General features: G+C 38.6%; 2 pseudogenes; both read left to right on the forward strand.

The window, feature by feature from the left end:
- Positions 1–21,567: 21,567 nt before the first annotated feature.
- Positions 21,568–39,365, forward strand: LOC109675695 (ankyrin repeat domain-containing protein 13C pseudogene; annotated as a pseudogene).
- Positions 39,366–39,453: 88 nt separating this feature from the next.
- Positions 39,454–40,111, forward strand: LOC141410406 (ankyrin repeat domain-containing protein 13C pseudogene; annotated as a pseudogene).
- The last annotated feature ends 31,978 nt before the right edge of the window (positions 40,112–72,089 follow it).

The raw sequence follows: 72,089 nt of genomic DNA on the forward strand, positions 1-72,089 counted from the left end.
TTTTGTGTGATTTTACAATACTTAGAAATATGAATACTTTCGCAACATAGCTTCTTGAAGGTGAACATAAGCTCACTTTGTTCCAAATAGGTCTATTCTTCTGAGGTGAGGAAACACATGTGTCTGTCCAAAGAAAACCATCTATGTTAGGAACTGCAGCCAAGACCACATTGTTTCCCTGTGAGAACTGAGCTAGTTTTTGAAGGAATACTTCCTGTAACTTAGGTTTTTCAAAGTGGAGATAAACTCTTTCTTTTGAACTAGGCCTATTCATGCAAGATTTCTTGAAAGAAAACAATCTGTGTACAAGCTACAAGTCAAACATATAGTTTCCATCTGAGAACTGAGTTAGTTTTGGATAGGAATACGTCCTACAAATTACAGTTTTCAAGGGGGAGGTAGGCTCTCTTTGTTCCAAATAGGCCTATTCAGATCAGTTCAAGAAACACATGTAGCACAAAAAGAAAACCATCTATGATTCAAACATCATCATGGATACTTTCAGTAAGTTTTTGAAAGATTACTTTGTACCACTTAGGATTTGAAAGGGGAGACGTGCTATGTGTGTTTCAAGTTAGCCCATTCAGCTGAGTTAAAGAAACTCATGTGTCTGAAAAACAAAATGATTTGAGTCAGAAGCAGGAGCACATAGCACATTGTTTCCCTGAGAGAATTGACTTTCATTTTAAAAGGAATACTTCTGGCAACTTAACTTGTTCCAGGGGAGAAAGGCTCTCTTCCAGGTCAGCCTATTGAGCTGAGTTGAAAAAACACCTACATCTTTGCAAACAAAACGAATTGAGTTAGTTTTTAAAAAGAATACTCTGGGAAACAAATAAATCTCTCCAAAGAAAACTGTCTATGGTACAAGCTTCAGCTTCTAGCACCTTGTTTATCTGTTAGAAATTAGTTAATTTTCATAACAAATACTTCCTGCCCATCAAAGTTTCCAACGTGGAGTAGTCTCTTTTTTTCAGTAAGGTCTATGCAGCCAAATTGGAGAAACACATGTATGTCTCGAACGAAAATCATCCGTGTGAGAAGCAGGAGCGTCTAGCACATTAGTTCCCTGTGACAATTGAGTACGTTTTAGAAAGTTCTACTTTCCTTTAACGTACATTTTTCTAGGTTGTGATAAGTTTGCATTGTTCCAGACAGGGCCATTCAGCTGAGTAGAAGAAACAAATTTATCTCTCCAAGAAAACCATCTATGCTAGAAGTTGCAACATGTAGTACATTGTTTCTCTATTAGTATTCATTACATTGAAAATGAATACTTTGCCGAATTAGGTTTTTCAAGGCGGAGATAGAGTATCTTGTTTCCAAAAAGGTTAATTCAGCTGAGGTGAAGAAACACATGTCTCTCTCCAAAGAAAACCATCTATGTGAAAAGAGGCAGCATCTAGCATGTTGTTTCCATGGGAGAAGTAAGTAGTTCTAAAAGGAATCCTTGAAACTTAGATTTTCAATGTGGATGTAGTCACTCTTTATTCCAAATAAGCTCCTTCAGCTTAATTGAAGAACACATGTGTGTCTTGAAGAAATCCATCTCTGTTAAAAGCTGTAGTGTGGAGGATATTATTACCTTGTGAGAATTGAGTTACTTTTTAAAAAGGATACTCCTGCAAACCGCAGTTTTCCAATGTGGAGATGAGCTTTCTTTGCTCCATACAGGCCTTTTCAGCTGATTTGAAGAAACACATGTTTCTCTCTGAAGAAAACAATCTTTGTGACAAGCAGGATTATCTATCACATTCTTTCCCTGTGAGATTGCATGTAGTTTTGAATGAAATGCCTAGAGCAACTTCTAGTTTTCAATATCGAGATAAGATTTCTTTGTTCAAAATAGGCCTCTCCTGCTGACTGAAAGAAACAGTCATCTCTTGAAAGTAAAGCATCTCTGTTAGAAAGAAGCGCATCTAGCACATTGTCTCCTGTGACAATTGAGTATGCTTTGGAACGGACTACTTCCAGCAACGTACGGTTTTGAAGGTTCACATGAAATCACATTGTTCCAAAGAGGCAAATACAGCTGAGTTGAAGAAACACATTTATCTATCCAAGAAAACCGTGTTTCTTAGAAGCTGCAGCATCTGGTACATTGTTTTCCGGTGAAAATTGATTTTGTTTTGAAAGGAATACTCAGGGGAACTTAGGTTTTTCAACGTGGAGATTGGCTTTCTGTGTTCCAAGTCTGCTTTCTAACCTGAGTTGAAAAAAACAATAAATCTTCCCAAAGCAAACTGCCTCTGATGCAAGCTTCAGCATCTAGCACATATTTTCTCTGTAAGAAACTACTTCATTTTCATAAGAAATACTTACTGTCCATCCGACTTTTCATGGTGGAGAAATCTCCTTTTTTTCAATGAGGTCGGTCCAGCTATGTTAAAGAACCTCATGTATCTCACAAAATTAAAGCATTTGTGCTAGAAGCAGGAGCATCAAGCACATTGCTGCCCTGTGACAATGGAGAACATGTCTGAAAGTTATACTTTCCTGCAATGCACGTTTTTGAAGGTTGGGATACGTTTACATTGTTCCAAATAGGGCCATTCAGCTGAGTTGAAGAAACAAATTTATCTCTCAGAGAAAGCCATGTGTGCTTGAAGCTGCAGCATGTATCACATTTTTTTCCAGTGATTGTACAATACTTAGAAAACTGAATACTTTGGCAACATCGGTTCTTGAAGGTGAACATAAGCTCACTTTGTTCCAAATAGGTCTATTCTTCTGAGGTGAGGAAACACATGTGTCTGTCCAAAGAAAACCGTCTATGTTAGAAACTGCAGCCAATACCACATTGTTTCCCTGTGAGAACTGAGCTAGTTTTTGAAGGAATACTTCCTGTAACTTAGGTTTTTCAAAGTGGAGATAAACTCTTTCTTTTGAACTAGGCCTATTCATGCAAGATTTCTTGAAAGAAAACAATCTGTGTACAAGCTACAAGTCAAACATATAGTTTCCATCTGAGAACTGAGTTAGTTTTGGATAGGAATACGTCCTACAAATTACAGTTTTCAAGGGGGAGGTAGGCTCTCTTTGTTCCAAATGGGCCTATTCAGATCAGTTCAAGAAACACATGTAGCACAAAAAGAAAACCATCTATGATTCAAACATCATCATGGATATTTTCAGTAAGTTTTTGAAAGATTACTTTGTACCACTTAGGATTTGAAAGGGGAGACGTGCTATGTGTGTTTCAAGTTAGCCCATTCAGCTGAGTTAAAGAAACTCATGTGTCTGAAAAACAAAATGATTTGAGTCAGAAGCAGGAGCACATAGCACATTGTTTCCCTGAGAGAATTGACTTTCATTTTAAAAGGAATACTTCTGGTAACTTAACTTGTTCCGGGGGAGAAAGGCTCTCTTCCAGGTCAGCCTATTGAGCTGAGTTGAAAAAACACCTACATCTTTGCAAACAAATCGAATTGAGTTAGTTTTCAAAAACAATACTCTGGGAAACAAATAAATCTCTCCAAAGAAAACTGTCTATGGTACAAGCTTCAGCTTCTAGCACCTTGTTTATCTGTTAGAAATTAGTTAATTTTCATAACAAATACTTCCTGCCCATCAAAGTTTCCAACGTGGAGTAGTCTCGTTTTTTCAGTAAGGTCTATGCAGCTAAATTGGAGAAACACATGTATGTCTCAAACGAAAATCATCTGTGTTAGAAGCAGGTGCGTCTAGCACATTAGTTCCCTGTGACAATTGAGTACGTTTCAGAAAGTTCTACTTTCCTTTAACGTACATTTTTCTAGGTTGTGATAAGTTTACATTGTTCCAGACAGGGCCATTCAGCTGAGTAGAAGAAACAAATTTATCTCTCCAAGAAAACCATCTATGCTAGAAGTTGCAACATGTAGTACATTGTTTCTCTCTTAGTATTCAGTAGATTGAAAATGAATACTTTGCCGAATTAGGTTTTTCAAGGCGGAGATAGAGTATCTTGTTTCCAAAAAGGTTAATTCAGCTGAGGTGAAGAAACACATGTCTCTCTCCAAAGAAAACCATCTATGTGAAAAGAGGCAGCATCTAGAATGTTGTTTCCATGTGAGAAGTAAGTAGTTCTAAAAGGAATCCTCCTTGAAACTTAGATTTTCAATGTGGATGTAGTCACTCTTTATTCCAAATAAGCTCCTTCAGCTTAATTGAAGAACACATGTATGTCTTGAAGAAATCCATCTCTGTTAAAAGCTGTAATGTGGAGTATATTATTACCCTGAGAGAATTGAGTTACTTTTTAAAAAGGATACTCCAGCAAACCGCTGTTTTCCAATGTGCAGATGAGCTTTCTTTGCTCCATACAGGCCTTTTCAGCTGATTTGAAGAAACGCATGTTTCTCTCTGAAGAAAACAATCTTTGTGACAAGCAGGATTATCTATCACATCCTTTCCCTGTGAGATTGCATGTAGTTTTGAATGAAATGCCTAGAGTAACTTCTAGTTTTCAATATCGAGATAAGATTTCTTTGTTCAAAATAGGCTTCTCTTGCTGACTGAAAGAAACATAGTCATCTCTTGAAAGTAAAGCATCTCTGTTAGAAAGAAGAGCATCTAACACATTGTCTCCTGTGACAATTGAGTATGCTTTGGAATGGACTACTTCCAGCAACATACGGTTTTGAAGGTTTACATGAAATTACATTGTTCCAAAGAGGCAAATACAGCTGAGTTGAAGAAACACATTTATCTCTACAAGAAACGTGTTTCTTAGAAGCTGCAGCATCTAGTACATTGTTTTCCGGTGAAAATTGATTTTGTTTTGAAAGGAATACTCAGGGGAACTTAGGTTTTTCAACGTGGAGATTGGCTTTCTGTGTTCCAAGTCTGCTTTCTAACCTGAGTTGAAAAAAAGAATAAATCTCTCCAAAGCAAACTGCCTCTGATGCAAGCTTCAGCATCTAGCACATATTTTCTCTGTAAGAAACTACTTAATTTTCCTAAGAAATACTTACTGTCCATCCGACTTTTCATGGTGGAGAAATCTCCTTTTTTTCAATGAGGTCGGTCCAGCTATGTTAAAGAACCTCATGTATCTCACAAAATTAAAGCATTTGTGCTAGAAGCAGGAGTATCAAGCATATTGCTGCCCGGTGACAATGGAGTACATGTCTGAAAGTTATACTTTCCTGCAATGCACGTTTTTGCAGGTTGGGGTAAGTTTACATTGTTCCAAATAGGGCCATTCAGCTGAGTTGAAGAAACAAATTTATCTCTTGAAGAAAGCCATGTGCGCTTGAAGCTGCAGCATGTGTCACATTTTTTTCCTTTGATTGTATAATAGTTAGAAAAATGAATACTTTGGCAACAGGGGTTCTTGAAGGTGAACATAAGCTCACTTTGTTCTAAATAGGTCTATTCTTCTGAGGTGAAGACACGTATGTGTCTGTCCAAAGAAAATCATCTGTATTAGATTCAGGAGCATTGATCACATTGTTGCCATGTGGGAAGTGATTTAGTTTTTGTAAAGAACACTTCCTGCAACTTAGATCTTTTAAGTTGGAGACAGGCTGTCTTGGTTCCAAATAGGCCTATTCAGCTGAGTTGAAGAAATACATGTACCTCCTAAGAATACCTTCTATGTTAGAAGCAGGAACATGGAGCACATTCTTTCACTGTGAGAATGAGTTAATATTTGAAAGGAATACTTCAAATCAATCAGAGTTTTCAAGGTGTAGAAAGGCTCATTTTGTTGCAAATAGGCCTACCCAGCTAAGTTGAATGAACACATGCATCTCTTGAAAGAAAACCAGCTGTTAGAAGAAGACGCATCAGGCACATTATTTGCCTTTGAGAATTGAGTTAGTTTTTGCCAGGAATATGTTCTGTTTTAGAGTTTTCAAGGTGGAGAAAGGCTCATTTTTTTCCAAATAGGCTTATCAAGGTAAGTTGAAGAAACCCATGTATCTCTCAAAAGAAAACCACCTGTGTTAGAAGCAGCAGTATCTAGCATATTGTTTCCTTGTGAGAATTGAGTTAGCTTTTAAAGGAATACTTCCTGCAAGTTAGGTTTTTCAAGGTGGAGATGGGCTCTCTTTTTTCCAAACAGGCCTATTCAGCTGAGTTGAAGAAATGGATGTATCTCTCCAAAGAAAACCACCATTATTAGAAGCAGGAACATCTAACATATCATTTCCCTGTGGGAGTTCTCTTTGCAAGGAACACTTCCTGCCAATCAGAGATTTCACAGTGGAGAGATGCTCATTTTGTTCCAAATAGGCCGATCCAGCTAACTTGAAGAAACATATGTATCTCTCGGAAAAAAAAAATCTGTGTTAGAAGCAGAAGCATCCAGCACATTGTTTCCATGTAAGAATTGAGTAAGTTTTTCAAAGGAATACTTCCTACAACTTAGGTTTATCAAGGTTGAGATATGATCCCTTTGTTCCACATAGGCCCATTCAGCTGAGTTAATGAAACACATGTGTCTCTCCAAAGAAACCCAAGTGACTTAGTAGCACTTACAAGTGACTTAGTAGCAGGAACACCTAAAACATTGTTTCCAGTGAGAAATGAGTCCGTTTTGAAAGGAACACATCCTGCAACTTAGGTTTTTCAAGTTGGTGATAGGCTATGTTTTTTCCAAATAGGCCCTTTCAGCTGACCTGAAGAAAGACATGTAAATCCCAAAGAAAACCATCTATGTTAGAAGCAGGAATATCTAGCACATTATTTCCCTGTGAGAATTGAGTTAGTTTTTGAAAGAAATAAGTCCTGCAACTTTGGTTTTTCAAGGTGGAGATTTGATCTCTTTGTTCCAAATAGGCCTATTGTGCTATGTTGAAGAAACACATGTGTCTCGCCAAAGAAAACCACCTATGTTAGAAGCTGCACCACCTAGCACATTGTTTCCCTGTGAGAACTGAGTTAGTTTTTGAAAGGAATACTTCCTGCAATTTAGGTTTTTCAAGGTGGACATAGGTTCCCTTTGTTCCAAATAGGTCTATTCAGCTGAGTTGAAGAAACACATGTATGTCTCAAAACAAAACCATCTCTGTTAGAAGCAGGAGCACCTGGCACATTGTTTCCCTGTGAGAATTGAGTTTGTTTTTGAAAGGAATACTTCCTACAACTTCGGTTTTTCAAGATGGAGATGGGCTTTTTTTGTTCCAAGTTGGCTTTTCAGCTGAGTTGAAGAAACACATGTAACTCTCCAAAGAAAACCTTCCATGTTAGAAGGAGGAACATCTAGAACATTGCTTCCCTGTGAGAATAGTGACAGTTTTTGAAAGTATTTCTTCCTGCCAATCAGAGTTATCAAGGTGGAGATAGGCTCTCTTTATTCCAAACAGGCCTATTCAACTGAGTTGAAGAAACACATGTATCACTCCAAAGAAAACCATCTATGTCAGAAGCAGGATCATCTACCACATTGTTTCCCTGTGAGAATTGAGTTAGTTTTTGAAAAGAATATTTCCTGAAACTTAGGTTTTTCAAGGTGGAGATAGGCTTTCTTTGTTAAAAATAGGCCTATTCAGCTGAGTTGAAGGAACACATGTACCTCTCGAAACAAAACCATGTGTGTTAGAAGCAGTAATACCTAGCACATTGTTTCCCTGTGAGAACTGAGTTAGTTTTTGAAGGAATACCTCTTGCAAGTTTGGTTTTTCAAGGTGGAGATAAGCTCTCTTCATTCCAAACAGGCTTATTCAGCTGAGTTGAAGAAATACATGTATCTCTCCAAAGAAAGCCATGTTTATTAGAAGCAGGAATATCTAACACATTTTTCTCTATGAGAATTGAGTTATTTTTGAAAGGAATACTTCCTGCCAATCAGGGATTTCATGGTGGAGAAATGCTCATTTTGTACAAAATAGGCCTATCCAACTAACTGAAGAAACATATGTATCTCTAGAAAGAAAAGCACGTGTGTTAGAAGCAGGAATATCTAGCACATTTTTTCCCTCTAAGAATTGAAAGGAATACTTCCTGCAACTTAGGGTTTTCATGGTGGAGATAGGCTCTCTCTGATCCCAATACTCCTATTTAGCTGATTGAAGAACACATGTCTCTCCAAAGAAAACCATCTATGTTAGAAGGTGCAACACCTTGCACATTGTTTCCTGTGAGATTTGAGTTAGTTTTAGAAAGGAATGCATCCTGCCAATCAGAGTTTTCCCGGTGGAGAAAGGCTCATTTTGATCAAAATAGGCCTATCCAGCTAACTTGAAGAAATACATGCATCTCTCAACATAAAACCATGTGTGTTACAAGCTGCAGCATCTAGCACATCATTTCCCTTTGAGAATTGGGTTAGTTTTTGAAAGGGATACTTTGGGCTACTTACGTTTTTCAAGGTGTAGATAGGCTCTCTTTGTTCCAAATAGGCCCATTGAGCTCAGTGGAAGAAACTCATGTATCCAAAGAAAACTGTCAATATCATAAACTTCAGCATCTACCACATTGTTTCCCTGTGAGAAATACATTAGTTCTTGAAAGGGATACTTCCTGAAACTTAGGATTTTCAAGGTGGAGATAGGCTATGTGTGCTGCAAATAGGCCTTTTAAGTTGAGTTGAAGAAACATATGTATTCTCGAAAGAAAGCCAACAATGGTAGAATAGGAGCAACTAGCACATTGTTTCCCTGTGAGAACTGAGTACATTTTTGAAAGGTATACCTCGTGCAACTTAGGTTTTTCAAGTTGGAGATAGGCTCCCTTTGTTCCAATTTGTCCTACTCAAGTGACTTGAAGAAACACATGTATCCCTCCAAAGAAAACCATCTGTGTTAGAAGCAGGAGCATCTAGCACATTGTTCCCTGTGAGAATTGTATTGTTTTTTGAAAGGAATACTTCCTGCAACTTGGGTTTCATAAGTTGGAGATAGGCTCTCTTTGTTTCAAACAGACCTATTAAGCAGTGTTGAAGAAACACATGTATCTCTCAAAGAAAACCATTTATGCTAGAAGCAGGAGCATCTAGCACATTGCTTCCCTGTGAGAATTCAGTACATTTTTGAAAGGAATACCTCTTGCAACTTAGGTTTTTCAAGCTGGAGATACCCTCTCTTTGTTCCAAATAGGCCTATTAGCTAAGTTGAATACACATGTATTCTGGAAAGAAAACCATCTGTGTTAGAGGAAGGAGCATCTAGCACATTGTTTCCTTGTAAGAACTGTGGTATTTTTTGAAAAAAATACTTCCTGCAACTTACGTTTTTCCAGGTGCAGATAGGCTCTCTCTAATCCAATTGGCCTACTAACCTGAGTTGAATAACCTCATGTATCTCTCCAAAGGAAATCTCCTATGTTATAAACTTCCATATATACCACAGTGTTTCCCTCTGAGAAGTGCATGAGCTTTGAAAGGATAATTCCTGCAACTTAGGTTTTTCAAGGTGGAGACAGCCTCTCTTTGTTCCAAATAGGCCTATTCAGCTGAAATGAAGAAACACATGTATGTCACAAAAGAAAATCATTAGTGTCAGGAGCATCTAGCCTAATGTTTCCATAGGAGAACTGCATTAGTTTTTGAAAGAATCCTTTCTGCAACTTAGGATTTTCCATGTGGAGATACACTATGTTTGTTCCACATAGGCCTTTTCAGCCGAGTTGAGGGAACACATATATCTCTGGAAAGAAAACCATTTGTGTCACAAGCAGGAGTATCTAGCACATTGTTTCCCTGTGAGAACTAAGATTTTTTATTGTTTTATTATTCATATGTGCATTCAATGCTTGGGTCATTTCTCCCACCTGCCTCCACCCCCTCCCTTACCACCCACTCTGCCCCCTCCTTCTCTCCCTACCCCCTTGATACCCGGCAGGAAATATTTTGCCCTTATCTCTAATTTTGTTGAAGAAAGAGTATAAGCAGTAATAGGAAGGAACAAGGGTTTTTGCTAGTTGAGATAAGGATAGCTATACAGGGAGTTGACTCACATTACTTTCCTGTGCATGAGTGTTACCTTCTAGGTTAATTCTTTTTGATCTAACCTTTTCTCTAGTTCCTTGTCCCATTCTCCTATTGGCCTCAGTTGCTTTTAAGGTATCTGCTTTAGTTTCTCTGCATTGAGGGCAAAAAATGCTAGCTAATTTTTTATGTCTTACCTATCATCACACCTCCCTTGTGTGCTTGCATTTTTATCATGTGCTCAAAGTCCAATACCCTTGTTGTGTTTGCCCTTGATTTAATGTCTGCATATGAGGAAGAACATATGATTTTTGGTCTTTTGGGCCAGGTTAACCTCACTCAGAATGATGTTCTCCAATCCATCCATTTACCAGCGAATGATAACATTTCGTTCTTCTTCATGGCTGTAAAATTCTGTTGTGTTTAGATACCACATTTTCTTGATCCATTTGTCAGTAGTGGGGCATCTTGGCTGTTTCCATAACTTCTATTATTGTGAATAGTGCTGCATTAAACATGGGTGTGCAAGTGCCTCTGGAGTAACCTTTGTCCCAGTCTTTTGGGTATATCCCCAAGAGAGGTATTGCTGGATCAAATAGTAAATCAATGTTTAGCTTTTTAAGTAGCCTCCAAATGTTTTTCCAGAGTGGTTGTACTTGTTTACATTCCCACCCACAGTGTAAGAAGATTCCTTTTTCCCTGCAACCTCGCCAACACCTGTTGTTAGTGGTGTTACTAATGATGGCTATTCTAACAGGGGTGAGGTGGAATCTTAATGTGGTTTTAATTTGCATTTCCTTTATTGCTAAAGATGGTGAGCATTTTTTTCACGTGTTTTTTTGGCCATTTGAACTTCTTCTTTTGAGAAAGTTATGTTTAGTTCACTTGCCTATTTCTTTATTGGTTCATTTGTTTTGCGAGAATTTAGTTTTTTAAGTTCCCTATATATTCTGGTTATTAGTCCTTTGTCTAATGTGTAGCTGGCAAATATTTTCTTCCACTCTGTCAGTGTTCTCTTCAGTTTAGAGACCATTTTTTTGATGAGCAGAATCTTTTTAGTGTTATAAAGTTCCATTTATCTATGGTATCTCTTAGTTGCTTTCTTTGCTCAGGTTCCATTTAGAAAGTTCGTACCTATACCTACTAACTCCAAAGTATTTCCTACTCTTTCCTGTATCAACTTTAGATTTTGTGGTCTGATATTAGGATCCTTGATCCATTTTGAGATAATATTGGTATAGGGTGATGTACACAGATCTAGTTTCAATGTTTTGCAGACTGCTAACCAGTTTTCCCAGCAGTTTTTGTTGAAGACGTTGCTTTTTCTCCATCACATAATTTTAGCACCTTTGTCAAAGACAAGTTGGTTATAGTTGTGTGGCCTCATATCTGGGTCCTCTATTCTGTTCCACTGGTCTTCCTGTCTGTTTTTGTGCCAGTACCATGCTGTTTTTGTTGTTATTGCTTTGTAATATAGTTTGAAGTCAGGTATTGTGATACCTACAGCATTGTTCTTTTGACCAAGTATTGCCTTGACTATTCGTGGCCTCTTGTGTTTCCATATAAATTTAACGGTAGATTTTTCAATCTCCTTAATGAATGTCATTGGAATTTTGATGGGAATTGCATTAAACATATAGATTACTTTTGGGAGTATAGACATTTTTACTATGTTGATTCTACCAATCCATGAGCATGGGAGATCTCTGCACTTTCTATAGTCGTCCTCAATCTCTTTCTTCAGAAATTTATAGTTTTCCTTTAGAGGTCATTCACCTCTTTTGTTAGGTTTACACCTAGGTATTTGATTTTTTTTGAGGCTATTGTAAATGGAATTATTTTCATATATTCTTTTTCAGTTTTTTCATTCTTAGTGTATAGAAGTGCTAAGGATTTTTCCATGTTGATTTTATATCCTGCTACCTTGCTGTACGTATTGATGGTGTCTCGGAGCCTCTGAGCTTTTTGGGTCTTTAAGGTATAGGATCATGTCATCTGCAAATAGGGATATTTTGACAGTTTCTTTACCTATTTGTATTCCTTTTATTCCTTCTTCTTGCCTAATTGCTATGGCTTGGAATTCCAGTATTATGTTGAATAGGAGTGGAGATAGTGGGCATCCTTGTCTAGTTCCTGATATTAGAGGGAATGGTTTCAGTTTTTCTCCATTAAGTATAATGCTGGCTGTAAGTCTGTCATACATAGTTTTTATAATGTTGAGGTACTTTCCTTCTATTCCTAGTTTTCTTAGAGCTTTCATCATGAAATGGTGTTGGATCTTCTCAAAGGCTTTTTCTGCATCTATTGAGATGATCAAGTGGTTTTTGTCTTTGCTTCTGTTAAGGTGGTTTATTACATTTATTTATTTTCATATGTTGAACCACCCCTGCATTCCTGGGATGAAGACTACTTGCTCGTGGTGAGTAATCTTTTTGATGTGTTGTTGAATTCATTTTGCCATTATTTTGTTGAGGATTTTTGCATCAATATTCATTAAGGAGACTGGCCTATAGTTCTCCTTTTTGGAGGTGTCTTTGCCTGGTTTTGGGATAAGTGTAATACTGGCTTCATAAAGTGCGTTAGGCAGTTTTCCTTCCCTTTCTATTTTGTGGAACAGTTTAAGGAGGGTTGGTATCAGTTCTTCTTTAAAGGTCTGATAGAATTCAGCAGAGAATCCATCAGGTACTGGACTTTTCTTTTTGGGGAGACTCAATTGCTGCTTCAATTTCATTTTGTGTTATAGATCTATTCAGGTGATTAATTTCCTCTTGGCTCAGTTTTCAATGATCATATGTATCTAGAAATCTGTCCATTTCTTTAAAATTTTCAAATTTATTTGAATATTGGTTCTCGAAGTCGTCTCTTATGATTTTCTGGAATTCCATGGTATTTATTGTTATCTCCCCTTTTGCAGTCCTGATTCTACTAATTTGGGTTTTTTTCTCTCCTCATTTTAGTCAGGTTTGCCAGGGATCTGTTGATCTTTTTTATTTTTTCAAAGAACCAACTTTTTGTTTCATTGGTAATTTGTATGGTTTTTTTGGTTTCTATTTCATTGATTTCAGCTCTTATTTTTATTATTTCTCTCCTTCTATTTGTTTTGGGATTTGCTTGTTCTTATTTTTCTAGGAGTTTGAGATGTATCATTAGGTCATTGATTTGGGATCTTTCAGTCTTTTTAATATATGAACTCATGCTTATAAACTTTCTTCTCAGGACTGCCTTTGCTGTGTCCTCTAGGTTCTGGTAGGTTGTGTTTTCATTTTCATTGACTTCCAGGAACCTTTTAATTTCATCTTTTATTTCATCAATGACCCACTGCCCATTAAGTAATGAGTTATTCAGTTTCCAGCTTTTTGCATGTATTTTGTCTTTACTTTTGTTGTTGAGTTCTAGTTTTATTGCATTGTGATAAGATAGTATGCATGGTATGATTTCTATTTTCTTGTATTTTCTGAGGCTTGCTTTGTGCCCTGGGATATGATCTATTTTGGAGATGGTTCCATGGGCTGCTGAGAAGAATGTATACTGTGTAGAAGTTGGATGAAATGTTCTGTAGACATCAAGTAGGTCCACTTGATCTATTGTATATTTTAGATCTTGGATTTCTTTATTGATTTTTTGTTTGGATGACCTATCTATTGATGTTAATGGGGTGTTAAAGTCTCCCACAACCACTTTGTTGGAGTTACTATATGCTTTTCGGTCTTTTGATGAAATTGGGTACATATAAGTTGATAATTATTATTTCCTTTTGGTCCATTTCCCCTTTTATTAGTATGGAATGTCCTTCTTTATCTCATTTGACCAAAATAGGTTTGAAGTCTAGTTTGTGAGATATAAGTATTGCTATTCCTGCCTGTTTTTGTGGGCCACTGGCTTGGTAAATCTTCTTCCAACCTTTCATCCTAAGCCTATGCTTATTTCTGTCGGTGAGATGGGTCTCCTGTAAGTAACAAATTGTTGGATCTTCCTTTTTAATCCATTTCATCAAGCGGTGCCTTTTGATGGGTGAATTAAGTCCGTTAACATTAAGTGTTAATACTGATAGGTATGTGGTTTTTCCTGTCACTTAGTTGTCTTAGATGTTTGAAGGTTTGATTGTGTGTACCTAAGTTGAGGTTACTCTCTACTTTCTTGCTTTTTCTTTTCATGTAGTTTGGTGCTGCCTGTCCTTTCATGGTTATGGTGGGTTTCACTTTCTGTGTGCAGAATCCCTTGAAGAATCCTTTGTAGTAGTGGCTTTGTGGTCACATATTGTTTTAGTTTCTGCTCATCATGGAAGACTTTTATTGCTCCATCTATTTTGAATTATAGTTTTGCTGGGTAGAGTACCCTGGGATTGAAGTTATTTTCATTCAGTGTCCAGAAGATCTCACCCCATGCTCTTCTTGCTTTTAATGTTTCTGTTGAGAAGTCTGCTGTGATTTTGGTGGGTTTACCTTTGTATGTTATTTGTTTGTTCTCTCTTCCAGCCTGCAATATTCTTTCCCTAGTTTCTGAACTTGTTGTTTTAATGATGATATATCATGGGGTAGTTCTATTTTGATCTGGTCTGTTTGGTGTTCTGGAGGGCTTTTGTATCTGTATGGGAATATCTTTCTCTAGATTTGGGAAATTTTCTGTTATTATTTTGTTGAATATATTACGCATTCCCTTCGGTTGCACCTCTTCTCCTTCTTTGATGCCCAAGATTCTCAAATTTGTTCTTTTGATGGAGTTGGTGAGTACTTACATTTTCTTTTCACAGGTCTTGAGTTGTTTAATTAATAGTTCTTTGGTTTTTCCTTTAATTACCATTTCATCTTTGAGTTCTGAGATTCTGTGTTCTGTTTGTTCTATTCTGCTGGATTGGTCTTCTGTTTTGTTTTGCAATTCTGTTTCATTCTTTTTTCTGAGGTTTTCCATATCCTGGGTCATTTCCTCTTCAATGTTGTCTATTTTTGTCCTGAGTTCATTTATCTGTTTATTAATCATGTTCTGTGTTTCACTTTGGTGTTTGTTTAGTGCTTCTGTGGTTTCCTTTATTTCTTCTTTTGCTTTTTCAAATTCTCTAATTTTGTTGTCTTGGAATTTCTTGAGTGTCTCCTGTACATTTTGGTTGACCATATCCAGTATCATCTCTATAAAATTCTCATTGAATACCTGTAGTATTTCTTCTTTTAAATTATTCTTGTGGGCTTCATTGGGTTCTTTGGCATAGATAAACTATCTTCATTTTGTCGGAGTATGGATCTGAGTATCTGTTTTCTTCATTTCCCTCTGGTTCCTGAACTAATTTTTTGCTGTGGGGAAACTGGTTTCCCTGCTTTTTCTGTCTTCCCGTCATTGACCTTGGTGTTGTTGTTGTCCCTGGTCTGTGTGCAATTAAGTATTTTCTGGTGTGTAATAATAGCACTAGTGATATTTAGAATGGAAGGGTGAGACGGTATGGAAAGCAAAGAAGTTAAAGGAAAAGGTAAAAACAAATAATCAAGTAGAATAAAAAAAGAAAACAAAGAAACAAACAGAGAATGTTTCAAAGATATTAACAGGAAGAGACAGTGTACTAATGAACCATAAACTGAACAGGCATTAGAGAGACAGAGAGAGGATTGAAAATAAAAAAAAAGGAATAAATATAAGAATAAAAATAAACAAATAAGTAAATGAAAGAAAAAATATATATAAATTAAAAATAAAACAAATAAATAAATTAAATTAAATTAAAAATAAAAAAACTCCTCCAAGTTCAAATTCAATGAAGTTTTAGTCTTAATAATTTTTGTGTTCATCTCTCAGCCTCCCATACTGGAGATGGTGCCTCAGATGTTGTTGTGTAGTTGTCTCATCAAAGGGGAAACATAGAACAAAACCACATAAAACTAAAAAAAAAAGCAAAAACAAAAAAGGAACAAAAAAACCCCACAAAGTGTCCCAAGTTCAAATGCAATACAGTTTCAGTAAGTTTTTCAGCATGCAGGTGTATTTCGGTTGTTTTCTTATCAAAGGTAGGGAGAGAGAAAAAAGAGTCTGGAGACAGGTGTATGAATGGCTATCTGCTGCTGTGACTTGCCTGCCCACTGCTAGACTGCTGTTACTGGAGGCATTATTAATGGAGATCTCTGGGGTGAGCTTAGCATTCACCTGGCCCCACAGGCTTTGTTTACTCAGAGTTCTCCTGTGCATGAGCTGCTGTTACAAGCTTTCCCCTTTCCAAGTACAATGGGGGAGGTGACACTGCACCCGCTTTCTCAGGTCTGTGTGTTTATTTACATTTCACGTGGGAAGTGGGTCTTCCCCCTCTCCCGTGGAATTTTCCTTCCACTGCCACTTTTACAAGCTTTCCCACTTCTGATTGCTGGGCATGTGCTGCTGCTCCTGCCAGCCAGGGTGTTTGTTTATAGCTCATGTGGGAAGTGGGTCTTTCCCTCTCCTGGGAGTTTTCCTCCCTCTGCCACTCTCACAAGCTTTCCTGCTCCTGATTGCTGGGCATGCGCTGCTGCTCCTACCCTCTCCAGCCAGGCCCAGTTGTTTATTTACAGTTCTGTGAAGGATTCCCCTCCCCCTCTTCAGCACTCAGGGTGCCCCACCCTCTTTGCTACATGTCTTTATTGTTGTTATTGTTTATTACTCAGTTTCTCTTTTTTCCCTGGGTGGGGGTCAGTCTGTCCAGGAGGCTATGTTGATCTGGCTCAGGGTTGTCTGTGGGAATACCACGTATCACTTAGCTCACCTTGTGGTCCGCATCTTCCCAAGCCATCTGGGTGCGGGCATCTGGTGGCGGCCCGGGAACTGTCCTGGTTTCTCTATTCAATGTGAAGTGGAGATGTTCTGCGCAGGCTGGAGGTGTGGAGGGGTCAATTTTTGCCTCTTCTCAGTGGTCTTTCCTGCAAGGTGTGTCCCCAGTGACTCTCCAATATTTCACTTTAGAAAGTATGCTTTCTGCTTCCTCCTTCTAGCCACCATCTTGGAATCTCCCGTCCTGCTTCTAACATTGATAGTTTTCTTAGAAGAGACACAGTGCTTCTTTCCTTCACTCGAAGGAGACTATTTGGCAAGAAGATGACATTCCTCACACTCTAAAACCCTGAGCAATAGGCAGTATTCTTTTTAAAAGTTAAGAGAATTCTCACATATAAACATGCTAGACCCTCCTCCTTTCAACATTAATGGTTTTCTTACAAGAGATACAGTGCTTGCTCCTTTCAGTTGAGAGGAGGTATTTGGCACAATGGTGATGTTACCCATATTGGAATACCCTGTGAGGTAGGCAGTGTTCCTTTCAAAAATTAACTCAATTCTCATAGGGAAATGATTCAGAAGACATTTCTGCTTCTAACAGATTGTATTCTTACATAAGATACATGTGTTTCTACATTTCATCTGAAGCGGGTACTGTTTATAAAGTGAATGATTCTCCCACTTCAAGTTGCTTTCAGATCACAAACATTCCTTTAACAGGCTAACTCATTTCTCACAGCAAAACAATGTGCGAGAACCCCCTGCTTCTATCATTGATTGTTTTCTTACAAGAGATATTGTGCCTCTTCCATTCAGTTGAAAGGGGTTATTTTGGACAAAGGTGATGTTCCTCACACATGTAAAGACTGAGAGGTAGACAGTATTACTTTAAAAAGCTAACTCAATTCTCACAAAGGAATATTGTGCTAGACTCTTCTGCTTCACAAATTGATGGTTTTTTAAAAAGAGACACAGTTCTTTTTCCATTCACTTCAGTGGAGCTTTTTGGCACAAAGTGATGTTCCTCATGCATGAAAACATTGAGTTGTAGGCATTATTCCTTTCAACAGGTAAATCAGTCCTCATAGGGAAACAAGGTGGACTACTCTCCTGCTTCTACCATTGATAGTTTTCTTCCAAGAGATACAGTGCTTCTTCCATTCTCTTGAAAGGGGCTATTTTGCACAAAGATGATGTTCCTTTGACATGAAAAGATTGAGAGGTAGGCAGAATTCTTTTAAAAATTTTACTCAATTCTCACAGTGGAACAATGTGGTAGACTCTCCTGCTTCTCAAATTGATGGTTTTTTAGAAGAGAAACAGTGGTTGTTCTATTCAGTTGAAGGGAGCAATGTTGAACAATGTTGATGTTCTTCACAATTTAAAACCTTGAGAGATACCCAGTATTCATTTTCAAAGTTAACTCAATTCTCACTGCTAAACAACATGCTAGACCCTCTTGCTTCTAACATTAATGGTTTTCTTAGAACAGATATGGTGTCTCTTCCATTCACTTGAATGGAGCAATATTGCACAAATTTGATGTTCCTCACACATGAAAAGTCTGAGAGGTATGCCGTGTTCCATTAAAATTTTAATGAATTCTCACAGGGAAACATTGCGATAGACCCTCCTGCTTCTAACATTGTTGCTTTCTTTTCAACGGAAACAGTGTTTGTTCCATTCACTGTATTGGAGCCATTTGGCACAATGGTGATGTTCCTTACACATGAAAACACTGAGTGGTAGGCAGTATTCCTTTAAACAGGTAACTCAATTTTTATATGGAAACAATGTGCAAGCTACTCCTGGCTCTAGCACATCATATTGTTCCATAAGATACATGTGTTTCTCCTTCACGTCTGAGGTGGATACTTTTGATAAAGTGAATGATTCTCCCACTTCAAAACACTTTCAGATCACAAGTCTTCCTGTTGCAAGCTAACTCAATTCCCACAGCTGAACAATTTGCTAGAACCTCCTGATTCTAACATTGATTGTTTTCTTAAAAGAGATAGAGTTCTTCTTCCATTCACTTGAAAGGAGATATTTTGCACAGAGTGATGTTACTCACATTTGAAATCCCTGAGGTGTAGGTAGTATTCCTTTTAAAAACTATCTCAATTCTCTAAGGGAAACATTGTGCTAGACCCTCCTGCTTCTAAATTGATAATTTTCTTATAAGAAATGCAGTGCTTCTTCCCTTCACTTCTATGGGGCTATTTTGCACAAAGATGATGTTCTTCTCACTCTAAAACCATGAGAGGTAGGCAGTATTCCTTTTAAAAGTGAACTCAATGCTCACAGATAAAAAACATGCTAAACACTCCTGCCTTGAACATTAATGGTTTTCTTACAAGAGGTACACTGCTTGTTCCATTCCCTTGAAGGAGCTATTTGGCACAAATGTGATGTTCCTCACAGTTGAAAACACTGAGCAGTAGGCAGTACTCCATTCAACAGGTAACTCAACTCTCATAGGGAAACAAGGTGTTAGACCCTTATGCTGCTAACATTGGTAGTTTTCTTACAAGAGATACAGTGCTTGTTCCTTTTACTTGAATGGAGCTATTTGGCACAATGGTGATGTTACTCACATTTGAAATCCCTGAGAGGTAGGCAGTGTTTCTTTCAAAAATTAACTCAATTCTCATAGTGAGTCAATTTGCAAGACCCTCCTGCCTCTAACACATTGTATTCTTCCCTAAGATACACGTGTTTTTCCATTTCATCTGAAGTGGGTAATTTTCATAAAGTGAATGTTTCTCCCACTTCTAAACACTTTCAGATCTCAAATATTCCTTTAACAAGCTAACTCATTTCTCACAGCTAAACAATGTGCTAGAACCTCCGCTTCTAACATTGATAGTTTTCTTACAAGTGATATAGTGCTTCTTCCTTTTACTGGAATGGAGCTATTTTGCAGAAAGTTGATGTCCCTCACGTTTGAAATCTCTGATGCGTAGGCAGTGTTCCTTTCAAAAATTAACTCAAATCTCATTGGGAACCATTGTGCTAGACCCTCCTGCTTCTAACATTGATGGTTTTCTTTCAAGACACACAGTGCTTCTTCCATTCACATGAATGGACCTGTTTCACACAAAGGTGATCTTCCTTATGAAGGACTGGCTGGGTGAAGTGAAGGACACAGTCCTCTTCTCTGGAAAACGTCATTTGCATAAGAAAATCATTTCTGCCCTTAGGCAATGCAAAAAAATTTTTAAATAACTTCCCACCCTGATCCACTGAATCACTGGTTTTTGCATGCCCCTGCATTCCCTAATATGCAGATTTTCTCTTCTCTTCTCTACAATTAAATTCTCAGCAAATAACATCTTTCTGACATCTTCTGTTAGAGTATGTCTCTGCTTTTATTTTCAGAGCAGGCTCAAAAACCCTGAGCACCTGAAATTCCTGTGCAGGTCTTCATTGCTTGACTCACACTTGAAAACCCTGGGAGTTAGGTGGTATTCCTTTCAAAAGGAAATTAAATTCTCATAGGCAAGCAATTTGCAAGAAACTTCTGCATTTAACACAGATGGCATTTGTTAGGAAAATGCAGCACACCGCACACAAAGTAAGCTCACGAGAGGTATCTCATGTCCAAAGTTTAATAAGCAGGTTGACTAGCCAAGAAGAAAAATGGCACAGTATCTTCTCTCGGCGGGTCTGGTCTTAAGTAAGCAAGGTCTTTGGTTGGGCAAAGGAAGGTGGCAGGAGATAAGGAACAGTGGGTTTTGTTCTGCAATGGATGAAAGCATCTGTGACTCAGGCTGCAGAATGGTGACAAGGGGCTGTTCTTATCATTCCCCCATTTTTTCTTTAATAATAATGAGTCTAGGGGCTGAGGATCAGGAATTGGGGCAAAGCATCAGTCTCCTTAGCTGCTTCCTGCTGGCAGGGGGTGTTGTATAGGGCAGTATCCTCAGGCTCCTGTGGCATCCTGAATGGGAACTTCACAGTACTTTTTCCAGGTGGTTTTGGAGAGGTTAATATCCCTGGAGGTACAACTGGTTAAATTTTTGATTAGCAGTAGCAGACATGTAATATGATACAGGTAGGAAGTTTAAGAATAGGAGAGCAAGAAATATAAGCATTAGGATGGGCATTAGCCAGGAGAACCACTGTAAAATGTTGTTCCCTAGAGGATTCCAAGTGTCCATTCCTTAAGAGGTGATGCCACTGGAGGATCCCATTTAACTTGACAGCAGTGGGTTCATGAGAATGACCAGATGAGGGCCAGTGCATCGAAGTCCCAATGGAGATAGTAGAAGATCCTTGCAGGAGAACAAGATCCCTTGGTTTAAAAGAAATTGTTATAGGGTGGGACAGGATCTGGTCTGTATGCTCTTTGAGAAGTTCCCTGAGAAGGTTAAGATAAGGCAGGTAGTCAGCCAGAGAAGCAGGGTCTTTTGGAGGCAAGTTTTCTAAGAGAAATGGGTGACCATACATTATTTAAGACCCAAGTAGGAATATTAGGAGGAGCATAAAAAGGTGTCTGCTAAGGGACTGCATACCTAGGGATCTAAATTTTATAAAATCCTGAGTTCCGGCAGACAGCACAGTGAGGAGCGGAGCACAGCCTGCTCCCCCAGAACCCTCTGCACTCCCCCCCAGCCTCAGGCCGCAGGGTGAGCTGGGGGTCCCGGGGACAGGCCATGGCTTCTGCTTTGCTGACACCAGAGCCCTTGCTGCAGCTGCCCAGTGTCTGGGCCCAGCTTAGAAGCATTGACAAACCCCTCTGTCCTACCACGATGACCTGATGGCGGCAGCGATCTCTTGGAGCCTGGACCCTGTGGGCTGCCAGGTCTCCCAGCCCAACCCTGCTGGGCCTTGGCGAAGCTCCGCTCAGGCCACCAAGGACGTGGTGCATCTGGGTGGTGGTGGATGTGGTGTGGTGAGAAGAATGGCAGCCACCCGAGCACCATGGAGGCCAAGAGAAAGTGATCTGTGCTGCACTAAGGCTCACCATCCCTTTAGGCCATCGAGCAATGCAGATCTGGGTCCTAGCATGGCCGCTCTGGTCCAGTGGAAAGAGACCTCACCCCATCCTGGCAACAACCAACGAAGGCCCAATGGTCCTGGAAGGTGAGCGGAGCCTGGGACGACGACGGGTACAATGGTTGGCGGCCGTGGGCTGTTGGTGTTGGTTACACTGCAGAAAAAGGAGTGTCAGGCCACGTTTGTCAGCTGGAAGAGCCCACCCAAGATTTAGCAACCTATAGAGAAGGCCCATGTAAATAATATGAAAAAGCTGCTCTCAGCTCCCCCCAACCCCAAACCTTGTAAAAGAAACTTGCAACATCTGGACGTTCTGGATGGGAAGAGGTTGCTGGCATATGATACAGTAGAAATAGAAAACCACATATCTTGGGAAAGGCCATTAAACAAATGTCTTCGGAAGTGACTCTTTGGAGTTGTGAGACAACTTTTAGGAGTGACATGTCCCCGTGTGTCCAGTGCATCAGCAGATGTGGAGCAGAAGACTGTGAGAAAGAAGAGAAGAGTTCCTCTGCCCAACTGGTCAGCTGCAGATGACGTTTTTTGAATGACAACCATTGTTTTGTGTGTGGATCTTTGTCCTCACGACTGTACATGTAGTTGACAGTGCTATGTGGTTTTTTGAAATATCTAGCCTTTCTAGATGTTCTGAAGTGTCTGATGTATTTTTCAAGTAGGAGTAGTAAAATCACATAGTTTGTAAATATCTTTTTGTTAAAATTCATCTGTTATTTTGGGGTCCTCCACATTGTTGGGACCTTGGCTCCCAGGAGGAGGAAATTCCAAGAGCAAAGCTAGAGTGTATAGTGAGAACAGTACACATGGCCCCATCTGTTCCACTTTGCAGTGCAGATAGTATAAAGGACAAAGGAGTCCTAATGTCCATCTAGTCTTTCTAGATGTTAGAGAGGTTGCCAGTGTATGACAGAAATAGAGTTAGTAAGCTAACAGATTTTTTACATTTTGTGCTAAAAAGGTCTTTCGAAAATCTGAGCATTGCAGCCCACTGGGTTGGTGGAGAAAGGTTCTTGGCCACAATGCTTGTATTTTGAAGACACTTTGAATTGATCAGTTTTTAGGTGTATGCAGTCGTTGAGGACTGCTGTGTATCTAGTGGACAAATTGAGTCCTTACTTGAAGCATCTAGTCTATCTAGATGTATAGAAGTGCCCAACATATGTTAAATGTAGAGGTAGTAAAGTAACACTTTGTAAATAGCTTTTTTCAAAAGTTCATATGAAAATACTGTCTTTGGGGAATGGAATTGTGAAACCACCTCGAGCAGTTCTGTAGGTGCTGTCTTGTTCAGTGGGTCTGGAGGAGGTGGGAGGGAAGCAGTTGCAAAAGGGAGTATGCTAGTGTGCTCATACTTGGACATTTTCAGATGCCATTTTTTTCTGTTTTATGTATTTTGTTTTGCTGTGTATATAGTGTATATAATGGTCAAATAATTCCAAATTTTGCAACATCTAGTCTCTAGATGTTAAAGAGGTTGCCAGTGTATGACAAAGTAGTTAGTAAAATTAGCACATTTTGTACACTTTGTGTTGAAATTCATAGGAAGGCTTGTCCTCTATAAATGACTTGTAGATATGAATTTTTCAACTATCTCTAAGCATCACATATTATGCTTGTACTTGTCCACTGGTTTGAAGGCAGAGAGAAGGAAGTGAGGAGGGAATGGTTCAAAGCCAAAATGGTCACATTTAGAAGATACCTCAGATTATAATCATTGCGTGTGTGCAATTTTATTTACCAGTGCTGTGTGCATAACAGACAAGTTCATATAAGAAATATCTAGTCCTAGATATTTAGAATTGCTTGATGCATTTAAAAGTAGTAATATATGTAAATAGCTTTTAAAAACTTGGGAAATATTGTGTTGTGGAAATGGAGTTGTAAAACCACCTCTGAACAATGTACTGTCTGGACTTGTTTATTGGGTTGAGGGAGGTGGGAAGGAAGAAACTACAAAAAAGCATTCTGTTAGTGTGTGTTAGAGAATCTCAGAATATCCATTACCCTATATGCTGTGTATTTCATTTAACTCTGCTGTACTGTATATATTGTGTATATACTGGACAAATGAGTCCTAATTTTATAATATCTAGTCTCTAGATATTAAAGAGGTTGCCAATGTATGACAAAACTAGAGTTGGTAAACTAACACATTTACTTTATGTTAAAATTCATAGAAAAATAAATAAATTTTATAAAATCCTATAACTCCCAGGAAAGGTCTAAGCCACATATATGTTATGGGGAAGTGGGAAAAGGAGGATTGGATTGATTTACTCATGACTCAGGGAGTGAGTCTGTCCCTTTAAGAACACACCTAAGTAGGTGACCTGAGGGAGACATAATTGAGCATTGTCCTTAGAGACTTTGCATTCCCAGAGGCCAGAAAATTTTAAAAGGGACTTAGTTGCATTGTAGGTAAGGGGCTCTGTAGCTCTGCATTGAAGAAGGGTGGCCTCTGGGTAGTGCCAGTCTAGTAAGTCTCTGGTTAAGGCCTGCCCACAAAGATGAGGACTGTCTTTATATTCTTGTGGCAAGACTGACCAGGTTAGTTGTTATGAAGTGTTTGTGGGACCTTTGAAGGCAAGTAGAGGCTGACTGTCAGGATGCAGGTTAAATGTAACACTTTTGGATAAAAGAGAGATTTAGCTCATCATTTTACATAAACTGACACTTTTAACTCTGTGAATGTTTGTACCATATTTAGATAAAGTCTAGATACTGAACACAGTTATAAGGTGTTCATTTAAGAGACTGTTGCATGAGCACATATATAAATGAACTCTGATTTAGTAGTACTTAAAGTTTGACAAGATCAACAGAAAACACAAATAATTTCTTTGATAAAGTCTTTTTCTGTAAGTTTTTTTGTAGATGTTACTCAGAGCAGAACAACATTAAGATAACCTTCTTATTTTATAGACATAGACAATTTGATTTTAGTTTGATGTGACCCTAAAAATCTTTTAGGCAACTCTTAGATTATACTCAACTTTAACTTTATTATACATTGAACCAATAAAGAAATGGGCACATGAACTAAACAGAACTTTCTCAAAAGAAGAAATTCAAATGGCCAGAAAACACATGAAAAAGTGTTCACCATCTCTAGCAATAAAGGAAATGCAAATTAAAACCACACTAAGATTCCACCTCACCCCTGTTAGAATAGCCATCATCAGCAACACCACCAACAACAGGTGTTGGCGAGGATGCGGGGAAAAAGGAACCCTCTTACACTGTTGGAGGGAATGTAGACTAGTACAACCACTCTGGAAAAAAATTTGGAGGCTACTAAAAAAGCTGGACATCGATCTACCATTTGATCCAGCAATACCACTCTTGGGGATATACCCAAAAGACTGTTACTCCAGAGGCACCTGCACATCCATGTTTATTGCAGCACTATTCACAATAGCCAAGTTATGGAAACAGCCAAGATGCCCCAGCACTGACGAATGGATTAAGAAAATGTAGTATCTATACACAATGGAATTTTATGCAGCCATGAAGAAGAACGAAATGTTATCATTCACTGGTAAATGGATGGAATTGGAGAACATCATTCTGAGTGAGGTTAGCCTGGCTCAAAAAACCAAAAATCGTATGTTCCCCTCATATGTGGACATTAGATCAAGGGCAAACACAACAAGGGGATTGGACTATGAGCACATGATAAAAGCTTTAGCACACAAGGGAGGGGTGAGGATAGGTAAGACACCTAAAAAACTAGCTAGCATTTGTTGCCCTTAACGCAGAGAAACTAAAGCAGATACCTTAAAGCAACTGAGGCCAATAGGAAAAGGGGAACAGGTACTAGAGAAAAGGTTAGATCAAAAAGAATTAACCTAGAAGGTAACACCCACGCACAGGAAATCAATGTGAGTCAATGCCCTGTATAGCTATCCTTATCTCAACCAGCAAAAACCCTTGTTCCTTCCTATTATTGCTTATACTCTCTCTACAACAAAATTAGAAATAAGGGCAAAATAGTTTCTGCTGGGTATTGAGGGGGGGGAGAGGGAGGGGGCGGAGTGGGTGGTAAGGGAGGGGGTGGGGGCAGGGGGGAGAAATGAACCAAGCCTTGTATGCACATATGAATAATAAAAGAAAAATGAAAAAAAATAAAATAAAACTTACTCAGACCTTTATATAACATATTAAACCCTTTGATGGCTTGTCTTTATCTCTCCTATTTGAAACAATCTTTAGGACAAACCCTTCTTTATAAAATCTTTTCTCTTCCAAAAACATTTTTTAACTTTTTAAAAAGCACATTTATTATCTATCTATATCTTTTTTAGTTGTTTACTTTGTAACTTGTATTTTAAAATTCACTTATATAAGAATTTTGAATTTATTATACAGACTGGAGTAACTAATTAGTAGCCCTTGGTGTTCTAAGGAATTTATGAATAGGCATAAGGCCTCATTGTCCCTCAGGCTTGAGGAAATATTATTTTGGGTGTGGAAACTGTGAAGGAATTTTGAGTTTTATTTGAATAGTGAGGACTGTCCAGGCTCACCCTACATTCATCTCATCAGTCCACATTGTGGGATCTATTTTTTTTGAAGGATGGGGCAGCAGAGATAGCTGCCTGGGGGAGGAGAATTTGAGTTTTTAGTTGTGATAGTAAATCTTGTCCCAGCAGGGACATTGGAGTTTTAGGTACTATGAGGAAAGAGTGACAGAAGAGGAGGTCTCCCCAAGAGCAAGCCAGAGGCCAGGTAAACTAGCACTCTAGGAGCTGGATAGATTTGCCCTGAATGATAACCTTGTCATTGGACTGGAGACCAGGAGAGAAAGATAATACAGAGAAATGAGCTCCACTGTCTAGCTGGAAAATGATCTTTTGGTTTTTTTGTCATAATGGCTACCAAGAGGCTCCTCAATATCGATGCCAAGAAGTGGGACATGGACAGGGGGCTGAGACCCATCAATCCATAGGAGGTGGCATCTCACCTTCCATCTGGAGATGGGGGCACTTAGACCTCCAGTGGTTACCTTTGCAGAGAGGGCAGGGTCCTGGTTGGGGGTGGGGATGTCTCCTGGGCTGTCCCCTTTAAGCATTTTCTGCAGAAGTGCCCCTCTTGTCCGTCATGGTAGCAAACTCGAGATGTAGGCCCCAGTGGGGTGGGGGCATGAATGAGGTCATAGCTCTTATCTTTCTCTTTATTATTAATGTCCCAGTGATAATATATAGATATGGCTAGTTGTATTAGTTGATCCAATGACTTTTCTCCTTTAGCCATAGACTGAGCTTTTTACAAATATTAGGGACTGACTGTTAGAAATTTATTTTTGAGAAGAACCTCTCTCACCTGTGACTCTGGGTACATTGTGGTATGTTTTCTGATAGCCTCCTTAAGATGTTGTAAAAAGGTAAGGGGAATCTTTTAGGGCATTGCTGTAAAGCAAAATTGTTATTTTACATTGACATCTGACACTCTGGAGAGCCTCAGTTTCCTCATGTGAAGAATGAGGGATCTGGTCTAGGTTAAACTACTGTTTCCATTATGAGATGAGTGAAGTGACATTAATGACAGTTATCTTTTCGTTATTACTATTTTTTTTTCATATGCTCGGCAGACATTTTCCCATTGAGCTACTTTCTTAGCCCCAAATTTATTTTTTGTTTTTGGCTGTGCTGGATTTGAACTCAGGGCTTTATTCCTGTACAGTGGCACTCTACTCCTTGAGTTATATCATTAGTCCCTTTTAGTGTGGATCAGTTAAGGGGACTGTCTGTTCCCCTGTATGTAGGTGTATTTATTTCCTCATTTCTAGGTGTCAGTAGTATTGGGGCTTATTGTAAATGGTAATCATTTTTAACCTGAGTGGCCTGGGCCAGAACCCATTGTTTTTTGAATGAGAAAAGAGTCTGGTCTAGTAGAGGCATAATATCTTTTCATGTCAATTGAAAAGTTTGAATCACAGAGATAAAGGCTTGAATGTATTTGTCTGGGCATCAGTATAACTGTGCAGATGTTTTAAATTTTTCCTTAGATCTGATAGCTGGAAGGGGACATAGATTGGCCCTCTTCCTACCATTGTCTGTTTAAGGGGTAAGCACCCATTAGGATGTTTTGGATATTGGGGTGGCTTAGAAGGTAGGGCAGAGGGTGGAGCATTAGGAGTGGGCCTTGTCATTGATAAGGGGCTTTTCTGGTCCTCCTTTTCATGTTTATCCTGTGGCTAACAAAGAATGGCCAGTGTTTGAGTGTCTAAATACTAATAGTGGAGCCAATCTGAGATGAAAGAAAATTTGTATGGGGGCCTCAGTTTACTTTTTTTCCTGTTTTAGAAAAGGTCTAATTTGAGTATGGCATTCTAATTTAAGGAACCCTGTGAAGGCCACTTTTTTTGGTCACCCAAGGCATATTGAGCCAGGCCTCAGTATAAAGCTTTTAACATCTACAAGCCAGAAGACTGGAAGGTGCAGATCCCATCTAGAAAGAACAAAAAGTTATGATCCTGTCTTTTAGCTAATAACAGCCTCTTTAATAAAGACTACTTTTTAATAAAGGAATAAATCATGTGTAAAGTTAGAGAAGGGCATTCAGAGGGCATTTGGGCCAATAACAGTAGCATATTGGACAACTAGTGTTAATATTTGGAGAGAAAAATTTATGTTGAGGCTGAAAGTATAGAAAATTTTAAATGAGAAGTTTAGAGACCACAGTAATGTGCTGTTTTTGGGACTATAACCTTGAGTTAACAATTGCCTTATAAGGGCTGGGTCTGGAGCCAGGTGTGAGATGGGGATTAGAAGCAGGGCTTGTGCAAGGCACCATTCCCTCCATACATACCCGGGACAAGTGAACCTGTCTGCCTAGGCCTGATCCTGCAGCTTCTCACCCCTCCCCCCATCCTGTGTACTCTATGCATGTTTACTTTAGAGGAAGTGGTGGCAGGCTGCAGCCATCGCCACATGTGGCTGGTGGCCCAGGATGTGTTGGGTCCTCTCTATGGATTTTCTTAGCTATGGCAGGCATTTTTGCTGTGTCCAGGAGCTGGCATCCCTGTACATAAACGTGTCTGTTTGTTTTCCTTTCTCCCCTTGTGGGGGCAGAGTAATGGTGTGAGCATGGCAGCCACAGTTTTGTAAGTGCTTTTGCAAAGCAGCTGATTTAAAGTTACTTTAGATTGAGAACCCTAGCAAACTAGTTGGAATAACTTAAGTCATAAGGTACCATGTTACAAGTTTTCATGGGAGGCAGGGTCCCAGTAAGCCCAGGGAGGGGAAGGCAGAGACAAAAGACATGTGGTGAGACCATGGAAGAAGCAGGAAAGGTGTCTTGACATTTTAGGTAAGGGAGGGGAAGGCAGAAACTGGGGGCATGACACATGCCTGAGGGATTAGCCATCACCTGTGTCTCTAGGTCACTCCCATTGACTGGTATTGGAACACTTTTAATAACATGAAACATCCATTCTGTGATTGCTGTCTCAGGAAAAAGGGACATTAGACAGGGGGAAAAGAGAAGCTCTCATCAGATAATCAAAGAGGACTCCCACAACATAGCATGAGGCATACCTGAATAAACTTGGGGATTGGTCTCAGCCCACAGGGAGGGAGAATGAGCTCCCCAGAGCCGGAATTGCCATGAGGCCAGAGTTGGCAAGGAGTGGCTTGTTTAACTCCATCATGGGGAAAGTCCTCCAGGAAGATAGGAAGAGACAAGCAGTGTGAGAAGCACAAGAATTCTGCTTATATGGGGACGGAGGAGGTTTGGGAGAGGATTTGGTTTGTTGGCAGGGTTGAAGGAAGGGAAGGTTTTAGAGTCAGGGATGTTAGTTGGGGTTTTTATGGCCAGAAGAACTTGGGCAGGGGAGCAAGGGGTGTAGAGAGAAGGCTTAAATTGGAGATAAGAGAAGGCCTGGACATAGGGAGACTCCCTCCACTTTCCAGTGCATTCACAGAAGTTATAGAGATCATTGAGAATGATAGGGTCGAGTGTGCCATCCAGTGGCCATTTTGAGTCATTGTCTAATTGGTATTGCAGCTAAGCCTGATTGGAAAGAAAAATGAGTTTTTGGGCTTTGAGATCAGGTGAGAGCCTTAAGGGCTTGAGGTTGGCCAGTAAGCAGCCCAGAGGAGTGCCTGAGGGAATTTTGGATGGTCTAGTACCCATGGTGAGACCCATTCCGAGGAAGAATATGGTGGGTGTCCCCAAGATATTGCTTTTCTGGACAAAACAGAGAAGTGGAGGACCTCAAGGGAACGTCTTCATTGAGAGGATCCTCTACGCCTCAGGAGCCTGGTTCCTGAGGTGATGTGAGTCAGGACCTAGTACTAGGATTTCGACCAACCAAGGGAGAGAGAGGACCATGACTCATGACATGAGGGGACTCACTAAGGGAGGACCGAGGAAATTAAATGGTGGTGGTGAGTAATGGGAGTACACTGGCCTTGAGGAGGTTCCCTATGAGTGAGAGTGGCAATGACAGCACTAGTCTGGGGTCAGGGGTCCCAGGAAAGCAGCTCAGGTCCCAGTAAGTTTATCCAGGCTTAGGGAAGGCAGCTCCCACCTATGTGGCTTTGGCAGGCCAGTATAATCCCCTGGACAGGCCCCCTTATATACGGGATGTCTGCCTTGTGGACAAAGTAGGCTTCGGAGCACAGGGTATACTGGAAGGGTCTGGATTTACTAATTGGGAGAGCAAGATCAATGCCAGAAGCTCACCTGTTCCCAGCCAATGCACCAAAATGTTAGGAAAATGCTGCACACTGCACACAAAGGAGGCTCACTAGAGGTAATTCATGTCCAAAGTTTAATAAGCAGGCTGGCTGGCTGAGAAGAAAAAATGGCACAGCAGTTTCTCTCAGTGGGTCTGGCCTTACATAAGCAAGGGGTAGGGTTGGACAAAGAGAGGTGGCAGGAGGTAAGGGACAGTGGGGTTCTGTTCTGCAAGAGGGAGACCAGCTGCCAAAGAAAGGTCTAGGGTGGGCAAAGGAAGGTGGCAGGAGATAAGAAACAGTGGGCTTTGTTCTGCAAGGGATGAAACCAGCTGCAGCTCAGGCTGCAGATAGGTGGCAAGGGGCAGTTCTTATCAGTATTGTTCATAAGATACATGTGTTTCTCCATTTCATCTGAAGAGGGTATTTTTCATAAATTGAAGGATTCTCCCACTTCAAAACGATTTCAGATCACAAAAATTCCTTTCAAAAGCTAAGTCAATTCTCTCTGCTAAACAACGTGCTAGACCTTCTTGCTTCTAACATTAATGGTTTTCTTAGAACTGAAACAGCGCCTGTTCCTTACACTTCTATAGAGCAATGTTGCACAAAGTTGATGTTCCTCACACATGGAAACACTGAGAGGTAGGCCATATTCCTTAAAAACTTAACTCAATTCTCACAGAGGAAGATTGTGCTAGACCCTCCTGCTTCTAACATTGTTGCTTTTCTTACAAGGGAAACAGTGCTTGCTTCATTCACTGCATTGGAGCTATTTGGCCCAATGGTGATGTTCCTCACACATGAAAACACTGAGTGGTAGGCAGTATACCTTTCAACAGGTAACTCAATTCTCATAGGGAAACAATGTGCAAGACACTCCTGCCTCTAACACATTGTATTGTTCCATAAGATACATGTGTTTCTCCATTATACCTGAAGCGAGTACTTTTCATAAAGTGAATGATTCTCCCACTTCAAAACGCTTTCAGATCGCAAATATTCCTGTAACAAGCTAAATCAATTCCCACAGATAAACAATGTGCTAATGACACAAGCATTGTATGCAATATGAATAATAAAAGAAAATCATAGCATAAAACAAACAAACAAACAAACAAAAACAATGTGCTAGAACTTTCTGCTTCTATCATTGATTGTTTTCTTACAAGAGATACAGTGCTTCTTCCACTCACTTGAATGGAGCTATTTTCCACAAAGGTGGTGTTGCTCATATATGAAATCCCTGAGGTGTAGACAGTATTCCTCTAAAAAATTAACTCAATTCTCACAGGGAAACATTGTGCTAGACCCTCCTGCTTCTAACATTGGTATTTTTCTTTTAAGAGATACAGTGCTTCTTCCCTTCACTTGAATGGGGCTTTTTGGCACAAGATGATGTTCCTCACACTCTAAAACCCTGAGAGATAGGAAGTATTTCTTTTAAAAGTTAACTCAATTCTCACATATAAACAACCTGCTACACCCTCCTGCTTTCAACATTAATGGTTTTCTTAAAAGAGATACAGTGCTTGTTCCTTTCACTTGAATGGAGCTATTTGCACAAAGGTGATGTTCCTCATATATGAAAACACTGAGTGGTAGGCAGTAATCCTTTCAACAGGTAACTCAATTCTCATAGAGAAACAAGGTGCTAGACCCTCCTGTTTCTAACATTGATAGTTTTCCTACAAGAGATACAGTGCTTGTTCCTTTCACTTGAATGGAGCTATTTGGTACAATGCTGATGTTACTCACATTTGAAATCCCTGAGAGATAGGCAGTATTCTTTTCAAAAATTAACTCAGTTATCATAGGGAAGCAATTTTCAAGACATTCTTGTCTCTAACACATTGAATTCATCCATAAGATACAAGTGTTTCTGCATTTTGTCTGCAGCAGGTAGTTTTCATAAAGTGAATGATTCTTCCATTTCAAAATGCTTTCAAATCGCAAATATTCCTTTAACAAGCTAACTCATTTCTCAAAGCTAAACAATGTGCTGGACCCTACTGCTTCTAACGTTGAAGATTTTCTTACAAGAGATACAGTTACTTCCATTCAGTTTAATGGGCCTCTTTGGCACAAAGGTAATGTTCCTCACACTTGAGAACCCTGAAAGGTAGGAAGAATTCCTCTCAATAGGTAACTCAGTTCTCATAGGGAAACAACGTGCAAGACACTCCTGCCTCTAACACATTGTTTTGTTCCGTAAGATACAAGTGTTTCTGCAGTTGGCCCAAAGAGGGCATTTTTCACAGTGAATGATTCTCCCACTTCAAAACGCAGTTGGTTCACAAGTATTTCACATTCAACTCAGTTCTCACAGGGAAACAATATGCTAGAACCTCCTGCTTCTAACCTTGATAGTTTTCTTACAAGAGATACAGTGCTTCTTCCCTTCACTTGAATGGGGCTATTTTGCACAAAGTTGATGTCCTATACACTCAAAAACCCTGAGAGACAGGCAGTATTCCTTTAAAAAATTAACTCAATTCTCACAGACAAACAACGTGGTAGACCCTCCTGCTTTGAACATTAATCATTTTCTTACAAGAGATATAGTGCTTCTTCCATTCACTTGAAAGGGGCTATTTTTGCACAAAGATTATGTTCCTCACACATGAGAAGATTGAGAGCTAAGCAGTATTCCTTTAAAAAGTTAACTCAATTCTCACAAGGGAACATTGTGCTAGACCCTTATGCTTTTCAAATTGATGGTTTTCTGAGTGTTTCTTCAACCCAGCTGAATAGGCCTATTTGGAACAAAGAGAGCCTACCTTCAACTTGTAAAACATAACTTGCAGTAAGTATTCCTTTAAAAAACTAACGCAATTATCACAGGGAATTAATGTGCTAGATAATGCAACTTCTAATATAGAAGGTTTTCTTTGGAGAGTTAGATGTGTTTCTTCAACTCAGCTTAATTGAAATATTTGGAACAAAGTGAGCCTATCTCAACCTTGAATCACCTTACTTGCAGGAAGTATTCCTTTCAAGAACTTAGTCTTCACAGGGAAACAATGTGCTAGATGCTCCTTCTTCTAACACAGATGGTTTTCTTTCCAGAATACATGTGTATTCAACTTAGCTAATAGGCCTATTTGGAACAAAGAGAGGGTATCTCCAGCTTGAAAAACCTAAGTTGCAAGAGGTATTCCTTTCAAAAATGTACTGAATTCTCACAGGGAAGCAATGTGCTAGATGCTCCTGCTTCTAGCATAAATGGTTTTCTTTGAGAGATACATGTGTTTCTTCAACACTGCTTAATAGGTCTGTTTGAAACAAAGAGAGCCTATCTCCAACTTATGAAACCCAAGTTGCAGGAAGTATTCCTTTCAAAAAACAATACAATTCTCACAGGGAACAATGTGCTAGATGCTCCTGCTTCTAACACAGATGGTTTTCTTTGGAGGGATACATGTGTTTCTTCAAGTCACTTGAGTAGGACAAATTGGAACAAAGGGAGCCTATCTCCAACTTGAAAAACCTAAGTTGCACGAGGTATACCTTTCAAAAATGTACTCAGTTCTCACAGGGAAACAATGTGCTAGTTGCTCCTATTCTACCATTGTTGGCTTTCTTTCGAGAATACATATGTTTCTTCAACTCAACTTAAAAGGCCTATTTGCAGCACACATAGCCTATCTCCACCTTGAAAATCCTAAGTTTCAGGAAGTATCCCTTTCAAGAACTAATGTATTTCTCACAGGGAAACAATGTGGTAGATGCTGAAGTTTATGATATTGACAGTTTTCTTTGGATACATGAGTTTCTTCCACTGAGCTCAATGGGCCTATTTGGAACAAAGAGAGCCTATCTACACCTTGAAAAACGTAAGTAGCCCAAAGTATCCCTTTCAAAAACTAACCCAATTCTCAAAGGGAAATGATGTGCTAGATGCTGCAGCTTGTAACACACATGGTTTTATGTTGAGAGATGCATGTATTTCTTCAAGTTAGCTGGATAGGCCTATTTTGATCAAAATGAGCCTTTCTCCACCGGGAAAACTCTGATTGGCAGGATGCATTCCTTTCTAAAACTAACTCAAATCTCACAGGAAACAATGTGCAAGGTGTTGCACCTTCTAACATAGATGGTTTTCTTTGGAGAGACATGTGTTCTTCAATCAGCTAAATAGGAGTATTGGGATCAGAGAGAGCCTATCTCCACCATGAAAACCCTAAGTTGCAGGAAGTATTCCTTTCAATTCTTAGAGGGAAAAAATGTGCTAGATATTCCTGCTTCTAACACACGTGCTTTTCTTTCTAGAGATACATATGTTTCTTCAGTTAGTTGGATAGGCCTATTTTGTACAAAATGAGCATTTCTCCACCATGAAATCCCTGATTGGCAGGAAGTATTCCTTTCAAAAATAACTCAATTCTCATAGAGAAAAATGTGTTAGATATTCCTGCTTCTAATAAACATGGCTTTCTTTGGAGAGATACATGTATTTCTTCAACTCAGCTGAATAAGCCTGTTTGGAATGAAGAGAGCCTATCTCCACCTTGAAAAACCAAACTTGCAGGAGGTATTCCTTCAAAAACTAACTCAGTTCTCACAGGGAAACAATGTGCTAGGTATTACTGCTTCTAACACACATGGTTTTGTTTCGAGAGGTACATGTGTTCCTTCAACTCAGCTGAATAGGCCTATTTTTAACAAAGAAAGCCTATCTCCACCTTGAAAAACCTAAGTTTCAGGAAATATTCTTTTCAAAAACTAACTCAATTCTCACAGGGAAACAATGTGGTAGATGATCCTGCTTCTGACATAGATGGTTTTCTTTGGAGTGATACATGTGTTTCTTCAACTCAGTTGAATAGGCCTGTTTGGAATAAAGAGAGCCTATCTCCACCTTGATAACTCTGATTGGCAGGAAGAAATACTTTCAAAAACTGTCACTATTCTCACAGGGAAGCAATGTTCTAGATGTTCCTCCTTCTAACATGGAAGGTTTTCTTTGGAGAGTTACATGTGTTTCTTCAACTCAGCTGAAAAGCCAACTTGGAACAAAAAAAGCCCATCTCCATCTTGAAAAACCGAAGTTGTAGGAAGTATTCCTTTCAAAAACAAACTCAATTCTCACAGGGAAACAATGTGCCAGGTGCTCCTGCTTCTAACAGAGATGGTTTTGTTTTGAGACATACATGTGTTTCTTCAACTCAGCTGAATAGACCTATTTGGAACAAAGGGAACCTATGTCCACCTTGAAAAACCTAAATTGCAGGAAGTATTCCTTTCAAAAACTAACTCAGTTCTCACAGGGAAACAATGTGCTAGGTGGTGCAGCTTCTAACATAGGTGGTTTTCTTTGGCGAGACACATGTGTTTCTTCAACATAGCACAATAGGCCTATTTGGAACAAAGAGATCAAATCTCCACCTTGAAAAACCAAAGTTGCAGGACTTATTTCTTTCAAAAACTAACTCAATTCTCACAGGGAAATAATGTGCTAGATATTCCTGCTTCTAACATAGATGGTTTTCTTTGGGATTTACATGTCTTTCTTCAGGTCAGCTGAAAAGGCCTATTTGGAAAAAACATAGCCTATCACCAACTTGAAAAACCTAAGTTGCAGGATGTGTTCCTTTCAAAACGGACTCATTTCTCACTGGAAACAATGTTTTAGGTGTTCCTGCTACTAAGTCACTTGTAAGTGCTACTAAGTCACTTGGGTTTCTTTGGAGAGACACATGTGTTTCATTAACTCAGCTGAATGGGCCTATGTGGAACAAAAGGATCGTATCTCAACCTTGATAAACCTAAGTTGTAGGAAGTATTCCTTTGAAAAACTTACTCAATTCTTACATGGAAACAATGTGCTGGATGCTTCTGCTTCTAACACAGATTTTTTTTTTCCGAGAGATACATATGTTTCTTCAAGTTAGCTGGATCGGCCTATTTGGAACAAAATGAGCATCTCTCCACTGTGAAATCTCTGATTGGCAGGAAGTGTTCCTTGCAAAGAGAACTCCCACAGGGAAATGATATGTTAGATGTTCCTGCTTCTAATAATGGTGGTTTTCTTTGGAGAGATACATGCATTTCTTCAACTCAGCTGAATAGGCCTGTTTGGAAAAAAGAGAGCCCATCTCCACCTTGAAAAACCTAACTTGCAGGAAGTATTCCTTTAAAAGCTAACTCAATTCTCACAAGGAAACAATATGCTAGATACTGCTGCTTCTAACACAGGTGGTTTTCTTTTGAGAGATACATGGGTTTCTTCAACTTACCTTGATAAGCCTATTTGGAAAAAAATGAGCCTTTCTCCACCTTGAAAACTCTAAAACAGAACATATTCCTGGCAAAAACTAACTCAATTCTCAAAGGCAAATAATGTGCCTGATGCGTCTTCTTCTAACAGCTGGTTTTCTTTCAAGAGATGCATGTGTTCATTCAACTTAGCTGGGTAGGCCTATTTGCAACAAAATGAGCCTTTCTACACCTTGAAAACTCTGATTGATTTGAAGTATTCCTTTCAAATATTAACTCATTCTCACAGTGAAAGAATGTGCTCCATGTTCCTGCTTCTAACATAGAAGGTATTCTTAGGAGGTACATGTATTTCTTCAACTCAGCTGAATAGGCCTATTTGGAACCAAGACAGCCTGTCTCCAACTTAAAAGATCTAAGTTGCAGGAAGTGTTCTTTACAAAAACTAAATCACTTCCCACATGGCAACAATGTGATCAATGCTCCTGAATCTAATACAGATGATTTTCTTTGGAGAGATACATGTTTTTCTTAAACTTAGTTAAAGAGGCATATTTGCAGCAAAGACAGCCTATCCCCACCTTGATAAACCTGAGCTGGAGAAGGTATTCCTTTCAGAAACTAACTCAATTCTCAAAGAGAAACAATGTACTAGATGCTCCTGCTTCTTACATGAATGTTTTTCTTTTGAGAAATACAAGTGTTTATTCAACTCAGCTGAAAAGGCCCATTTGAAAAAAACATAGGCTCTCTCCACTGTGAAAAACCTACGTTGCAGAAGTGTTCCTTTCAAAACTTACTCAATTCTCACAGGAAAACAATGTGATTGACCCTCCTGCTTCTAACACAGATGGTTTTCTTTGGAGAGATATATGTGTTTCTTCAAATCAGCTGAGTAGGCCTATTTGGAACAAAGAGACTCTATCTCCACCTTGAAAAACCTATGTTGCCTGAAGTATTCCTATTAAAAAGTAACTCAGTTCTTACAAGGAAGCAATGTGCTACATGCTGGAGCTTCTAACATAGATGGTTGTCTTTCAAACATACATGTGTTTTTCAACTCACATGAATGTGCCTATTTGTAACAAAGTAAAACTATGTCAACCTTGAAAAACCTAAGTTACAGGAAGTATTCCTTTGCCAAACTTACTCAATTCTCATAAGGAAACAATGTGCTAGATGCTCCTGCTTCTAACACAGATGGTTTTCTTTCGAGAGATACATGTGTTTCTTCAACTTAGCTGGATAGCCCTTTTGAAACAAAACGAGCCTTTCAAAATCTTCAAAATTCTGATTGGCAGAAAGTATTCCTTTCAAAAAGTTTGTGGAAAAAATTCTCTAGATGCTCCTGCTTTTAACACAGGTGGTTTTCTTTCAAGAGATACATGTGTTACTTCAGGTAGCTGGATTGGCCTATTTGGAAAAAAATGAGGCTTTCTCCAGTGTAAAAATTCTGATTGACTTCTCACGATGTTTCCTCCCTTCACACTCCTAGAGGAGTTCTTGACACTAGCAAGGCAAGATGGCTGTTCTCTGTTTTTCAGTGTGAGGGCGGTGGCTGTGGCAAAGGGAATCCTGGTGTCGGGGGCATCTGTGCTCTATCTCTCCCTATGACCAAACATCCCTCGGTGCCTAGGCAAGAGTCGCCTCTTCTTCCCACCGGAGACGCATCTGTCCGGGGCTCAGGGGCGCTCTGGGAGTTCATGCTGTGCTGGAAGCTCCTGGCCGCCGCTCTAATCACCTGGTGCCACCGCAGCGCCAGCTCTGTCGCCCGCGGTGAGCCTCTGGGATACCCCCAGTGCTCCTGGCAGTGGCGATGACAGGGAGAAGATCCGCTCCTTGCAGAGGGACCACAAGCCCAGCAAAGAAGAGGGGGGGTCTGCTGGAGCCCAGAGATGAGGAAGCGGTGGCTGCTCTTGGCGGCACCTTTACTGGAGGCAGGGTTGGCACTGGTGGCAGCGGCAAGGGTGGCAAAGCCTGTCATAAGATCTTCAGTAACCATCACCACCGGCTGCAGCTGAAGGCAGCTCCGGCCTCCTCCAACCCCCGTGGCGCTCCAGCCCTGCTGCTGCACAATTCTGCGACTACCGCCTCCCAGTCCCCAGCTCTTCTAGCTGGCACCAACCCCGTTGTTGTCATCGCAGATGAAGGTAGTTGCCCTGCACACTACATGGTGCACGAGTACGTCTTCAAGGGGGATGTGAGGAGGCTGTCCTCTCTCATCCGCACACACAATATCGGGCAGAAAGATAATCACGGAAACACTCTTTTACATCTTGCTGTGATGTTAGGAAATAAAGAATGTGCCCATTTACTTTTGACTCATAATACTCCAGTAAAGGTGAAGAATGCTCAGGGATGGAGCCCTCTGGCGGAAGCCATCAGCTGTGGAGACAGACAGATGATTACAGGTCTTTTAAGGAAGCTTAAGCAGCAATCCAGGGAAAGTGTTGAAGAAAAACGACCTCAATTATTAAAAGCTCTAAAATAGCTAGGTGACTTTTATCTAGAACTTCACTGGGATTTTCAAAGCTGGGTGCCTTTACTTTCCCAAATTCTGCCTTCTGATGCATGTAAAATATACAAACAAGGTATCAATATCAGGCTTGACACAACACTCATTGACTTTACACACATGAAGTGCCAACGAGGGGATTTGTTTCATTTTCAGTGGGGAAGCAGCACCCTCTGACTCTTTTGTAGTATTAGACAATGAACAAAAAGTTTATCAGCAGATACACCATGAGGAGTCAGAGATGGAAACAGAAGAAGTTGACATTTTAATGAGCAGTGATATTTATTCTGCAACTTTATCAACCAAATCAATTTCTTTCACATGTGCCCAAGCTGGATGGCTTTTCTAGGAAGATAAAACACATTAGATGGATCACTTCAAGAGAAGATAAAATTGAAACTGCTATTCATCTAGTGCTACTGCTAAGCAGCGTCTAGGTGATATTCTTAAATCTTTCACAGGAAAGAGTAGGAAACTTTTTGGCAGACTTTTATCTGCTGAATGGACTTGTTTTAGAATCGAGGAAAAGAAGGGAACACCTCAGTGAAGAGGATATTCTTCGAAATAAGGACATCATGGAGAGCTTGAGTAAAGGTGGAAACATAATGGAAAAGAATTTTGAGCCAGTCCAAAGACAGTCCCTTACCCCTCCTCCTCAGAACACTATTACATGGGAAGAATATATATCTGCTGAAAATGGGAAAGCTCCTCATCTGGGCAGATAACTAGTGTGCAGAGAAAGTAAGAAAACTTTTAAAGCCACCATAGCCATGAGCCAGGAATTTCCCTTAGGGATTGAATTATTATTGAATGTCCTAGAAGTAATAGCTCCCTTCAAGCACTTTAATGAGCTTAGAGAATTTGTTCAAATGAAGCTTCCTCCAGGCTTTCCTGTTAAACTAGATATACCTGTGTTTCCCATGATCACAGCCACTGTGACTCTTCAGGAGTTTCAATATGATGAATTTGATGGTGTCATTTTTACTATACCTGATGAATACAAGGAAGACCCAAGCCACTTTCCTGACCTTTATCTGACATGGAAAATGATGTCATCTAACCAAGAAAAATGATTGCAGAGACCCAGAAGTGAATCCAAACAGAAGGGACAACTGGTTTCATTTAAAAAAAAGGGAATTACTTATTGAATTGACACATCAGTAATATAATACAAAGAAATGGGTCTCTAATAAGAATTTCAACAATTTTTCTGATGTGCCATTTTCAGACTTTTAAAAAGTATACTTAAGTGTAATAGTTTGACATCTTAATGACCCTAAGACCTTTGTATGCAAAGCAGCTATGAGTGTTATGATTTGTTTTTAAAAATTTTTACACTTCTTGTTTAAATATATATCCATATAAATATATCTTTATCTATATCTATATCTATATCTATATCTATATCTATATCTATATCTAAAACACTCCTGGACCATTATTGTAAATTAAATGTCTTAAGAGATATAAGCCCTTTTAAACTTGCCATCTTATATCAAGGTGACATTTATAAATATTCCTTCAAGCTTTGTTTTCATACAATGTAAACTCTGCAACATTATGTATAGTTCAGCAATTTGAATGTTTGTTCAATACAATGAACTAGAAGGAATACAGTTTTATGTAGATGAATGAATCAAATGGTAATCATTAAACAATTGCATTTATATGTTGCAATACATTTCAGAGGGGGCGTTCACTCTGCTGGGAATAAGGTACCTCCTTTAGCACCTTAGTGCAGTTCATTGTGGTGCTATGTGTTTTACCTGAATTCTTTCTTCAATGGAAAATGTTTGTTACTAATCATCCTTTCATAGAATGTTTTTTTCCCCTAAACTTGAGTTTTACAGTTCTTATGTTCATGATAAGGTATGGTTAGCATGCTTAGAGATCCTCTTCTAAACCTCAGCACTTTAAAGAAATTCCAAATTTTTAAACTTGCTTCCTAATGAGTACACAGAAGTCTGATTATTTTGTTTATTTTTAGTGGTATATAGATGCATTGGTGTCAGTTTTAAAAAACAATTCACATATTTTGGACAACCTTACATATTTTATGCTTTCAAAATAAGGCAAAAACATTTTATATGCCAAAAATATATTTGTTACATGCTTACGACCAGAAGCATATGCAGTTCTATTTTTTTTAATCACAAGAAAATATTTTTATTTCCAGTGTTAAAATCGTGCATTACTCATTTTTACACCTAAAGCTTTTCATATTTATTACAAGATGGCTTGAAAGTTCAAGAATGAAAATGAATTAGGAAGAATGATTTGTATCAGTCATAAGCTATCATGTTGTATATCAAAGACCTTAGGTAAATGTTTTTTAAATCTGTCCTGAAAAAAAAATTCTGATTGGCAGGAAGTATTCCTTCCAAAAACTAACTCATTTCTCACATGTTAACAATGTGCTAGATGCTGAAGTTTTAATATTGATGGTTTTCTTTGGAGAGATACATGAGTTATCTCCACTCAACTGAATGGGCCTCTTTGGAACACAGAGAGCCAACTCCACCCTGAAACGCCTAAGTAGCCCAAAATATTCCTTTTAAAAACTAACTCAACTCTCAAAGGGAAACGATGTGCTAGATGCTGCAGCTTGTAACATAGATGGTTTTATGTCAAGAGATACAATTATTTCTTTAAGTTAGCTGTATAGGCCTATTTTGATCAAAATGAGCATTTCTCCACCTGGAAAACTCTGATTGGCAGGGCGTATTCCTTTCTAAAACTAACTCAATTCTCACAGAAAACAATGTACTAGATACTGAAGATTATAGCATACATGGTTATCTTTGGAGAAATACATGTGTTTCTTCCAGTTTCCTTAATGACCCTATAGGGAACAAAGAAAACTTATCTCCACTTTGATAAACATAAGCTGCAGGAAGTATTCCTTTCAAAAACTAACATAATTCTCACAGGGAAACAATGTGCTAGATGCTGGTGCTTGTAACATAGATGGTTTTCTTTGGAGAAATACATGTTTTTCTTCAAGTCAGATGAATAGGCATATTTGGAGGAAAGACCTTATCTTCACCTTGAAAAACCTAAGTTTCAGGAAGAATTCCTTTCAAAAACTAACTCAGTTCTCACAGGGAAACACAGTGGTAGATGGTCCTGCTTCTAACATAGATGGTTTACTTTGGAGAGATACATGTATTTCTTCAACTCAACAGAATAGACCTATTTGGAACAAAGAGAGCCAATCTCCACCTTGAAAAACCTAAGTTGCAGGGAGTATTCCTTTCAAATCAAACTCAATTCTCACAGGGAAACAATGTACTAGATGCTCCTACTTCTAATATAGATGGTTTTCTTTGGAGAGGTACATGTGTTTCTATAACACACCTGAACAGGCGTATTTGGAGGCAACAGAGCCTACCTCCACCTTCAAACACCTAAGTTGCAGGAAGTATTCCTTTCAAAAACTAAGTCAATTGTATAGGGAAACAAGGTGCTAGATGCTCCAGCTGCTAACACAGATGGTTTTTTTTGAAACATACATGTGTTTCTTCAACTTAGCTGGTTACCCCATGTGGAACAAAGTGAGTCTTTCTCCACCTTGAAAACTCTTATTGGCAATATGTATTTCTTCCAAAAACCACCTCATTTTTGCCAGGGAAACAATGTCCTAATGCTGAAGCTTATAACGTAGACGGTTTTCTTTGGAGAGATACATGAGTTTCTTCAACTCAGATGAATAGGCCTATTTGGAACAAAGAGAGGGTACTTCCACATTGAGAAACCTACATTTCAGGAAGTATTCCTTTAAAAAACTAACTAAATTTTCACAGGGCAACAACATGCTAGATGCTCCTGCTTCTGACACAAATGGATTTGTTTTAAGAGATACATGTGTTTCATCTACTCAGGTGAATAGGCCTATTTGGAAAAAAGAGAGCCTCTCTCCATCTTGAAAAACGTACTCCATTTTCACAGGGAAACAATGTGCTAGATGCTCCAGCTTCTAACATAGATGGGTTTCTTTGGAGAGATACATGTGTTTCTTCGACTCAGCTGAGTAGGCTTATTTGGAACAAAGAGAGCCTAACTCCACCTTGAAAAACCTAAGTTGCAGGAAATATTTCATTTAAACCCTAACTTTTTTTTTCTTTAAATTTTTTATTAGCATATATTGATTGTGCCAAAGGATTTCTTTGTGATATTTCCATACATGCATATAATGTACTTTGATCAAATTCACTACTTCCATTGCTCTTTCTTATCCCCCTACCACCCTTTTTAAACAGTTTTGACAGGTTTCATTATTACCTGTGTATGAAGCACTTTGATCATATTCACCCCACTTTTCCCTCTCCTTTCCCCTCCTCTCTCCTATTGCTTCCTACCCCCAAACAGTCCCCCCCATTTTACACTTGTTTCACTCATTTTTTAGGTCTAGATTCTGCATATGAGAGAGAACATGTAATATTTGTCTTTCTCAGTCTGGCTTATTTCACTTAACATGAGCCGTGGTTCCATCTATTTTCCTGCAAATGACATAATTTCATTCTTCTTTTTGGCTAAATAATACTCCACTGTATGTATATACCACATTTTAAAAATCCATTCATCAGTTGATGGATACCCAGGCTGATTCCACAGTTTGGCTAGTGTGAATAGTGCCGCTATAAACATAGGTGTGCAGTTGTCTTTCTTGTATGTTGATTTACACTCTTCAGGTATATGTCTAGGAGTGAAGCTATTACATGGTGGTTCTATTTTTGGTTTTTTGAGGAACCTCCACACTGATTTCCATAGTGTTGCACCAGTTTACATTCCCACCAACAGTGTTATAAGAGTTCCTTCCCCCAACATCCTCACCAAACAAAATTTGCTGTTTGTTTTCTTTTTATTATTATTATTCATATGTGCATACAATGCTTGGGTCATTTCTCCCCCATGCCCTCACCCCCTCCCTTGCCATCCACTCCACCACCTCCCTCTCCTCCCCACCCCCTCAATAACTGGCAGAAACTATTTTGCCTTTATCTCTAATTTTGTTGAAGAGAGAGTACAAGCAATAATAGGAAGGAACAAGGGTTTTTGCTAGTTGAGATAAGAATAGCTATACAGAGAGTTGACTCACATTAATTTCCTGTGCATGTGTGTTACCTGTGTTACCTTCTAGGTTAATTCTTTTTGATCTAACCTCTTCTCTAGTTCCTTGTCCCCTTCTCCTATTGGCTTCAGTTGCTTTAAAGTATCTGCTCTAGTTTCTCTGCATTGAGGGCAACAAATGCTAACTAATTTTTTAGGTGTCTTACCTATCCTGATATCTCCCTTGTGTGCACTCACTTTTATCTTGTGATCAAAGTTCAATCCCCTTGTTGTATTTGCCCTTGATCTAATGTCCACATACGAGTTTTGGTCTTTGGGGCCAGGGTAACCTCACTCAGAATGATGTTCTCCAATTCCATCCATTTACCAGAGAATGATAACATTTCCTTCTTCTTCATGGTTGCATAAAATTTCATTGTGTATAGATACCACATTTTCGAGAGATACATGTGTTTCTTCAACTCACCTGATAAGCCTATTAGGAACAAATTGAGCCTAACTCAACCTTGAAAAACCTAAGATGCAAGAAGTATTCCTTTACAAAAACTTACTCTATTCAAACAAGGAAACCATATGCCAGGTGCTCCTGCTTCTTACAAAGATGGTTTTCTTTGGAGAGATACATATGTTTATTCAAGGCAGGTGAATAGGCCAAATTGGAAAAAAGGGAGGCTACCACTACTTTGAGAACTCTGATTGGCAGGAAGTATTCCTTTCAAAAACGATCCCAATTTTCAAAGGGATACAATGTGCTAGATGTTTCTGCTTCTGGCACAAATGGATTTCTTTTGAGAGATACATGTGTTTCTTCAACTCAGCTGAATAGGCCTATTCGGTACAAAGTTAGCTTATCTCCACCATGAAAAACCTAAGTTTCAGGAAGTATTCCTTTTAAAACCTAACTCAATTCTCACAGGGAACAGTGTGCTAGGTGCTGCAGCTTCTAACATAGATGGTTTTCCTCTGAGAGATACATGTGTTTCTTCAACTCAGCTGAATGGGCCAATTTGGAATACAGTGAGTAAATTTCAACCTTGAAAAACCTAAGTTGTAGGAAGTATTCCTTTCAGAAAGTTATTCAGTTCTCACAGGGAAGCAACGTGATAGATACTCGTTCTTCTGACACAAATGGTATTATTTTTGAGAGATACATGTATTTCTTAAACTCCACAGAAAGGGGCTATTTGGAACAAACATAGTCTATTTCCACCTTGAACATCCTAAGTTGCAGGAAATGTTCCTTTGAAAAACTAACTGAGTTCTCACATTGAAACCATGTGGTAGATGCTCCTGCTTTGGACACAAATGGACTTTATTTGAGATATACATGTGTCTTCAAATCAGCTAATAAGCCTATTTGGAACAAAGAGAGTCTACTTCCACCTTGAGTAACCTAAGTTACAGGAAGTATATCTTTCAATAACTAACTCAATTTTCACAGGGAAACCATGTGATAGATGCTCCTGATTCTAACATAGATGGTTTTCTTTGGAGAGATAAATGTACTTCTTTACTCAGATGAATAGGCCTATTTGGAACAAAGAGAGCCCTCCTCCACGTTGAAAAACCTACATTGCAGAAGGTATTCCTTTCAAAAAGTAACTAAATTTTAACAGGGAAATAAACTGCTGGATGGTCCTGCTGCTAACACAAATGGTTTTTATTTGAGAGATAGATGTGTTTCTTCAACTCAGTGGAAAAGGCCTATTTGGAAAACAGAGATCTTATCTCCACCTTGAAAAACCTTACTTGCAGGAAGTATTCTTTTCAAAAACTAACTCAATTCTCACAGGAAACAATGTGCTTGATGCTCCTGCTTCTCACACAAATGGATTTGTTTTGAGAGATTCATGTGTTTCTTCAACTAAGGTGAATAGGCCTATTTGGAAAAAAGAGAGCCTCTCTCCACCTTGAAAAATGTAATTTGCAGGAAGTATTCCTTTTAAAAACTGACTCAAATCTCACAGGGAAACAATATGCAAGATGCTGCATACCCTAACATAGATGGCTTTCGTTGGAGAGATACAAGTGTTTCTTCAACTCAGCTTAATAGGTTATTTGGAACAAAGGGAGCATATCTCCATCTGGAAAAACCTAAGTTTCAGGAAGTATTCCTTTTAAAAACTTACTCCATTTTCACAGGGAATCAATGTGCTAGATGCTCCTGCTTCTAACACAGATGGTTTTCTTTCAAGAGATACATGTGTTTCTTCAATTTATCTGGATATCCCTATGTGGAACAAATTGAGGCTTTCTCCACCTTGAAAACTCGGATTGGCAGTACAGATTTCTTTCAAAAGCTACCTCAAATCTCACAGCAAAACCATGTGGTAGATGCTCCTGCTTCTGACACAAAAGGATTTCTTTTGAGAGATACATATGTTTCTACAAGTCAGCTGAATAGGCCAATTTGGAACAAAGGGAGCCTACCTCCATCTTGAAAAACCTAAGTTGCAGGAAGTATTCCTTTCAAAAACTTACTCAAATCTCACAGGGAAACAGTGTGCTAGATGCCCCTGCTCCTAACATAGAGAGATACAAGTGTTTCTTCCAAACAGCTTAGTAGGCCTATTTGGAACAAAGAGAGCATAGCTCCACCTGGAAAAACCTAAGTTGCAGGAAGTATTCCTTTCAAAAATTGACTCCATTTTCACAGGAAATCAATGTGCTAGATGCTCCTGCTTCTAACACCGATGGTTTTCTTTCAAGAGATACCTGTGTTTCTTCAACTGAGCTGGATAGGCCTATTTTGAACAAAATGAGCCTTTTCCACCTTTAAAACTCTGACTGGAAATATGTATTGCTTTCAAAAACTACCTCAATTCTTACAGTGAAATATTGTCCTAGATGTAGAAGTTTATAACATAGATGGTTTTCTTTGGAGAGATATATGTGTTTTTTCCACTCAGCCAAAGAGTACTATTTTTAACAAAGAAAATCGATCTGCACCTTGAAAAACCTATGGTGCAGGAAGTATTCCTTTCATAAACAAACTCAGTTCTCATAGGGAAACAATGTGCTGGATGCTCCTGCTTTTAACAGACATTGTGTTTTTGAGAGATACATGTATTTCTTCAACTCACCTGATAGGCCTTTTGGGAACAAATTGAGCCTAAATCAACCTTGAAAAACCTAAGATGCAGGAAGTATTCCTTTACAAAAGCTTACTCAATTCAAACAAGGAAACCATGTGCCAGATGCTCCTGCTTCTAACACAGATGGTTTTCTTTGGAGAGATAGATATGTTTCTTCAAGGCAGCTGAATAGGCCAAATTGGAAAAAAGGGAGGCTATCACTACCTTGAAAACTCTGATCGACAGGAAGTATTCCATTCAAAAAACTATCCCAGTTTTCAAAGGGATGCAATGTGCTAGATCCTGCTGCTTCTGGCACAAATGGCTTTCTTTTGAGAGACACATGCTTTTCTATAGCACACCTGAATAGGCATATTTGGTAAAGGGAGAGCCTATCTCCATCATGAAAAACCTAAGTTGCAGGAAGTATTCCTTTCAAAAACTACTCCATTTTCACAGGGAATCAATGTGCTAGATGCTCCTGCTTCTAACACAGATGGTTTCCTTTTGAGAAATACATGTATGTCTTCAACTTAGCTGGATACTTGTATTTGGAACAAAATGAGCCTTTCTCTACCTTGAAAACTCTGATTGGCAGTATGTATTTCTTTCAAAAGCTACCTCAATTCTCACAGGGAAAGAATGTCCTAGATGTTGAAGCTTATAACACAGATGGTTTTCTTTGGAGAGTTACTTTTGTTTCTTCCACTCAGCTGAATAGGCCTATTTGGACTGAAAGCCTATCTGGACCTTGAAAAACCCATGTTACAGGAAGTACCCCTTTCAAAACTAAATCAGTTCTTACAAGGAAAAAATGTGCTAGATGCTGCTGCTTCTAACAGAGTTTGTTTTCTTTTGTGAGATATATGTATTTCATCAACTTAGCTAAATAGACCTATTTGGAACAAAGAAAGCCTATCTCCACCATGAAAAAACATAAGACTAGGAGGTATTCCTTTCAAAAACAAACTGAGTTCTCACAGGGAAACAATGTTTTAGATGTTCTTGCTTCTCACAAAAGTGGTTTTCTTTGGACAGAAACATATGTTTCTTCCTCTCAGCAGACTAAGCCTATTTGGAAAAAAAAGATCCTATCACCACCTTGAAAACCTTAGTTGCAGGAAGTATTCCTTTCAAAACTGAGTCAATTCTCACAGGAAACAATGTGGTAGATACTTCTGCTTCTAACACAGGTGGTTTTCTTTGGAGAGTTACATGTGTTTCTTCAATTTAGCTGGATAGGCCTTTTTGGAACAAAATGAGCTTTTCTCCACCTTGAAAACCCTGATTGGCAGAAGTATTCCTTTCAAAAAGTATCTCAATTCTCACCAGGACACAATTTTCTAGGTGCTCCTGGCTCTCACACTAATGGATTTCTTTTGAGAGAGACATGTGTTTCTTCAATTCAGCTGAATAGGCCTATTTGGTACAAAGAGAACCTAACTCCACCTTGAACAATTTTAGGGGCAGAAAGTATTCCTTTTAAAAACTAACAATGTTCCCACAGCGAAACAATGTGCTAAGTGCTGCAGCTTCTAACACAGATGGTTTTCTTTGGAGAGATACATATGTTTCTTCAAGGCAGCTGAATAGGCCAAATTGGAAAACAGGCAGGCTATCTCTACCTTGAAAACTCTGATTGAAGTATTCCTTTCAAAAACTCTCCCAATTTTCAAAGGGGTACAATGTGCTAGATGCTCCTGCTTCTGGCACAAATGGATTTCTTTGAGAGATACATGTGTTTCTTCAACTAGCCGAATAAGCCTATTTGGTGCAAAGAGAGCATATCTCCACCATGAAAAACCTAAGTTGCAGGTTGAATTCCTTTTAAAAATTAACTCAATTCTCACAGGGAACAATGTGCTAAGTGCTGCAGCTTCTAACATAGATGGTTTTCTTCTGAGAGATACATGTGTTTCTTCAACTCAGCTGAATGGGCTGATTTGGAATACAGTGAGTGTATCTCAACCTTGAGAAACCTAAGTTGCAGCAAATATTCCTTTCAAAAAATTATTCAATTCTCACAAGGAAACAATGTGCTAGATGCTCCTGCTTCTAACATAGATGGTTTTATTTCGGGAGATACATGTGTTTCTTCAACTTTCCTTGATAGACCTATTTAGAACAAAACGAGGCTTTCTCCACCTTGACACTCTGATTGGCAGGAAGTATTTCTTACAAAAACTCACTCATTTCTAAAAGGGGAACAATGTGCTAGATGCTGAAATTTGTAACATAGATGGTTTTCTTTGTAGAGATACACGTGTTTTTTCAACTCAGCTGAATAGGCCTACTTGGAAAAAGAGAGACTATATCCACCTTGAAAATCCTAATTACCTGAAGTGTACCTCTTAAAAACTAACTCAATTCTCAAAGGAAGCAATGTGCTAGAATCTGAAGCTTCTATCATAGATGGTGTTCCTGCAGAGATACATGTGTTTCTTCAACTGAGCTGAATGGGCCTATTTGGAAGAAATTGATCCCATCTCAACCTTGAAAAACCTACATTGCAGGACGTAGTCTTTTAAAAAAAATTATTCAATTCTCACAGGGAAACAATATGCTAGATGCCCCTGCTTCTGACACTAATGGTTTTCTTTTGAGAGATGCATGTGTTTCTTCAACTCATCTGAAAAGGCCTATTTGGAAAAGAAATAGCCTATCTACACCTTGGAAATCCTAAGTTCCAGGATGTATTCCTTTCAAAAACTAAACAAATTCTCAGGGAATCAATGTGCTAGGGGCTGCAACTTCTAACTTAGATGATTTTCTTTGGAGAGACACATGTGTTTTGTCAACTGAGCAGAATAGGCCTATTTGGAACAAAGAGAGCCTATCTTGGCCTTGAAAAACCTACGTTGCAGGAAAGTAGTCCTTTCAAAAACGTACTCAATTGTCACAGGGAAATGACGTGCTAGATGCTCCTGCTTCTAACAGAGATGGTTTTCTTTTGGGAGATACATGTGTTTCTTCAAGTAAGCTGAACAAGCTTATTTCTAACAAGGAGAGCCTACATCCACCTTGAGAAACCTAGTTGCAGGAAATATTTTTTTGAAAACTAACTCAATTCTCAAAGGGAAACAATGTGCTAGAACCCTCTGCTTATAACATAAATGGTTTTCTTTTGGAGATACATGTGATTCTTCAACTCAGCTCAATAGGCCTATTTGGAACAAAGAGAGCCTAAATCCACCTTGAATAATCTAAGTTGCCTGAAGTATTCCATTTAAAATGTAACTCAGTTTGCACTGGGAAAAAGGTGCTACATGGTGCAGCATCAAACACAGATGGTTTTCTTTCAGAGATACATGAGTTTCTTCAACTCAGCTGAATAGGCCTGTTTGTAATAAAGAGAGCCTACATCCACCTTGGAAAACCTAAGCTGCAGGAGGTATTTCTTTCAAAAACTAATTCAATTCTAAGAGAGAATCAATGTGCTAGATACTCCTGCTTCTAACAAAGATGGTTTTCTTTCAAAATATATGTATGTTTCTTCAACTGAGTTGAGTAAGCCTATTTGGAACAAAGAGAGCCTATCTCCACCTTGAAAAACCTAAGTTGCAGGAAGTGTTGCTCTCAAAAACTAACTCAGTTGTTCCAGGCGAACAAGTGCTAGGTGGTGCAGCTTCTAATATAGATGGTTTTCTTGGAGAGATAAATGCATTTCTTCAACTCAGCTGAATAAACATATTTGGAGCAAAAAGATGCTCTCTCGACATTGAAAAACCTAAGTTTCAGGAGGTATTTCATTCAAAAACTAACTCAATCTCAGTGGGAAACAATGTGCTAGATACTCCTACTTCTAACATAGATGGTTTCTTTGGAGAGATAAATGTTTTTCTTCAAATCACCTGAATAGGCCTATTCAGAACAAAGAGAACGTACCTCCATCTTGAAAACTCTGAATGGCAGGACGTATTCCTTTCAAAAACTAACTCAATTCTCACATGGAAACAATGTGCTAGATGCTCCTGCTTCTAACCTAGATGGTGTTCTTTCAAGAGACACATGTGTTTATACAACTCAGGCGAAGAGGCCTATTTGGAACAAAGGGAGCCTATCTTCACCTAGGAAACCCTAAGTTTCCTGAAGTATTCCTTTTAAAAACAAAATCAATAGTCACAGGGAAACAATGAGCTTGACCCTCCTGCTTCTAGCATAGATGGTTTTCTTCTGAGAGATACATGTGCTTCTTCAAATCAGATGAATAGGCCAATTTGGAACAAAGAGACCCTATCTCCACCTTGAAAAACCTAAGTTGCCTGATGTATTCCTCTGAAAAGTAACTCAATTCTCACAGGGATTCAATGTGCTACATGCTCGAGCTTCTAACATAGATGATTTTCTTTTAGAGATACATGTGTTTCAACTCACCTGAATGTATCTATTTGGAACAAAGTGAGCCTATACCAACCCTGAAAAAACTAAGTTGCAGGAAGTATTCCTTTGCATAAGCTACTCAGTTCTCACAGGGAAACAATAATCTGGATGCTCCTTCTTCTAACACAGATAGTTTTCTGTCAAGAGATACATGTGTTTCTTCAAGTTAGCTGGATAAGCCCATTATGAACAAAATGAGCCTTTTTCCACCTTGAGAATTCTGATGGCAGGATATAATCCTTTCTAAAACTAACCCTCTTGTTACAAATAAACAATATGCTAGATGCTCCTGCTTCTGAAACTAATGGTTTTTTTTTTTTTGAGAGATACATGTGTTTCTTCAACTCAGCTGAAATGGTCTATTGGGAAAAGCATAGCCCATTTCCACCTTGAAAATCCATAGTTGCAGGTAGTATTCCTTTCAAAAACAAAACATTTCTCACAGGGAAACAATTTGCTAGATGCTCCTGCTTCTAAAGTAGATGGTTTTCTTTTGAGAGATACATGTATTTCTTCAGCTCAGCTGAGTAGGCCTATTTGGAACAAAGAGAGCCTATCTCCACCTTGAAAACCTAAGTTGCCAGAAGTATTCCTTCTAAAACTACTGAATTCTCACAGGGAAACAATGTGCTAGATGCTGCAGCTTCTATCATAGATGGTTTTCTTGGAGAGATAAATGTGTTTCTTCAATTCCACTGAATAGACCTATTTGGAACAAAGTGATCATATCTCAACCTTGAAAAACGTATGTTGCAGGAAAGTAGTCCTTTCAAAAACCTACTCAATAGTCACAGGAAAATAATGTGCTAGATGTCCTGCTTCTAACACAGATGGTTTTCTTTCGGGATACATGTGTTTCTTCAAGTCAGCTGAACAGTCCTATTTCTAACAAAGAAAGCCTATCTCCACCTTGAAAAACAAAGTTGCAGGAAATAGTCCTTTGAAAACTAACTCAATTCTCAAAGGGAAACAATGTGCTAAACAATCCTGCTTTTAGCATAAATGGTTTTCTTTCAGGAGATACATGTGATTCTTCAACTCAGTTCAATAGTCCTATTAAGAACAAGAGAGCCTGCCTATCTACACCTTGAAAAACCTAAGTTGCCTGAAGTATTCCTTTTGAAAAGTAACTCATTTCGTACTGGGAAACAATGTGCTACATGCTGCAGCTTCAAACATTGATGGTTTTCTTTTAGAGATACATGAGTTTCTTCAAGTCACCTGAATGTGCTTATTTGAGCCTATCTCAACCTTGAACAACCTAAGTTTCAGGAAGTATTCCTGGGCAAAATGTACTCAGTTCTCACAGGGAAACAATATGCTGGATGCTCCTGCTTCTAACACAGATTGTTTTCCATCAAGAGACACATGTGTTTCTTCAAGTTACCTGGATAGGTCTATTTTGAACAAAATGGGCCTTTCTCCACCTTGAAAACTCTGATTGGCAGGAGTATTTCTTATGAAAAGCAACTCATTTCTAACAGGGAAGCAATGTGCTAGATGCTGAAGTTTGTAACATTGATGGTTTTCTTTGGAGAGAAATGTGTGCTTTTTAAACTCAGCTGAATAAGTCTACTTGAAACAAAGAGAGCCTATCTCCACCCTGAAAACCCTAATTTGCAGGAAGCATTCCTTTCAAAAACTAACTCAGTTTTCCCAGGGAAACAATGTGGTATATGCTCCTGCTTCTAACACAAATGGTTTTCTGTCAAGAGATACATGTGTTTCTTCAACTGAGCTGAATACGTCTATTTGGAACAAAGGGAGCCTATCTCCACCTTGAAAAACCTAAGTTTCAGGAAGTATTCCATTCAAAAACTAACTCAATTCTCACAGGGAAACAATGTGTAGGTGCTGCAGTTTCCAAAATAGATGGTTTTCTTTAGAAAGACATATGTGTTTCTTCAACTCAGCTGAATAGGCATATTTGGAACAAAGAGAGTCTCTCTCAACATTGAGAAACTAAGTTGCAGGAGGTATTTTGTTGAAAAACTAACCCAATCTCAGAGGGAAACAATGTGCTAGGTACAGCTGCTTCTAACATGGATGGTTTTCTTGGAGAGATAAATGTGTTTCTTCAACTCAGCTCAATAGGCCTATTCGGAACAAAGAGAGCATATGTCCTCCACTTTGAAAAACTTAAGTTGCTTGAAGTATTCCTTTTAAAAGTAACTCAATAGAAGGTAACACACATGCACAGGAAATCAATGTGAGTCAACTCCCTGTATAGTTATCCTTATCTCAAGTAGCAAAAACCCTTGGTCCTTCCTGTTATTGCTTATACTCTCTCTACAACAAAATTAGAGAAAAGGGCAAAATAGTTTCTGTCAGGTATCGAGGGGTGGGGGGAAAGGGAGGGGGTGTTGTAGGGGAGGGGGTAAGAGAGGGAGTGGGGAGAGGGGGGAGAAATGACCCAAACATTTTATGCACATATGAATAAAAATAATAAAAAAAAGAAAGTAACTCAATACACACAGGGAAACAATGTGCTACATGCTGCCTGCAGCTTCTAACATAGATGGTTTTCTTTTAGAGATACATCAGTTTCTTCAACTCACTGGAATGTGCCTATTTGGAGCAAAGTGAGGCTAAGTCAACATTGAAGAACCTAAGTTGCAGGAAGTATTCCTACACAATACTGACTCAATTCTCACAAAAAAAAAAAAAACAATGTGCTGCCTGCTGCAGCTTCAACATAGATGGTTTTCTTTGGAGAGATACATGTGTTTCTTCAAATCAGATGTATAGACCTATTTGGAACAAAGACAGCCTATCTCCATGTTGAGAAACCTACGTTGCAGGAGGTATTCCTTCCAAAAACTAACTAAATTTTCACATGGAAACAAAGTGCTAGATGCTCCTGCTTCTGACACAAATGGTTTTCATTGGAGAGATACATGTGTTTCTTCTACTCATCTGAAAAGTCCTATCTGAATCACAGAGATCCTATCTCCACCTTGAAAAATCTTAGTTGCAGGAAGTAGTCCTTTTAAAAACTAACTCAATTCTCACATTGAAATGATGTGCTAGATGCTCCTGCTTCTAACACAGATGGTTTTCTTTCTACCATACATGTGTCTTCAACTTAGCTTAATAGGCCTATTTGGAACAAAGACAGCCTATCTCCAGATGGAAAAATCTAAGTTGCAGAAGATATTCCTTTCAAAAACATACTCAATTCTCACAGGGAAACAGTGTGCTAGATGCTCCTACTTCTAACAGAGATGGTTTTCTTTCAAGAAACCATGTGTTTCTTCAATTCTACTGAAAAGGCCTATTTGGAACAAACATAGCCTATTTCCATCTTGAATATCCTAAGTTTCCTTTCAAAAATAATGTATTTCTCACAAGGAAACAAAGTGCTAGATGCTGAAGTTTATAACTTAGATTGTTTTGTTTGGTGAGATACATGTGTCTCTTCAACTCTGTAATAGGGCTATTTGGAACAAAGAGAGCCTATCTACATCTGGAATAACATGATTTCCAGGAAGTATTCCTTTCAAAACTAACTCAATTTTCACAGGAAAACAATGTGCTCCATGTTCCTGCTTCTAACACAGATGGTTTTATTTCGAGATATACATGTGTTTCTTCAACTCAGCTTTATAGGCCTATTTGGAACAAAGAGAGGCTATTTCCACTTTAAAAAAACCTAAGTTTCAGGAAGTAGTCCTTTCAAAAAATAACTCAATTGTCACAGGGAAACAATGTGCTACATGTTCCTGCTTCTAACATAGATGGTTTTCTTTGGAGAGATACATGTGTTCCTTCTACTCAGCTGAATAGACTTATTTGGAACAAAGAGAGCCTGTATCCAACTTGTAAAACCTAAGTTTCAGAAAGTATTCCTTTCAAAAACTAACTCAACTCACACAGGAAAACAATGTGCAAGATAATGCAGCTTCTAACAAAAATAGTTTTCTTTGGAGAGGTACATGTGTTTCTTCAACTCAGGTGAATAGGCTTATTTGAACAAAGACAGCCTATATCCACCGTCACAAAACCAAGTTGCAGGAAGTATTCTTTACAAAAACGTATGCAATTCTCACAGGGAAAGAATTTGCTAGATGCTGAGGTTATAACTTATATGGTTTTGTTTGGAGAGATACATGTGTTCCTTCAAGACAGCTGAATAGGCCTATTTGGAACAAAGAGAGGCTATCTTCACCTGGAATAACATAATTTCTAGAACATATTCCTATGAAACACTAACTCAATTCTAACAGGGAAACAATGTCCTAGATGCTCCCACTTCTAACACAGATGGTTTTCTGTCAAGGGATACCTGTGGTTCTTCAACTTAGCTGAATAGGCCTATTTGGAATAAATTGAGCCTATCTTGACTTTGAAAAACCTAAGTTGCAGGAAGCATTCTTATCAAAAACTTACTCAGTTCACACAGGACACAATGTGCTAGATGTTCTTCCTTCTAACATAGATGATTTTCTTTTGAGAGATTCATATATTTCTTCAACTCAGCTGAATAAGCCTATTTGGAACAAAGAGAGTCTATCTCCACCTTGAAAATCCTAAGTTGCAGGAATTATTCCTTTCAAAAACAAATTCAGTTCTCACAGGGAAACTGGCTAGATTTTCCGGCTTCTGACACTAACTGTTTTCTTTTGAGATATTCATGTGTTTCTGCAACTCATATGGCAAGGCTTATTGGGAAAAATCATAGCCTATTGCAACCTTGAAAAATGAAGTTGCAGGAACTATTCCTTTCAAAAATTGACTCAGTTCTCACAGGGAAACAATGTTCTAGTTGTTCCTGCTTCTAACACAAATGGGTTTCCTTGGAGAGGTACATGTGGTTATTCAATTTAGGTGAATAGGCCTATTTGGAACAAAGAGAGCCTATCTCCACCTGCAAAAACCTAAGTTGCAGGAAGTTTTTCTTTCAAAAACTAACTCGATTCTCACAGGGAAACAGTGTGCTAGATGTCTCTGGTTCTAACACAGATAGTTTCCTTTCAAGAGATACATGTGTTTCTTCAACTTAGCCAGATAGGCCTATTTGGAACAAAATGAGACTTTCTCCAACTTGAAAACTCTGATTGGAAGTATGTATTGCTTTCAAAAACTACCTCAATTCTCACAGGGAAATAATGTCCTAGATGTTGAAGCTTATAACATAGATGGTTTTCTTTGGAGAGACATATGTGTTTTTTCTACTCAGCTAAATAGGCCTATTTGGAACAAAGAAAATCAATCTGCACCTTGAAAAACCTATGGTGCAGGAAGTACTCCTATCATAAACTAATTTATTTCTCACAGGGAAACAATGTGCTAGATACTCTTGCTTCTGACACAAATGGTTGTACTTTGAGAGATATGTGTATTTTTTGAACTCTGCTGAAAAGGCCTATTTGGGAGAAAAATAGCCTGTCTCCACCTTGAATATCCCAAGTTGCAGGTAGTATTCTTTTTAAAAACTAACTCAGTTCTGACAGGGCAACAATGTGCAAGATGTTCCTGCTTCTGACACTAACTGTTTTCTTTTGAGAGATACATGTGTTCATTCAACTTAGGTGAATAGGCCATTTGAAACAAAGAGAGCCTACCTCCACCTTGAAAAACCTAAGTTGCAGGAAGTATTCCTTTCTTAGTGTTTCTTAGTCACCTGAGTATGCCAAATTGGAACAAAGGGAGCCAATTTCCACCTTGAAACACCTATGTTGCAGGAACTATTCCTTTCAAAAATTGACTCAGTTCTCAGAGGGAAACAATGTGCTAGATGTTCCTGCATCTAACACAAATGGGTTTCTTTGGAGAGATATATGTGTTTCTTCTACTCAGCAGAATAAGCCTATTTGGAATAAACAGAGGCTATCTGCACCTTGAAAAACTTAAGTTGCAGGAAGTATTCCTTTTAAAAAACTGATGCATTGCACACAATGAAACAATGTGCTACATGTGGAAGTTTGTAACATAGGTGGATTTTTTTGGAGACTCACATGTGGTTATTCAACTTAGCTTAATAGGCTTATTTGGAATAAAGAGAGCTTATCTCCACCTAGAAAAGCCTAAGTTGCAGGAATTATTTCTTTCAAAAATTAACTCAATTTTCACAGGGAAACAGTATGCTAGATGCTCCTTCTTCTACCACAGATGGTTTTCTTTTGAGAGATACATGTGTTTCTTCAACTTAGCTGGATTTGGAACAAATTGAGCCTTTCTCCACTGTAAAAAACCTAAGTTGCAGGAAATATTCCTATCAAAAACTAACTCAATTCTCACAGGGAAACAATGTGCTAGATGCTACTTTTCTAACATAGATGGTTTTCTTTTGAGAGATACATGTGTTTCTTCAACACAGCTGAATAGGCCTATTTGTAATAAGAGAGGCTATCTCCACCTGGAAAATCCTAAGTTGCAGAAAGTATTCCTTTAAAAGTAATACAATTCTCACAGGGAAACAATGTGCTAGATGCTCCTTCTTCTACCATAGATGGTTTTCTTTGGAGAGATACATGTTTTTTTCAACTCAGCTGAATAGGCCTATTTGGAACAAAGAGAGCCTATCTCCACCTGGAAAAACGTAAGTTTCAGGAAGCATTTCTGTCAAAAACTACCTCAGTTCTCACAGGGAAATAATGTGCTAGGTGCTCCTGCTTCTAACACTGATAGTTTTCTTTCGAGAGTAACTTGTTTTTTCAACTTAGCTGGATAGGTCTATTTGTAGCAAAAAGAGCCTTTCTCTATCTTGAAACCTCTGATTGGAAGTATGTATTGCTTTCAAAAACCAAGTCAGTTCTCACAGAGAAATAATGTCCTAGATGTTGAAGCATATAACATAGATGGTTTTCTTTGGAGAATAATATGTGTTTTTTCCACTAGGGTAAATAGGCCTATTTGGAACAAAGAAAACCAATCTTCAACTTGAAAATCCTATGGTGCAGGAAGTTCCTTTCATAAACTAACTCAATTCTCACAGGGAAACAATGAGCTAGATACTCCTGCTTCTGACACTAATGGTTTTCTTTTGAGATATATATGTATTTTTTCAACTCAGCTGAAAAGGCTTATTTGGTAGAAAAATAGCCTGTCTCCACCTTGATAATCCTAAGTTGCAGGAAGTATTCCTTTCAAAAACTAACTCAATTCTTACAGGGAAACAATGTTCTAGATGCCCCTGCTTTGAGGCTGTTTTCTTTTGAGAGATACATGTGTTTCTTCAAGTCAGCTGACAAGGCTTATTTGGAAAAAACATAGTTACCCCAACCTTGAAAAACAAAGTTGTAGACACCAAAACAACAGGTGTTGGTTAGGATGTGGGGAAAAAGGAACCCTCTTACACTGCTGGTGGGAATGTAAACTAGTACAACCACTCTGGAAAAAAATTTGGAGGCTACTTAAAAAGCTAAACATTGATCTACCATATGATCCAGCAATACCTCTCTTGGGGATATACCCAAAAGAATGTGACACAGTTACTCCAAAGGCACCTGCACACACATGTTTATTGCAGCACTATTCACAATAGCCAAGTTATGGAAACAGCCAAGATGCCCCACTACTGATGAATGGATCAAGAAAATGTGGTATCTATACACAATGGAATTTTATGCATCCATGAAGAAGAGCAAAATGTTATCATTTGCTGGAAAATGGATGGAATTGGAAAACATCAATCTGAGTGAAGTTAGCCTGGACCAAAAGACTAAAAATCATATGTTCTCCCTCATATGCAGACATTAGATCAAGGGCAAACACAACAAGGGGATTGGAGTTTGATCACATGATAAAAGTGACAGCACACAAGGGAGGTATGAGGATAGGTAAGACACATAAAAAAACTAGATAACATTTGTTGCCTTCAATGCAGAGAAACTAGAGCAGATACTTTAAAGCAACTGAGGCCAATAGGAGAAGGTGACCAGGAACTAGAAAAAAGGTTAGATCAAGAAGAATTAACCTAGAAGGTAACCCACATGCACAGGAAATCAATGTGAGTGAACTCTCTGAATAGCTATCCTTATCTCAACTAGCAAAAACCCTTGGTCCTTCCTATTATTGCTTATACTCTCTCTACAACAAAATTAGAGATAAGGGCAAAATAGTTTCTGCTGCATATTGAGAGGGTGGGAGGGAAAGGGAGGGGGTGGGGGGCTAAGAGAGGGGGTGGAGGAGTAGGGAGAAATGACCCACACATTGTATGCACATATGAATAAAAAAAAACGAAGTTGCAGGAACTATTCCTTTCAAAAATTGACTCAGTTCTTACAGGGAAACAATGTTCTAGATATTCCTGCTTCTAACAAAAATGGTTTTCCTTGTTGAGATACATGTGCTTGTTCAACTCAGGTTAATAGGCCAATTTGGAACAAAGAGAGCCTATCTCCACCTAGAAAAGCCTAAAGTGCAGGAAGTATTTCTTTCAAAAGCTAACTCAATCCTCACAGAAAAATAATGTGCTAGATATCCTGGTTCTAACACAGATAGTTTTCTTTTGAGAGATACATGTGTTTCTTCAAATTAGTTAGATAGGCCTATTTGGAAAAAATGAGCCTTTCTCCACCTTTAAAACTCTGATAGGATGTATGTATTGCTTTCAAAAAGTACCTCAATTCTCACAGGGAAATAATGTGCTAGATGTTGAAGCTTATAACATCGATGGTTTTCTTTGGAGAGATATATGTGTTTTTTCCACTAGGCTTAATAGGCCTATTTGGAAATAGATTTTGAAAAATCTATGGTGCAGGAAGTATTCCTTTCATAAACTAACTCAATTCTCACAGAGGAACAATGTGCTAGACACTCCTGCTTCTGACACAAATGGTTTTACTTTGAGAGATACATGTATTTTTTCAACTCTGCTAAAAAGGCCTATTTGGTAGAAAAATAGCCTGTCTCTACCTTGAAAATCCTAAGTTGTATGTAGTATTCCTTCCAAAAACTAACTTAGTTCTTACAGGGAAACATTGTGCAAGATGTTCCTGCTTCTGACACTAACTGTTTTCTTTTGAGAGATAGATGTGTTTCTTCAACTCAGGTGATTAGGCCATTTGAAATAAAGAGAGCTTACCTCCACCTTCAAAAGCCTAAGTGGCAGGAAGAATTCCTTTCAGAAACTAACTCAGTTCTCACAGGGAAACAATGTGCTAGATACTCCTGCTTCTAACACAGATGGTTTTCTTTCACGAGATGTATATGTTACTTCAACTTTGCTGGATAGGCATTAGGAACAAATGAACCTTTCATACCTTCAAAACTCTGATTAGCACTATGTATTCCTTTCATAAACTAACTCAATTCTCACAGGGAAACAATGTCCTGTTGTTGAAGCTTATAACATAGATGATTTTCTTAGGAGACATACAAGTGTTCCTTCCACTCAGGTGAACAGACCTTTTTGGAAAAAAAGAGAGCCTATCTCCACATTGACAAACCTATGTGGCAGGAAGTATTGCCTTTAAAACCTAACTCAGTTCTCACATGAAAAGGATGTGCTACAGGAAGTCAATGTGAGTCAATTCCCTGTATAGCTATCCTTATCTCAACTAGCAAAACATTTTGTTCCTTCCTATTATTGCTTATACTCTCTCTTCAACAAAATTAGAGATAAAGGCAAAATAGATTCTGCTGGGTATCAAGGGGTGGGGGGGAGAGGGAGGAGGAAGAGGGGGTGGGGGAGGGGGAGACATGACCCAAACATTGTATGCACATATGAAAAAAAAAGAACATGCTAGATGCTCCTGCTTCTAAGAGAGATCATTTTCTGTCGTGAGATACATGTGTTTCTTCAACTTAGCTAAATAGGTCTATTTGGAACAAAGAGAGCCTCTATCCTCCTTGAAAAGCCTAAGTTGAAGGAGGTATTCCTTTCAAAAACCAACTCCATTCTTAAAGGGAAATAATGTTCTAGATACTCGTGCTTCTCACACAAATGGTTTTATTTTGAGATATATATGTGTTCCTTCAATTCAGCTGAAAAGGCCTATGTCGAACAAACATAGCCTATCTCCTCCCTGAAAATTCTAAGATGCAGAAAGTACTCCTTCAAAAACTAATTCAGTTCACCTAGGGAAACATTATGCTAGAAGCTACTGCTTCTGATACTAATGGTTTTCTTCTGAGAGATATATGTGTTTCTTCAACTCAGCTGTATAGGCCTATTTGGAACAAAACGAGCCTTTCTCCACCTTGAAATCTCTGATTGGAAGTATATATTGCTTGCAAAAACTACTTCAATTCTCACAGGGAAATAATGTCCTCGATGTTGAAGCTTATAACAAAGATGGTTTTCTTTGGAGAGATATATGTGTTTTTTCCACTCGGCTAATTAGGCCTATTTGGAACAAAGAAAACCAATCTGAATCTTGAAAAAGCTAGGGTGCAGGAAGTATTCCTTTCAAAAACTAACTCAGTTCTCACAGGGAAACAATGTGCTAGGTGTTCCTGCTTCTGACACTAAATGTTTTCTTTTGAGAGATGTATGTGTTCCTTCAATTCAGCAGACATTGCTTAATTGGAAAATACATAGCCTATTCAAACCTTGAAAGATGAAGTTGCAGGAACTATTCCTTTCAAAAATGGACTCAGTTTCAGTGGGAAACAATGTTCTAGATATTCCTGGTTGCAAAACTAATGGGTTTCCTTGGAGAGATACATGTCGTTTTTCAACTCAGCTTAATAGGCCTATTTGGAACAAAGAAAGCCTATCTCAAACTGGAAAAACCTAAGTTGCAGAAAGTATTCCTTCAAAAACTAATACAACTCTCCTCAGGAAACATTATGCTGATGTTCCTGCTTCTGACACTAATGGTTTTCTTCTGAGTGATAAATGTGTTTCTTCAACTCAGCTGTATAGGCCTATTTGGAACAAAATGAGCCTTTCTCCACCTTGAAAACTCTGACTGGAAGTATATATTGCCTGGCAGAAAAACAGGCATGAAGACCAGTGGAACAGAATAGAGGACCCAGATATGAAGCCACACAAATGCAACCAACTTGTCTTTGCCAAAGTTGCTAAAAATATATGATGGAGAAAAAGCAGCCACTTCAACAAAAACTGCTGGGAAAACTGGTTAGCAGTCTGCAAAAAACTGAAACTAGATCTACGTGTATCACCCTATACCAATATTAACTCAAAATGGATCAAGGATCTTAATATCAGACCACAAACACTAAAGTTGATACAGGAAAGAGTAGGAAATACTCTGGAGTTAGTAGGTATAAGTAAGAACTTTCTCAATGGAACACCAGCAGCACAGCAACTAAGAGACAGCATAGATAAATGGGACTTTATAAAACTAAAAATCTTCTGCTCATCAAAAGAAATGGTCTCTAAACTGAAGAGAACACCCACAGAGTGGGAGAAAATATTTGCCAGCTACACATCAGACAAAGGACTGATAACCAGTATATATAGGGAACTTAAAAAATGAAATCTCCCAAAACTAATGAACCAAAGACCAAAGAACTAAAGAAAAAGAAATGGGCAAGTGAACTAAACAGAACTTTCTCAATAAAACAAATTCAAATGGCCAAAAAACACATGAAAAAATGCTCACCATCTCTAGCAATAAAGGAAATGCAAATTAAAACCACACTAAGATTCCACCTCACCCCTGTTAGAATAGCCATCATTAGCAACACCACCAAGAATAGGTGTTGTCGAGGATGTGGGGAATAAGGAATCCTCCTACACGGTTGGTGGGAATGTAAACTAGTACAACCACTCTGGAAAAAAATTTGGAGGCTCCTTAAAAAGCTAAACATTGATCTACCATATGATCCAGCAATACCACTCTTGGGGATATACCCAAAAGACTGTGATACAGGTTACTCCAGAGGCACCTGCACACCCTTGTTTATTGTGGCACTTTTCACAATAGCCAAGTTATGGAAACAGCCAAGATGCCCCATCACTGACAAATGGATCAAGAAAATGTGGTATCTATACACAATGGAATTTTATGCAGCCATGAAAAAGAATGAAATGTTATCATTCACTGGTAAATGGATGAAATTGGAGAACATCATTCTGAGTGAGGTAAGCCTGGCCCAAAAGACGAAAAATTGTATGTTCTCCCTCAAGTGTGGACATTAGATCAAGGGCAAACACAACAAGGGGATTGAACTTTGATCACAAGATAAAAGCAAGAACACACAAGGGAGATATCATGATAGGTAAGACACCTAAAAACTTAGCTCGCATTTGTTGCCCTCAATGCAGAGAAACTAAAGCAGATACCTTAAAAGCAACTGAGGCCAATAGGAGAAGGGGACCAGGAACTAGAGAAAAGGTTAGATCAAAAAGAATTAACCTAGAAGGTAACACACATGCACAGGAAATGAATGTGAGTCAACTCCCTGTATAGCTATCCTTATCTCAACTAGTAAAAACCCTTGTTCCTTCCTATTAGTGCTTGTACTCTCTTTTCAACAAAATTAGAGATAAGGGCAAAATAGTTTCTGCCAGTTATTGAGGGGGTGGGGAGGAGAGGGAGGGGATAGAGTGGGTGGTAAGAGAGGGGGTGGGGGCAGGGGGTAGAAATTGCCCAAGCATTGTATGCACATATGAATAATAATTTTTTAAAATAATATGAAGGAAGTATATATTGCTTTTAAAAACTACCTCAATTCTCACTGGGAAAAAATGTGCTAGATGCTCCTGGTTTGAACACAGATGGTTTTCTTTTGAGAGATACATGTGTTTCTTCAACTTAGCTGAATAGACCTATTTGGAACCAAATGAGCCTTTCTCGACCCTGACAACTCTGATTGGAAGTATGCATTGCTTACAAAAACTACCTCAAATCTCACAGGGTAATAATGTACTCGATGTTGAAGCTTATAGCATAGATGCTTTTCTAAGGAGAGATATATGTGTTTTTTCTACTTAGTTAATTAGGCCTATTTAGAACAAAGAAAACCAATCTGCACCTTGAAAAACCTATGGTGCAGGAAGTATTCCTTTCATAAACTAACTCAATTCTCACAGGGAAACAATGTGCTCAATACTCCTGTTTCTGACACAAATGGTTTTCTTGTGAGATATACACGCATTTTTTCCAACTCAGCTGAAAAGGCTTATTTTGTAGAAAAATAGCCTAGCTCCACCCAAGTTGCAGGAAGTATTCCTTTCAAAAACTAAGTTCTCATAAGGGAATAATGTGCTAGATGTCCTGCTTCTGACACTAATGGTTTTCTTTTGAGAGATACATGTGTTTCTTCAACTCAGCTGAATAGGCCTATTTGGTAAAAAATAGCATGTTTCCACCTTGAAAATCCTAAGTTGCAGGAAGTATTCCTATCTAAGACTAACTCAGTTCTCACAGGGAAACAATGTTCTAGATGTTCCTGCTTCTAACACGAATGGGTTGCCTTGGAGAGATACATGTGGTTATTCAACTCAGCTTAATAGGCCTATTTGGAACAAAGAAAGCCTATCTCCACCTGGAAAAACCTAAGCTGCAGGAAGTATTGCCTTTAAAAAGTAACTCAGTTCTCACAGGAAAAGAATGTGCTAGATGCTCCTGCTTCTAAGAGAGATCATTTTCTTTCACGAGATACATGTGTTTCTTCAACTTAGCTGAATAGGCCTATTTGGAGCATAGAGAGCTTATCTCCTCCTTGAAAAACCTAAGTTGAAGGAGGTATTCCTTTCAAAAACTACCTGAATTCTCATGGGGAAACAGTGTCCTAGATAATGAAGCTTATAACAAAGATGGTTTTTTTGGAGAGACACATGTATTTCTTCCACTCAGTTGAATAGACCTATTTGAAAGAAAACCTATCTCTACCTTGAAAAACCCACATTGCAGAATGTATTTCTTTCAAAACCTAAATCAGTTCTCACAGGGAAAAAATGTGCTAGATGCTCCTGCTTCTAGCATGGATAGTTTTCTTTGGAGAGATATGTGTGTTTCTTCAACTCAGCTGAATAGGCCTGGTTAGATCAAAGACAGCCTATCTCCACCTAAACAAATCAAAGTTGCAGGAGGTATTCCTTTCAAAAACTAAGTCAATTCCCACAGGAGTACAATGTCCTAGATGCTGAAGCTAATAACATAGATGGTTTTCTTTGGAGAGATATTTGTGCTTCTTCAACTCAGGTGAAGGGGTCTATTTGGAATAACGAGAGCCTATCTCCACCTTGAAAAACCTAAATTGCCAGAATCATGCCTTTTAAAAACTAACTCAATTCTTCCTAAAAAAATGTGCTAGAGGCTCCTGCTTCTAACATAGATGGTTTTCCTTGGAGAGGTATATGTCTTTTGTCAACTCAGCTTAATAGGCCTATTTGTAACAAAGACAGCTTATTGCCACGATGAAAAACAGAAGTTGCAGGAAGTGTCCCTTTCAAAAAGTAATACAATTCTCACAGGGAAACAATATGTTAGATGCTCCTACTTCCAACAGAGATCGTTTTCTTTTGGGAGATAAATGTATTTCTTCAACTTACCTAAATAGGCCTATTTGGCACAAAGACAGCCAATCTCCAACACGAAAAACCTAAGACTTAGGAGGTATTCCTTTCAAAACTGACTGAGTTCTCACAGGGAAACATTTTTTAGATGTTCCTGCTTCTAACACAAATGGTTTTCTTTGGACAGAAACATGTGTTTCTCTCAGAGGAATAAGCCTTCTTGGAAAAAAGATATCCTATCACCACCTTGGAAACCTTAGTTGCAGGAAGTATTCCTTTCAAAAACTGAGTCAATTCTCACAGGAAATAATGTGGTAGATACTCCTGCTTCTAACACAAGTGGTTTTCTTTGGATATTTACATGTGTTTCTTCAAATGAGCTAGATGGGCCTATTTGGAACCAAATGAGGTTTTCTCCTCCTTGAAAACTCTGATTGGCAGCATGAATTCTGTTCAACACTATCTCAATTCTTATGGTAAACAATGTGTTTCTTCAACTCTGCTTAATAGACCTGTTTGGAACAAAGAAAGCCTATCTGCACCTCATAAAACATAAGTTGCAGGAATTATTACTTTCAAAAACTAACTCAACTCTCACAGGGAAACAGTGTGCTAGATGCTGCAGCTCTAACACAGATTGTTTTCTTTGGAGAGATACATGTGTTTCCGCAACTCAGCTGAATGGGCCTTTTTGGAACAAAGTGCTCCTACTCAACCTTGAAAAACCTGTGATGCAGGAAGTATTTATTGCAAAACTTACTCAGTTCTCACAGGGAAGCAATGTGCTATATGCTCCTGCTTCTAACACAAAAGGTTTTCTTTTGAGAGATGCATGTATTTCTTCAATTTAGCTGGATAGGCCTATTTGGAGCAAAATGAGCTTTCCTCCACCTTGAAAACTGTGATTGGCAGGAAGTATTCCTTTCCAAAACGACCTCAATTCCTCAAGGAAGAAATGTGTTAGATGCTGCAGCTGCTAACATAGATGGTTTTCTTAGGAGAGATAAATGTGTTTCTTCAACAAGGCTGAATGGGCCTATTTGGAACAAAGTGAGCCTATCTCAACCTTGAAAAATGCAAGTTGCAGGAAGAGTTCCTTTCAAAAACTTACTGTGTTCTCAAAGGGAAGCAATTTGCTAGATACTCCTGCTTCTAACATGATTGGCTTTCTTTAGCAAGATACATGTGTTTCTTGAACTTAGCTGGGTAGGCTTATTTGGAAAAAAAATGAACTTTTCACCACCTTGAACATTCTGATTGATGGTATGAATTCCTTTAAAAAACTAAGCAATTCTCACAGGGAAACAATGTTCTAGATGCTCTGTCTTCTTCATAGATGGTTTTCTCTGGAGAGATATATGTGTTTCTTCAACTAAGCTGAATGGGACTATTTGGAACAAAGTGAGCCAATCACCACCTTGAAAAACCAAAGTTGCAGGAAGTATTTTTTTGAAATCTAACTCAAATCTCACAGGGAAACAATGTGGTAGATGCTCCTACTTATAACATTGATTGTTCTCTTTGGAGAGATACATGTGTTTCTACAACAAACCTGAATAGGCCTATTTGGAAAAAAAAGGAGCCTATGTACACCTTGAAAACTATGATTTGCATTAAGTATTTCTCAAAACCGTATTCAATTCTGACAGGGAAACAATGTGCTAGATGCTACAGCTTCTAAAACAGATTGTTTTCTTTACAGAGATACATGTGTTTCTTCAACTAAGCTGAATAGGCCTATTTGGAGGACACAGAGCCTATCACCACCTTTAAACACCTAAGTTGCAGGAAGTATTCCATTCAAAAATTGAGTCAAGCACAAAGGGAAACCAGGAACTAGATACTGCTACTTCTAACACAGATGGTTAGCTTTCCAGTAATACATGGGTTTCTTCAACTTAGCTGAATAGCCTGTTTGGAACAAAATGAACCTTTCTACACCTTCAAAACTATGTTTTGCGGGAAATATTTCTTTCAAAAACTAACTCAATTCTCACAAGGAACAATGTGCTAGATGTTGAAGCTTCTATCATTGATGGTTTTCTTTGGAGAGATACATGGGTTTCTTCAATCCAGATGAATAGGCCTATTAGGAACAAACAGAGCCTACTTCAACCTTGGAACACCTAAGTTGCAGGAAGTATTCCTTTCAAATACTAATTCAATTTGCTAGGGGAACAATGTGCTAGATGTTGCAGCTTTCAACATAGATGGTTTTCTTTAGAGAGATACATAGGTTTCTTTGACTCAGCTGAATAAGCCTATTTGAGCTAAGAGAACCTACATCGACCTTGAAACAAGCAAGTTGCAGGAAGTATTCCTTTCAAAACCTAAGTCAATCACATGGGCAAACAAGGTGCTAGATGCTCCTGCTTCTAACACAGATGGTTTTCTTTCGAGTGATACATGGGTTACTTCAACATAGCTGGATATGCCTATTTGGAACAAAATGAGCTTTTCTCCACCTTGAAAACTCTGATTGGCCAGAAGTATTCCTTTCAAAACTATCTCAGTTTTCAAAGGGATACAATGTGCTAGATGTTCCTGCTTCTAGAACAAATAAATTTCTTTTGAGAGGTAGATGGGTTCCTTCACTCAGCTGAATAGGCCTGTTTGGAACAAAGAGAGCCCCTCTCCAATTTGAAAAAGTTGCAGGAAGTATTCCTATTAAAGACTAACTCATTACTCACAGGGAACAATGTGCTAGATGCTGCAGCTTTAACATAGATGGTTTTGATCTGAGTGATACATGTGTTTCTTCAACTCAGCTGAACGGGCCAATTTGGAACACAGTGAATTTACCTCAACCTTGAAAAACCTAAGTTGCAGGAAGTATTCCTTTTAAAAGGTTATTCAATTCTCACAGGGAAGCAATGTGCTAGATCCTCCTGCTTCTAACACAGATGGTTTTATTTGGAGAGGTACATGTGTTTCAACAACTCAGCTGGATGGGCCTATTTGGAACAAAGTGAGCCTATATCATCCTTGAAAAACCTATGATGCAGGAAACTTTCATTTCAAAAACTTACTCAATTCTCACAGGGAAGCAATGTGCAAGATGCTCCTCCTTCTGACACCAATGGTTTTCTTTCGAGAGATACATGTATTTTTTGAACTCAGCTGAAAAGGCCTATTTGGAAGAAAAATAGCCTGTCTCCACCTTCAAAATCCTAAGTTGCAGGAAGTATTACATTCAAAAACTAACTCAGTTCTCACAGGGAAACAATGTGCTAGATGTTCCTGCTTCTACCACAGATGGTGTTCTTTCGAGAGACAGATGTGTGTCTTCAACTCAGCAGAATGGGCCTATTTAGAACAAAGTGATCTTATCTCAACCTTGAAAAATGTAAGTTGCATGAAGTATTCCTTTCAAAAACTTACTGAATTCTCAAAAGGAATCAATGTGCTAGATGATCCTGCTTCTAACGTAATTGGTTTTCTTTAGAGAGATACATGTGTTTCTTCAACTCAGCTGAATAGGCCTATTAGGAACAAAATAAGCTTTTCTCCACCTTGAAAATTCTGATTGGCAGTATGAAATCCTTTCAAAAACTAGGAAATTCTCACAGGGATACAATGTTCTAGATGCTCCGTCTTCTAACACAGATGGTTTTCTTTGGAGAGATATATGTGTTTATTTAACTCAGCTGAATGGGCCTATTTGAAACAAAGTGAGCCAATCACCAACTTGAAAAACCAAATTTACAGGAAGTATTTTTTGAAATTTAACTGAAATCTCACAGGGAAACAATGTGGTAGATGCTCCTACTTCTAACATAGATGGCTTTCTTTGGAGAGATACATGTGTTTCTACAACACAACTGAATAGGCCTATTTAAAAAAAGACCCTTTTACACCTTGACAACTATGATTTGCATTAAGTATTTCTCAAACACTCAGTTCTGACAGGGAATCAATGTACTAGATGCTACAGCTTCTAAAAGATTGTTTTCTGTTGAGAGATACATGTGTTTCTTCAAATAAGCTGAGTAGGCCGTTTGGAGGAAACAGCCTATCTCCACCTTAGAACAACTAACATGTAGGAAGTATTCCTCTCAAAAACTAAGTCAATCACAAAGGGAAACAAGGTGCTAGATGCTGCTGCTTCTAACACAGATGGTTTTCTTTCGAGTGATACATGAGTTTCTACAACTTAGCTGAATTGGCCTGTTTGGAACAAAATGAGCCTCTCTACACCTTGAAAACTATGTTTTGCAGGAAGTATTCCTTTCAAAAACGAACTCAATTCTCTCAGGGAACAATGTAGTAGATGCTGCAGCTTCTATCATTGATGGTTTTGTTTGGAGAGATACCTGGGTTTCTTCAACTCACCTGATAGGCCTATTTGGGACAAATTGAGCCTAACTCAACCTTGAAAAACCTAAGTTGCAGGAAGTATTCCTTTACAAAAACCTACTCAATTCTAACATGGAAACCATGGGTCAGATGCTCCTGCTTCTAACACAGATGGTTTTCTTTCGAGAGATACGTGTGTTTCTTCAACTCAGTGGAATAGGCCTGTATGGATCAAAGAAAGCCCACCTCCACTTCAAAAAATCAAAGTTGCAGGAAGTATTCTTTTAAAAAACTAAGTCAATTCCCACAGGGAAACAACGTCCTAGATGCTGAAGCTTATAATATATATGGTTTTCTTTGGAGAGTTACATATGTTTCTTCCACTCAGCTGAATAGGCCTATTTGGATGAAAACCTATCTCTGCCTTGAAAAACCCATGTTTCAGGAAGTATTCCCTTCCAAAAGTAAATAAGTTCTCACAGGGAAACAATGTGCTAGATGCTCCTGCTTCCAACAGAGATGTTTTCTTTTGTGAGATAAATGTATTTCTTCAACTAACTAAATAGGCCTATTTGGAACAAAGAGAGCCTATCTCCACCATGAAAAACCTAAGACTTAGGAGGTATTCCTTTCAAAACTAACTGAGTTCTCACAGGGAAACCATGTTCTAGATGTTCCTGCTTCTAACACAAATGGTTTCTTTGGATAGAAACATGGGTTTCTTCCACTCAGTGGTATAAGCTTATTTGGAAAACAGAGATCCTATAACCCTGTTGAAAACCTTATTTGCAGGAAGTATTCCTTTGGAAAACTGAGTCAATTCTCACAGGAAACAAGGTGGTAGATATTTCTGCTTCTAACACAGGTGGTTTTTTTTTTTTGGATATTTACCTGTGTTTCTTCAACTTAGCTGGATAGGCCTATTTGAAACCAAATAATCTTTTCTGCACCTTGAAAACTTTGATTGGCAGTGTGAATTCCTTTCAAAAACTATCCCAATTCTTATGGGTAAACAATGGGCTTAGTGATCCTGCTTCTGACACAAATGTATTTCTTTTGAGAGAAACATGTTATTCTTCAACTCTGCTTGCTAGGTGTGTTTAGAACAAAGGAAGCCTATCTCCACCTGGTAAAACCTAAGTTGCAGGAAGTCTTCCTTTTAAAAACTAACTCAACTCTCACAGGGAAACAGTGTGCTATATGTTGCACCTTTAACATGGATGGTTTTCTTAGGAGAGATACATGTGTTTCTTCAACTCAGCTGAATGGGCCTATTTGGAACAAAGTGATCTTATTTCAATCTTGAAAACCTATGTTGCAGGAAGTATTCATTGCAAAATCTTACTCAATTCTCACAGGGAAGCAATGTGCTAGGTACTCCTGCTTCTAACACAGAAGATTTTCTTTCGAGAGTTACATGTGTTTCTTCAACTTAGCTGGAAAGACCTATTTGGAACAAAATGAGCTTTTCTCTACCTTGAAAACTATGATTGGCAGGAAGTATTCCTTTCAAAACTACCTGAATTCTCACAGGGAAAGAATTTTCCAGCTGCTCCTGCCTCTGACAAAAATGAATTTCTTTTGAGAAAATGTGTTTTTTCAACTCAACTGAATAGGCCTCTTTGGAACAAAGACAGCCTAACGCCATCTTTTAAAACCTGCATTGCAGGAAGTATTCCTTTTAAAAACTAACTCATTACTCACAGGGAACAATGTGCTATTGCTGCAGCTTCTAACATAGATGGATTTCTTCTGAGAGATACATGTGTTTCTTCAACTCAGCTGAATGGACCTGTTTTGAACAAAGTGAGGCCATCACAACATTGAGAAATGACTTGCAGGAAGTGTTCCTTTCAAAAACTATCTCAATTTTCAAAGGGAT

Source organism: Castor canadensis, chromosome 17, assembly GCF_047511655.1.
Source record: "Castor canadensis chromosome 17, mCasCan1.hap1v2, whole genome shotgun sequence".
Lineage (NCBI taxonomy): Eukaryota > Metazoa > Chordata > Mammalia > Rodentia > Castoridae > Castor > Castor canadensis.